This window comes from Simochromis diagramma, unplaced genomic scaffold (genome assembly GCF_900408965.1).
Source record: "Simochromis diagramma unplaced genomic scaffold, fSimDia1.1 OVJJ01000320.1, whole genome shotgun sequence".
Classification (NCBI taxonomy): Eukaryota; Metazoa; Chordata; class Actinopteri; order Cichliformes; family Cichlidae; genus Simochromis; species Simochromis diagramma.
This window is the reverse complement of record NW_024386773.1, coordinates 10,155,980-10,208,669: the sequence shown is the minus strand read 5'-3', so window position 1 is coordinate 10,208,669 and position 52,690 is coordinate 10,155,980. Positions and strand designations below refer to the sequence as shown.

At 38.5% G+C, this 52,690-nt stretch overlaps 2 protein-coding genes across 5 annotated transcripts; one reads left to right on the top strand and one right to left on the bottom strand.

The window, feature by feature from the left end:
- Positions 1 to 22,021: 22,021 nt before the first annotated feature.
- On the top strand, positions 22,022 to 46,902 carry eya2 (EYA transcriptional coactivator and phosphatase 2). Of its 3 annotated transcripts, XM_040007541.1 has the most exons (16): positions 22,024 to 22,391; positions 31,188 to 31,268; positions 31,468 to 31,508; positions 32,400 to 32,512; positions 33,361 to 33,477; positions 37,620 to 37,696; positions 37,850 to 38,033; positions 38,302 to 38,438; positions 38,563 to 38,646; positions 41,231 to 41,320; positions 43,432 to 43,490; positions 44,239 to 44,399; positions 44,874 to 44,988; positions 45,144 to 45,265; positions 45,370 to 45,470; positions 45,816 to 46,902. In XM_040007541.1, exons 4-16 carry the CDS (start codon positions 32,410 to 32,412, stop codon positions 45,894 to 45,896), a joined length of 1,431 nt encoding a protein of 476 aa, XP_039863475.1. In that variant the 5' UTR covers positions 22,024 to 22,391; positions 31,188 to 31,268; positions 31,468 to 31,508; positions 32,400 to 32,409; the 3' UTR covers positions 45,897 to 46,902. The 3 variants fall into 3 exon arrangements, with proteins under 3 accessions (XP_039863488.1, XP_039863475.1, XP_039863483.1); XM_040007554.1 differs by lacking the exon at positions 33,361 to 33,477 and having other exon boundaries at positions 22,022 to 22,391; XM_040007549.1 differs by lacking the exon at positions 31,468 to 31,508.
- A 301-nt stretch (positions 46,903 to 47,203) lies between these two features.
- LOC120718811 (protein-glutamine gamma-glutamyltransferase 5-like) lies at positions 47,204 to 52,383 on the bottom strand. Of its 2 annotated transcripts, none has more exons than XM_040007523.1 (14): positions 52,250 to 52,383; positions 51,850 to 52,032; positions 51,508 to 51,741; positions 51,086 to 51,204; positions 50,599 to 50,727; positions 50,064 to 50,241; positions 49,716 to 49,851; positions 49,512 to 49,615; positions 49,180 to 49,419; positions 48,977 to 49,039; positions 48,673 to 48,885; positions 48,382 to 48,539; positions 47,836 to 47,969; positions 47,204 to 47,477 (listed from the first exon to the last, which is right to left on the bottom strand). In XM_040007523.1, exons 1-14 carry the CDS (start codon positions 52,254 to 52,256, stop codon positions 47,324 to 47,326), a joined length of 2,052 nt encoding a protein of 683 aa, XP_039863457.1. In that variant the 5' UTR covers positions 52,257 to 52,383; the 3' UTR covers positions 47,204 to 47,323. The 2 variants fall into 2 exon arrangements, with proteins under 2 accessions (XP_039863457.1, XP_039863466.1); XM_040007532.1 differs by having other exon boundaries at positions 48,673 to 48,882.
- Positions 52,384 to 52,690: the final 307 nt, after the last annotated feature.

Below are 52,690 nucleotides of genomic sequence, written 5' to 3'. Positions count from 1 at the left end.
ATAATAGTAGTCAGTAAGCCTTTATAGCAGTACGTCGAGGATTTCTTTTACTCTGCACAAGACAAGGATCACAGTTTACTGATATTTTGTTTTGTGGTTGTTTTCATAAAGGCATAAACAGTTCATTCTGTCGGTGGTCTATAAAGTTCACAGGCACCAGCCTCACTTTCCCACACCTTTCAAACATGCATTTTACTTAGCAGCCTAATTAAAGCTGATTCAAGGGTTCACCTGCATGCCTATTGGCAAATGTTCCCCACAGGGCAGTGCTTCTGTCTGAGTGATGGTTTGATGAGGTAATGTCAGAAGCCCACAGGTCTCACCTGCAGATGTCTTTTGGTAGAACTCCAGTACAGGTTGTCTGATTATGTGAATAAGTCACATCATTCAAAAATGATTAAAACTACCTGACAGAAACAGCAAAGGAAGCAGCTGTGATTAAAATGTTAGGTGGCTTCATTTCAAGTTGTACTAACAGACGTTTTGTTACGCAAACATTAATTACACATTGACTCATACTGTTATAATTACCCGTATTTACCATTGATAGGCCCTGTGTGCCTCTACTAGGGTACTGAAAGTTAGGTTGTCATTTTAGATCCAGCAAACTCCATCTTTTTTCACCTCAACCGGGTGGAGTAGTTGGATTCCAAGGTGCAATAGCGGAACCTACGCCACCTCATAACTACCATAGGAAATTGAAATTTTTAGACCTCCCAGTCATCAGACATAACAACACTGATTTCATTCTTCTGTACTTCCTCTCCAACCAGCTTGGGTAAACATCAAAATTAGTGGTCAGACAGTAAAAATAAAAACTAGCTCACTTTTTTGCTGGTTATAGTGAGCAGTGTGAAATGTTCAATTAGGGCCAAGAAAGATTAAAAAAAAATCTTTTTGACAGAAACATGGTTTACGGTTGGTGATCTTACTGACATATGTGTGCTTTCTCTATAACACATTAACACAAATATTCATTCCTGTGTGGCCATACAAACCGTAAACACAACAAAGCCCTGAAGACATGGGAAAAGCATCAGGACACTGATACCTTCTATGACACCTTCCTCCTCACTCTTGGAACAAATCCTCTTGAGTTTCTGTTTGGTAAGCAGGGAGAACATCCTCCCATCGCTGCTGTTCTCCACTTCCCAGCTGGTTTCCCCTGCTTTGGATAATGTTTCACTGATCCTCGCATCACACCGCTGCTGCTAAGGTGTGGTGGACAGAGGTTCAAGACCTCCAAGCCAAATAAACACAATACAGAGGAGGCTTGGTGAGGTGTTAAGGTTGCAATAAGAGGGTGTAAATTACAAATAGTAAGTTATAATAATGATCATACTTTTTAAAATAACATGATTCATTTAATCCTAATAGTTAGTGTCAAATAGAAACACGTAAACACACAAATATGTCATTTAAAAAGTGCACAGGAATGTGCTCATTTTTGTCATATACGGTAAAAGGAAAAACTTAAAAATAGGTACCTCTGATTTAAAACACCATCACACTCTCATATTTAATGAATTAGCTCTTTTCTACATTATTTGAGACATTCAATACAAAAGATGTAAAGTAGCAATTATTTGGCGCATATGGTCGTAATTATTTATATTTTCATAATATAACCCTGTAAAAAGTGCCACACTAGTACACTAGGTTTTGAACCTTCTCACATTCATTCCCAGTCTTTGCAGTGAATTTGAGATACTGACACTTACTGACACGCAGAATTTGAAGGTGTTTTTTTCTCCACACAAATTTTGCAATAGGACCCGTTCAGAAGGAAGGCTTACATTGTTGTCCTTAGGATGGCACTGGCTAATAAATGTTACCCCGAATCACTTTCATTTTTGATTCCTTCACACACCTCTTGGTTGTACTTTGTCTAACCGTGCCAAGGCCCAACTGCCTCTGACTTTTATACAGCTATCCTTGAAGCAGAAGCAGCAGCTACCAAACAGACATCACTTCCAATCATCGTCACGACCCCAAAACCCTCTGAAAACAAGCAGCCTACTCCAGGTCTCCAGTTTCTCTTCAAAATCCCACTAGGCTCACCAGTATTCTCTTGGATTCATTCTGGCCTGCAGTGTCTTTTTTTGCAGGCAATGTATGTCATCTTAACAATCACTAAAAATCAGAGGCAAAAAAAAAATTCTTTAAGCCATTATCTTTCTTTTGATGGGCAATTGACTTCAGGAACGGGAGTTTTTAAGGAGGGAGGGAGCGGGGCTGCGGAGCTCGGTTGTGCTTGCCAGTAAGAGCTCCAGGGCCTCCTGTTCTGTTCTGCTGTGATGCCTGCGTGCTGAGTTTGGCTTGGCTTGAGTCTCTGCACTTGATGGTTTATTCATATTCAGTGGTGCAGGACGCTGTGCCATGAGGTTCCTCTCACACTCAATATGTCTGCAAAAAAGTGACAGCGAAGAATTCTGAATCCCACTTTTGCTGCATAGGTGTTTAAAATGTTTTGTTCTCATCTTAAGATTGAAGCAATCATCGCGCACTGACGCAGCCAATACCACACATCTTTACCGTCTCTCTCCACAAAAGCCGACGTTTTACAACAACATCTTGTCACATGTGTTCTAATCCTGTCTTTTCAAATTTGGCTTTTGTTTTTTCATGTGTTTATTTTATTCTCCTTTTTTAAATTGCTAGTCTTCTGTTGTGACATCTATTTCAGCATCAAAACCATGAATTCCTTCAGTTTTCTGTGCCTCAAACAGACTGGGAAAAGAAGCTTTAGCAAATATATCTCATGCACATCAAAGCATGAAACAGGCAACACTGGAGAAAAGTTTGGCATTCCTGGGGAAATTTATTTTCTGTATATATTACAACCTCCCACACAGCCATACTATTCCCACAAATTCGTACTATACTTGTACATGCAAACTTCACATAAATACACAAATAGGTAAACACCCTAACTTCAATAATGTCTAATCTCGCCCGGGTGATTGTCTCCATGGCTTGTACTCAATCAATTAACAAGCCACTTGCTATTCAAAAACAAACAACATCAACTTCCCCTGAAAAGCCCAGTCAAAACAAGCAGCAAAGCCTGGCTTGTCCACACTGCCCCTCTTAATCAAAGCCAGATGTCTCCTCAAAAACTATTTCTCTCTTTTCTTCGCAGCACCCCTTTCTCCAATCTCTCATTCCCCTTCTCTTCCCTCCGCATTCCCTTTCCTGTCAGAGATTGTGTAGACCTCTTTTCCTCAGCAGTCGTGATTTGGCACTCTTAGGCTATCTGTCTTTTTCTCTCTCTGTCTCAAGTTTTCCTCCTACTTCCCTCCCTTTCCCTTTTTCTGTCCTGAGAATCAGCATCTTGTCAAGCAAGCACAGACCTACAGTGAACCTCCACAGCATTCACAATCATTCAAGGTGAAAAATTAGACCCACATGGAAGATGTCGCCAAAGAATTGCCTCTTGACGAATACCTTCCAGTTGATCTGCTGGGGCATTTAATGTCATGGCGATTTTGAAATACATGCCACAGCCTGCCTGTCTAAGTAAGAGTTCCAGATTTCTTTCTATTTACTTAAGCGTGAGCCATGTCCCTTAAGTTTCAGCTCTTTGAAGAGAGCAATCTCGTGCCTGTCAACACACCATTCTCAGTTAGTCGAGGCGGGAGCCAAGCCCAGAATGAACGCTAATTTACTTTTCCACCTCAGTGCCGAGAGAAAACACCCTTCCCCAAAGATGCTAAACAGAATCGGCAGTTCTGTTCTGCTAACTGCTCTTTAGGGGGAAACCTCCAGAGCATGTCTTCCTACTACCACTGCTTTCAGCTCTCTTGCAAACTCACCCTCTTTAATCTGAGAGGCAAATAGCCCCCAGTGTTGTTCTTAAAGCTCAGGCACAGCTCCGGACAGCTCAATGGGCCCTTGGAGAGATGCAACAAAAGCACAAGTCTCTGTGTTTGAAGTCTGCCATGTGATTGGCACTAATTTAGTGGCTCTTTAGCCTCTTTCTGCTTTTGCATTGCATTGTGTTGTACTGCCTCATATAATTAGCTGTGATTTAGTGTATTCTGGTAAGGAACTGTTGCTCAGAAACTGCTCTGTCAAATGTTGCCAAATGTTCTGGTCTTAGATAAACTCCTCCAAGTCATTCATTATGCAAATCACAGATGGAATCCAACAAAATCTGAAATTACCTCAGTTGGTCCTTTGCTTTAAGGATGACAACCAAACAGATGTTTGCCGAAACAACTTTTTGCAAACAGCTTTTTAAAAATTATTATTAAGTAAAAATATATGTTGCACATATATTTTGATTGACAGAGGCCATTCAATTTACAATCAAATGGCTTCCTCAACTTAAGTCTCTGTATTCTCCAGATTTCTTAATCCTTGCAAAACACAACATCCAAAACCGTTAAAAAAACAACAACAAAACATTTTCTGTAAAGCTTTGTTTTTAAAGTTTAATTTTAATTATTATAATCCTCACGCCTGCATAAACATATTGGTAAACCACTACTTGATTTATTTTTAATATGGAAGAAGAAAAAAAACAACTCCTTCACACCATCCTGTCCTGGGTCTTATCAGCACGGACTTCATGCCTGACTTGCTGGCTTCATTGCTTCAATGGGTTTGAGGGGATGGAGGAAGGGGCAGCAGATTCTTGAAGGGGACACTTGTGGGAAGGAAAAGGGTCTCATTGCGAGAGATCAGCTTGTGTAAACATTCAGGTTAATGAAGCTCAGTGGGCCTAATCCTCAGTCCTCTTTCTCACTCTCCCTCACCCTGGCCTCAAACCCCCATCACCCCTCCCCAGGACCCACACCCCTATTTTCGACTATAATCCCTTGCAGGAGCAGGCACTGTCAATCAAAAGAACCTAAGAAAAGAAAGACAAGGGGTGTCGTGTGCATGTGCTCGTGTGTGTATATACGCATTTACTTTGCATACAGTACATCTGAATGTGTTCACATGTCAGAGAGGATATCCGCTTGTATACACGAACCACAAACGCCATGTTTGTCGATGTACGGTTACGCCGGGTGCTGTAAGGTAGGGGTTGGATGGGGGATTTCCATAGTTCTTCAAACCATATGAATCGAAACAGTGGAAGCTCTGGGCTGAGACCTGGACTCGGGGGTAATCAGCAACACATGAACAATGCGTGTGTAAGAAGAAAAGGAGATGAAGGAGGAGGAAAAGAACGGAAAGTAAGGTTTCTAGTCTAAGTTCTCCAAACATTGTCACACGTTGTGGTCAGACTATCAGGCAAGCACAGGAGGAAATATTTTTTCTACCCTAAAACAACGTCACATTATCACAACACATTGGGCTCGCTGAGAAATAAGTATTACATACCATGCTGCTCCTCGTTCATGGGAAAAATTCTTGGTTAAAGATTTTGATATACAACAAATGCTGGAAAGGATTTCTGTAGTTAAGACACATATTATTTATTAAATCACACAAAGTTTACTGTTTAACAGAAACTTCCCAGAGCAGGTCTTTGAAGCTTTGATCCAGTGCAAAATGGGTGTGCGTGAGGCTGTAGTAAACACAGTGCTTTGGATGTGAAGCATTTGAAAGCAGGTGGTTTGTTCTGAGTTTATTTTTAGCTGGTTCAAATTCAAAGTTGTCGCATTCCTTAGCACGTCTAAATAAGTTACTTACTAACTAATTACTGAAGTAGTCATGGTTTTAATTCCAAAGAATATGTTACTAACTTCATTTTAGGTTGCTCAGTGGGTAATAAGCACCTGTTCACACCAGAAAGCCTGAGGCTTGGTTAGTTTTGGTTACAGATTGTAGTTACACAAGTGCCCTTAAGAGTATATAGTACCTATATCCTCTTATCATCATATGTTGGATGCAACTCCCTTTACTTTATACCACTGATTTGTAGCCAGTATTTGTCTGACATGTTTTCCATTTAGTGGGTAGATCTCTACTGTCATTTCAATTCATGGAAACAAATGAATGAAAAAAAGGATTTATATTGCTGCTATTTTACACACTTGTACTCTCATCCTTTGAGGGTTTTTTCCCCTTTGTGAAACTGTAGAAACATATTTCAGTAAATTTATGACAGCCTGAATTTTCCCCTTTAAATGGCGAGTGACACAGTTTGGAATTAATGCTTAAATAGCTAGAAAGTAACCATGTAGACTGTAGAGCGGGGTCATGTCGGCAGTCCATTATAATTTGCCCCTACCAAGGTCTTCAAGGTCAACTTAATGATTTAGTTTTGGAAAATTGACAAAAAAATATGCATAACTTAGAAACTGTGATACTTAAAAGTGTGGTTTCTATTGTCAACGTATAGAAATTACCATATAAGGATTTAAAATATCACGTTACATTTTACCTTTGACCTATCTTTCAAGATCAATAGATTGATCAGAAGGTCAAAGGGATAATGCCTATATAGAGTTTTTTTACTGCCATTTTTTAAATAGACAACATATAGGTGAATAGGAAATATATATATATATATATATATATATATATATATATATATATATATATATATATATATATATATATATATATATATAAGTCATTATTTTGTCATTACTTTTTTATACACATTACAGTAACATGTCTTGATGCATGCCCTATCATCCAGGTAAGCAAGCAAATCCCAAAAGGTTGATTCTGTCCATCTGGATGTAACATTTTCAGTGGAAGAAACATTTCATGAATCATCCAAGTGACTTCCTCAGTCTCAGCTGATTGCAGGTTTCCCCAACCTTAAAAACATTAATTATATTTAATAACATTAACCAACTCTGGTTACCGTCTCCACAGCAGCTCACATCCCAAAGAAATAGTTTGAGCTAGCACAAGTCCACTGTTGTGACATTGGCTTCAGAGCTTGACCCATCTTATCATGTTACTCTACTTCTGACACTGTTGGGAGCTAACATTAATTCTGATTTTTTTTAAAAGAAAAAAAAACTAAACAGACACAAAAAACATTATAGAGCTCTCATAGATAAGAGGCATGGAGGGCACGTGGGTTAATTTGAAAGACTATGGAGGGCATGACTAATCAAAGGAGTATTCGCTTACTGGTCATACTTGGTCTTTGGTCCTTACAATTTTTCTCACAGTGCTCATTTTTCTACCATCTTTACAGATTTCCCTTCCTCTACCAAAGGTTGGTTGCTGTTTTATGATAGCAAAGTTATTTGTGAGGATGAAGATTTATGCTTTAATATGCTTGTCCCATTTCTTTCTGCTCCCTGGGTTCCCATAAATCAGTACTTATATGGAGCCCAGCATTGCTTCTCATGGGACATGCAAGGGCTAAAAACAAGGGGGCATGAAAGATAAATCAAAGAATTCCTGAATATTATCACCATCCTATTATTTCCTGAACATTTAGTTCATAGTTCAGTGTGAAGTGTCTGTATAATATCAGCTCTTTTGTCCTCTTCTCTTAAAAAAAAATTAATGAAGAAGCAATTGTGAACGATTTATTGTCTACCTCTGATTTACTGGCGAAGCTGTCGGTGAAGTTTTTGCAGTAAGATTTGGTGAAATAAAATGAGCCCCATTAATGCCACCCAGACCATTATGACTGAGCTGTCTGAGCACTTCTGTCAGAGGTCTGTTCACCGAGGCCAGATGGCAGAAAGAGCGAAGGAGGAGAAAGAGACAGATGACAGAAAAGAGTGAGGTAAGAGAAGGACAAGATGAAAAACTGGGTGGTTTGGGCTTTCCCTAGCATTCCACATTAAGCTCTGAACCCAAACCACACATGCAAGCACAAATACAGTATATCCACACATAAACACTGGAGTATTCACTCCAGACTCTGAACCCAACCAGTGGCTCTGATCCAACATTAACATGGTACCGTCCATAGCCACGTGTGGCACCATGGAGCAAGACTGGATTGTTCTGCCAATTTCTCTGTGGCAAAGCTGGTGTATGGAACCAAACGATGAAGCCAACAACATCCCATTGTCACTGCCAAACCCCTTCTTTCTTCTTCTGTGGTGGTAAGACTGGTCTCTTGTAGTGACAAGGGCAACCTGAGATACATGGAGTGCCCCTCATTTGACTGTATTGTCTCATCTCGGGCCTTTTATTAAGAACTCAGCAGGCTTATTATTTTTATTATGAACTGCCTGTGTTTTTGTCCTCAGGATGCCAGGCTTCAGTGCACACAGCTGTTTCTCCTCAACTCCCATGTTTTCTTAACTTAAGAGGTGCTTTTGCAAAATGCCGTTCAGATATTTTTCTTCAGCATCCCCCCAGACTATGCCTATCTATTCACTAGTCTGGCTTCTCTTTTTTTCTCCCTTTCCCCTATCCAGGATTAAACCAAGCTGAACTGCCATGTCTTGAGGCTGAAGTGACAGACTAGCCATATTATGTCGAGTACAACAAGCCAGATAATCATTAAAGCATGAAATAATAAATCCAAATTTGCCTGGTTTGTCTCAAGCAGGGCACTCCAGTGTGTTTGAACATTCAAGGTGACGATAAGAAAACAAAAATGATCTCAGGAATGTAAACCCTATGTAGACTTTGAAATTATAACAATAAAAAAGCACCACAGGAAAGAATTAGCGGTGATGAACAATATTCAAAATAGACATACTTCCTCTATATCCAGCTGATGAAATTCTACTGGGAAGATTTATGGGATATATTTTTATCTATCATTAATCACACCCCCACTTCTTTTAGGAGAGGGTCATAAAGTGAATGTGGAGACATCAGGCTTCTAGCTAACAACATGGAAGTCTGATCAATAGCACAGATCAGGTTTCCCAGCTACATCGCAGAGAGAAAGTAAAGCAGCAGCTGTTTAGAGTTTCAATTTGGATATTAGGTGCCAAGCTTAGAAAGAGCAGAGAGGCATTCCTTAGTGCAGTTCAACATATGGACAGTTCGTCTGTGTAAAAGATGGCTCAAAGGACAGCTTTCTATTTTTGGTGCTTAGACTTAAATTGGACACAGGGACAAGTTCAACTTGGGTTGCAAACAGACTCTTCATTGCAGTTCATGTTTGGGTTTTTTTGTTTTTTTTTTAATTTATGGAACTTCTTTTGAAATATGTTCTCCAAAGTCTTGGCAATCAGAAGGTAAAAGATAATCAATCAAGATAATCTTGTTTATCCTTTTCTTTCCAAAAGTCCTTTTAATATTCTCTAAAACATGATTGGGGTTACACACACTGAAACAGAACTTGTTAATGTACCAAAAGCTGTCATTCTTTCTACATACACCATTTGTTTTGGTTTTGCTTAAAGAATTGAAATAATTGATTATGCATTTCACCTGGTGATCACATGCTGGTGTCACTACTATAATGAAATCGTATTTGTTTGTCGCAGATACAAAGGCTAAAGACTAAACCAAAATAGTTCTATTCGATTGCCAGCTGTCACAAAATCAATAAAAACAATGTATAATACAATGTTTGTCTGTAAAATCTAAAGACTATGATGAAGAAAAAGACAAGCAAAAAAAAATTCTCACAAATTTAACACATACAGAGGACCTCAAGCTGCGCCCAGAAGCAGAAAACACGATTCACGCTTTGAGACATGCAGAAACTCCTGCAGCCGTCAGTTTTTATGGATCCCCAAAGTCCTATTATCACAACCCTCTAGCATGAAACAAGCACATATTCGCCAATGCTTTGTAAGTGGGCCCAGCAAGTCATTGTTAATGTCAGCTGATTCACTGCGCTTACATTGCTCTAAAAACTGTTCAGACTTGACATAATCTCTGTGCAATTTCACCAGAATCTCAGTCTAGAATGATGTAGCGATTAGTATTCACTGTGACCAGCGCTATATCAAAATAGTGAAAACAGAGGAGGAAACTCTGCTCTGGATAAGAGAAACAACAAAGGTTAACTTGAAGCAGCACGACTCAGTGACAGTTTTGATGCAAAGTGACTTTGCTTATGTGTTTGAGATTTATTATAAAGTAAAGTTCAGCAGTCAGCTAACAAAAATGAAACGTATACCGCTTAATTTAGATTTCAAAAAACAACAAGTTACAAACCCTTTCCCAAAACTGTGAGTATTTGTCTTTTTATGGCAAGGATGTGTTGCTGTTAAACCTTACTACTGAGTCATGCTTTTCTTCTCCATCACCACAGTCTAATGGCAGTAAGACTAGACTTGGTAAAGCCAGAAAAGGGGGATGGTAGAATGGATGATCTGTCACCATGTTAAGAAAAACACTCAGCATCCATCAATTATACTCCCAGGACAGTTGACTTTCTTTCTGTCCTGGTGGTTTATCAATAAAGTGATTACCGTAATAGAGAGAAATCTGTCCTTTAAAAGCCTCATTAGTTGGGATATACCGTAATTAAACCAGCAGCGAATTCGTTAAGATGGTCAGATGTGTGAATTATTGATAAGTTAGTTGAGATTTTAGAGGATCTCTGGGGATGATTAATAATTGATACCTTCCATTTAGATTAGTACATGATCATGAAAACAGTCATTTTGTTAACATAAGAGAATTTGAACTGTTCATACATGTATCCATCATGCTGATTCCTTCATGTTCTTGGGCCTCAACTAGTCCAGCAGCAGCAATGAGAAGCAAAGTCCAGCAATCATGTGTGTAAATACTTGCCTGCCTTGGTGACTGCTTGAAAATTTCCCTCAATTGTCTGCAGAGTTATTAAAATCAGGCCCTGTGTCCTTCTGTACCCAGTCTGAGTAATAACAGGGTAATGCAGTAAGTCAAACAGTCTTGTTCTAATTAGGTGTGGTTGTGTGCAGCGTTCCAGTGCCTGTCGACTGCTCACAGACACGACCATAAACACGTTGGCCTCAGCAGTCATTGGATTCACAGCATAGACTATAGGGCATAGATGGATCCAATAAAGCATTTTCTGTCAATGATCAATGAGAAAAAGAATAATAATCACATGGGAATGCTGTTAAAAAGTAAAAATAGCTGAAGGCAATGGAAAGGGGAGAGAAGCAGTAGGTTGCAGCAGTTTGACATCCACTGGGGAATGTTTGCTGATTTGTTTTGTGCGAGAATTTCCTAGAATAAAATTATTCAAACAATTTTACCAAAAAACAAAAACCTAAACAAAGCAAAATGAAAAAAAAAAAAACTATAGAAGAAAATTCCTCAATTTTCCTAACCTCATACTGGATAGACATTCAAGAAAATACAAAGACTTTTTGCAACTGAAGCTAAATTATGGCTGGTGTCCTTGTACGCTGAATTATCTTACCAAGTAGTGCGGTTTTGTTTTTCATGTGGTTGCAAAATGACAAAATGACACAGTGGACTAGAGCTTTGAAGTGACATGATGACAAACTGCCGCTTTACCAGTGTTTGGTTCATAGCTATAAAACATTTGTTACATCCTCATATTTAAGTGTTTACAGAATGTATCGGGTTTTATAAAACAAAGGCATCTCAGTTATGTCTATTGTCATCACAACCATGAGAGCAATTTATAAATTAATAGTCAAAAAGCAAATGTTTATTAGACCAAATGATTTAGGGGTTAAATTGTTTAATGTGAACCTGAAGATCACTCATCGAACAGACCATGAATAACATCTGCACAGACTTTGGACTGGAAAGGAGGTTGTTAATGTCATGTGGTCCACGTGAAGATACAAGATGGCAGATTAAATGCTGAGCAGTTAAGACCAGCTGTAAAGTTAATTGTTAATAAATTGTCAAATTAATGGTTGAATTACATGTTCTATTCATATTTAATGTGTTTACGCAATTTAATTAAAAGAAGTTCACTGAATTACTAAATAATAAAAATAGATTGCAGGAGACAGGCATATACAAACAACACACACACATCCATGCTGCATATACATATACTATCATGATATTTAGAGTATACACAGATAAAAATATACAATTCATTTGAGTATAGCCATGAGCATATCTTTAAAAAGTTGCTTTTAAGTGATTAAAATATTTACAAAGCAAGTCTTCACTGTATCAGTTCAGCTGGTGTTTTGAAACATTGACCATATTAATTTTTGTTAGAATGTGTTTTATCCTGGAATTCCTCTCTTCTTTTACGTTTTCTGTATATGAATCTTTATAAAAGCTCTTTTTTTTTTTTTAAATCTTTCATAAATTAATCACACAGTTCTTTCCTATTATGCATGATGACTTATCCCTCTACAACCTGAAGTAACTGGATAGCAGTTGGTCCTTGTATGTTCTTTACTTATTTATTGGTCGCCGAGCAGGATTTTGTTTGCCTTACAGTGTGTTAACTTAGACTTCCTTGCTCTCTTTCCCTCGGCCTTCAGCTCGTTGTGGGCGGAGTTTTCACACACTTTGCAGTGACAAGACAATGTGCAACAAGGTGAGGTGAAAATCCACTGCCTGGAGCCACCAAGCAGAGACGAAAGGAAATGAAAACATCACTCCTTTTTTCACACCTTTACCTTTCCCCCAGCCTATCCCCACCTCTCTTCTCCTTCACTCCCTCTCCTTCTTTCTCTCTCATTCACCCCAGGCATTGAGTTGATAATCCAAAAAGGTCACCTGTGGCCTCCTTCTCTCGCCCCTCCTTTCTATTTCTCTTCTACAAAGAGACGAGGGAAGAAGAAAAAAAAAAAAACGAGCCTGAGGGAGTTTCAATCCTGAAGTAAAACAAGTGTCTCTTCTTCTCATTGCAATTTTCTCCCACATAATTTCTTTGTTCAGTGAGAACCCTTCATTAATTCATGAGGGTGAAAAGGTCAAACAGGTATAAAATGCAAGTCACTTCAGGGTTGAAGAGCCTGTTTCATTAAGATTTGGTAAGAAAACAATAATGCATGTATGTAGAAATGCATGACACATAACATTGTAAATATGTGTTGGGTTTTTTGTTGATTCGATTGTTTTGCTTGAATGTTTGTTTTTAGGAACGTGGATTAGTGCAAAATATTATTCAAAATGAAAAAAAAAAGATTGATTTTGTCCTGTAAACCAAAAAGAAAACTAGTGCAGCTTTAAACACACCAATAACCTCTTAAAATCTCCGTATCTATCCATTAGCTGTGTGTCTAGCTATCACTTTTCAAATTATTGATTTGCAGTGATCAATTATATGGCTTTGTGTACATTTTTGGTGGAAGGAATGAAAGGTCAAAGGCCGCGGGTAGGTCCCCCTTCCCACATTCATTTGTAATAAATCAATATTTACACAGTCCAAGCAGACGGGTAAACTGGTGGAGCAATTTGTACCATTTCCATGTTATATCAATAATCACTTTAAAGACAGTGTTACTCATGAGTATCCCACCGCTTTGGGACAAATGAAATCAAGAGGTTATAAAAGTAAACCTCAATTCTGTACAATATCTCTCGTTTTTATATAGTTTTCAAACAGATATACTGTTATACTTATTAAGTCAAAGGAAGGTGAAAGCAAATTAGTTTCACAGAATTTTAGAGGTGGGCAAGAAAATGTATCAACCTCCACCTCAAGAATTTGCTATAGTTATATGGGTGTTTTTAAAATATAAGTGTGGTGGTTTATAGGTGCCTAAAACCTTTCTGCTTTCGCTATGCATAACCCACGCATAGTAATGCTGTTCTATATCCACAGTCCTAATAATTTTCAACATGTTTACTTGGTATTCTCATGGTTTGTCATGGTTTTTAATCATGTTCTCTTTTTGTTTGCACCTCACTGTTGTGAATTTTTAATATATTTTATTTTTCTTTAGTTCTTTCTTGGAGGACGTAATATGTCTCAAAATTTATTGTCCATGTGGAGAAATGTCTTTATTCCAGCGTTCACTCCTTAACTCTTTATTTTGCACTTTGCCCCAATATCATTATTCTTTATCCCTCATAACCCACTTTGTTTTTGCTGACAGTGATAAAACATTTTGCTCACTGAAGCCGAAATCACGCAGACATGCGCACACAGGTCATGTAATGAAGACTTCCTTCCCTTAGCCTTCCAGCCATGGGAATTCAGCCCAACACTGACGCAATGACATCATTCAGTCCAATGCAGGTCATGTATAATCACTTATTGAATTAACATAACCAAACAAACAAAAATGTTTGTTTTAGTTCTGTGGACAATTGATCATGAACTTCAAAAAGACCACTTACTTTTAGGAGCAACAAAAATAAATGGAAGACATAATTCATACTTTTTAACGTCAGATGGTTATTTCTATTATAAGTAAATACCGATGCTCTGTTCATGTGTTGTTTGTCATGAGAGCTGTATTATTGGCTGACTGTTAAGCAGGGAAATCCCCTCCGCTGATTGCTTTGTTCTGTTGTGTTACCACAACAGCAGTGAACACAACAGAAAGCAGTGGGTACTGTTTGAAACAGTGGCCAAAGCATTTTTAAAGCAAATACTATGCAATTGTATTTGGCAATATTTTATCTTCGCTTACGATTTAATAATGAGCAAGATGAGCTCAGATTACAAAGTCATCCTGTGTTATGCTCAGATGCCACAGGGTAAACGTATTTAGACGCAATTTTGAGAAGAATAGAAAAGGAAACTGAATATGTGTGAGATCAATCTTTCAGGATATTAACATGCAAGGACTTTGCAGGATGCACTGAAATTCCTGAATATTTACTCACATAACAATGTCAGTGAAGTTTGTTTGTTTTTTACCTTATCCTTCCTCTGGATAACTGGTGCCAGAGTACCACATGCTTCAGTCTAGCTCTGATATGTGTCTTGAAATGCCCAAAGAATTAAACAATTTATACAGTGTTCCAATGGTCCCTGTAGGGACAGTGAGTGAAATGTCCCCACAACCATTCTTGATTCTTTATATTTGGCTATGTTATGTTCCTATCAGAATTAACAATAATTGCTTCAGTGCTGTCCATTCAAAACTTTATTTGGATTTGTTCTTAGATATAAGCTCATCTACAAGTTAAGTTCCTGACCTGCATCTATAAGTTACATTTGTCTCATCTCTGAGGCTAGATAGATGTGGAGGCTATCCCAGCTGCCACAGGGCTAACAGAGAGACATATAGCCATTCTCATTCACACTTGTGGGCAGTTTAGAAGCACCAATTAAGCTAACCCCACTAACTTCATGTTTTTGGATTGCAGTAGGAAGCTGAGGAAGCTAGAGAGACTCCAGGAAGAGATAGGGGGGGACTTGTCTCTAACGCTGAAACGAAAGCCCCATGTCAGCAAACAGAACAGGAGCTTCAAACAAATCGGGATTTTGCTCAGTGAGTCCAACGTGGATGGTAAGCACATTTGTAATGTCTCCACAAAGGTCAAGTCAGAGTCATGGAGGTGAATACTTTCCTTGTATCACTGTTGTTGATACCAAACATGGCTGTATAGTAACCTTTTGACTTCAGTGATGTCTGTATAGTTGAGACATGGTTCTTCCTTTTTCCTGCTTCAGAAAATGATTACCTGAAAGAAATCCATTCAGCTGCGAATCCCTATCACTCAGGAATGTGAGTTCTTTGTCATCACCAACTACTCAAAAAATCTGAAAAAGAAACTGTACATAACTGTTGATAAGACAATGGGTTGTGTTGTTGCGAAACTATTTCTTTCCTCAAGTCACCTGAACAGAAGAGAAATGCAATATTCTTAACACACCTAGTCCCTATCAAAGGAAGGAGAAAAGGAGAAGGAAAAAAATCGGTCCTGGATCTTAAAGACTGGTGTTTTTCAGAGTTGTGGGAACTTGTGACTCTATGTGAGAACATATCCGTTCTCAAATCTGTGCGTGTGCACAGGAAATGGAGAGGTTGAAAAGTTTTTTTTTATGTTTGGGGTGCAGGTAGAGGTCTCAGAAGTGTAGTGTTGAGGAATTCCTCTAGGATATCATCCATCATAGGAGAGTTGGACACTGGCTGAGGTTTTTCTTTATTTGCATCCATGGGGGAATTATAAATCACCAGAAGTGAGAACAAGCGTCAATCGTGTGAGGTGTTATTTGAACACCAGCTGTGTTTTAGGGACATTTGTAGTTTGGGTTTCTTGAGTTTCTTGTTTTAAGGCAGTTGCACTCTTTTTATTTAGGTGTTTTCTGTTAGTAAAGGCTATTAAGACGGAAGTCATGCCTTGTCACGCCCTGTGTTGACTCACAGGCTATGTAATACATAAAGCAAAAACGTAAGCCATTTTCACACAGATTGACACAGCAGCAGTTGTGTTCATACACATGGGAAAACACAGAGCAATCAAGAATTGAATACCTGCCCTGAGGTTGTTGAATTTGACATATCCGCTGAAGACATTCCTTTAAGTTTAATGCTGTGTACTACAGTACTTGGGTTTGGTGAGAAAAGCTTTAGCAAACCAAGCAGTTTTCCCACGGTTCAGTTGTTAAACTAAAAGTTGGCAGAGGATGAGTCTTAGTGTACCTGCTGTGTAAATCAACAGAAAATGTTAATGCTCTGAGGACTGAATAACAGTTAGTGTAGAAAGACTGATTCGTCTTTTCTGCTTCTGCAGCTGAAGATCAACTGCCAACAATGCAGAAATATAATAATTATAATCATCATCATCATAACCATAATAATAATTTCATTATTTTTAAAATGGCTCATTTTAAATCCATTAAAGAATTGATTATCATGCCAAAACTTGCACAATTCAAACTCAAAATAGGTATAAATTTAAAATAAACAATATTTTTGAGATTCCGTTAAAAAGAAAATTGTGATTTCTTCTCTGACTCTGAGTTTTAACCCTTTATTTCTCCCTTTGCCTTCATTCAGGAGATGAAACAAAGGATCTACAGCTACAAAATCTACAAATTTACAACACAATATGATGAATTTTTTATTTAGTTTTTCCTTTTTGTAACACAAAGGTCATAAAAAGGTCACTATGTGGTATTTGTACAAGCTGAGACACAATGACACAAATACCTTGCAGTATACTATAATACAGTCAAACATTGCAATGTGTCAAGTACTGACACATGATTTGTAATCTCCCAGGCAGGAAGGTCGTATTGCAGGGTTGTTTAAATGGAATGCATTGTTCCCATACATGCTATTTACGTTACAGTCAACTCCCTGCAACTTAATTAAAAATATAAAGTGTTCTCTCTTATGACACCTTAACACTTCTATATTTCTTTATCTAAATAAAAATACAGAGGAAACTTTTCTGAGCTATTAAAAAAGCTGAACTCTAAAGCTGTATTGCTCGCTCAGTGTTGTTACAAGTGCATTTCTAATGTTATTTCTCATGCTGTATAAACATTAGTCATTTAGTACAGTGTATCAGACGAGTGGGCAGCCCCTTTAGGCATGGGGTTTCATCCCGCTGTGGAACCAACTATGTCTGAGGCTTATAGCTCGAAACATCTGTTGTAATTTCTGTCAAATTGAACTTTTATTACCTGGTCATTAAAGCCCCAGCAATGGCAAAACCAGATGGGTTCTTGCTGACCTACAACTGCTTCTTTTTTATGGTGTTGGTGAAAATTGAACCAAAGGAAGCCGTGCGCTTTATAAAATTAAGGCAATCATTCCCACATTCCTGAGACATAGGGGGCATTGAAGAGGGCGAAGAGGGGCTCAGAACAACAAGGCTGTGAGTACGCGTGTGTGTGTGTGTGTGTGTATATGTGTGTGTACGTTGGCGGGAGCTTGAATGCATATATGGTAATGATATAAAGTAAATAATTAAATGTAATCCAGATCACTTTACATAAAACTGTAAAGTAGATCACTGACCTCAGGAGAAAACCACACTCCTCCAGTGCTTTTTCTATTTTTTAACCAATACATTTAGATGATTAAATATTAACATTTTATTTTTCTCTCCAGTCAAAACCCAACAACAACATTCCTTTGCCCTGCACATGCGTGTGTTCCCAAGGGCCTGTGGTTAGAGGCCAGGGTCAGTTAAATAATACGCACATCACATAGCTAGCCTGGGTGAAACTTGTCTCATTGGGAGGGAGGACTGCTCCATCACTGGTCCCAGTGGGGAGGAATGGAGGGATACTGGGTCTGTTTATTAGAGACAGAGAGAAGAGAAAAATGCTTCCAAAAAAGTAGCGAGGAGGTTTTCAGTATTTTTACTCCGTTTTTTCGACCTTGTTTTTGTGATTGATTGGTCTACATTTACTATATTTTTGATTAAATGTGTGATATTTTTCTCAAATAGATAAGTGGAAGAAAAAAGATGGATTCCAATCATTTAATGAATATTATAACTTAACTGAAGAAAGTTAGAAACTGAGCGTTTTGGTGAATATGACAGGGTTAAGAATCATGTGTATAATTTTACACTACTTCTGATTAAGGGAAATATGGACAATGTATCAAACAGCACTTCCTTCATTTCCTACTAAAAAACTAAAGCAAAAATCGAGGCAATATCTTTTCAAAGAATTCTCCCTGTAAGCTTTCTAGACATGGCCCATCAGATCTGCGTGCGAAAACACAAATGACTGACTCAGTCGTTACCCTCCCCACCCCTACTGCAAAATCTGTGCTCACCAACTGAGCTCATGTGAGAAAAGAATGGCAATTGTCTGATAAATTCACAGGGAGAAGTGGACGTCATGTGTCCCACCTCCTGCATGCCCTACCCAGGCAGCACCCGTACCGAAACCAAACGCTGTGTTTCCAGCAGAGAAAGCACGTCTGAAGTGGACTATTTCCTGCTGTGTGCTACATGTGAGAAGGTACAACTGCGGACAACCTCCTAACTCTTCTGAGATTGCCCGTAGTTTTGTGCGAAAACACCCAAAGAAAACAACTAGCTGACAAAGACAGTAAGGTGCAGGGTGATTTTATGTAATGTATTCAAGAACACTTGACGACGATTTGAGCAGGAAGTGGTATATCATTGTGAAGTTGAACGTAATCCGATGGGGTAGATGGGTGTGTATGACTTTTCAGTCTAGAGTTGACGCTTTGGTGGCTGTATGTGGGGCATTTAAACACAGATGTAGCGGTTATAGGGCTTTTCTTCCTTTCACATGGCATTAAGCCCTGTAAAGTATAAGGTTACATTCATTTTTCCTAATGTTTATATTCTCCCTCCTTCCCTTTTCTGAGTTTTCTCAGTGTCCCTCAGCATGGGAATAATAACGCTTATGTGACATTTGCATGAATATTTCACACAACAAAATGTTTAACTTCACATGAGACTCTTCTTTGACAGGCTCACATTTCAACGCAGGTTTTTTATTATTATTATTATTGCTCAATGATACAGCTTGCACTTCCAGAAAATTCATAAGAAGCCTTCCACTAACTTTGTGGCAGGAATGCCGATGACACACTGTGACAGTAAGTGTATGTCAGCAGATCGAAAGACAGCTGGCTGAGGAATCACAGGAAGACAGAGACAATGGCAGCTTTTATTTCTTCACCACACACTGGAGTTGAAGAAAGCAGTTGGCCTGCCTGCCTCTTGCTTGAACAATTGGCAGACTAGGTCGTCATGTCTGCATCACAGTACTTTCCAGAGCTATTGTCGTTTTGTACCTCTGCTTTGTAATATCACAATGTAGATCTAGGTATTTTTCCTTGACTCCATGGCACTGAAATGATACCATCATAAAGGATTACAAGGAGAACAGTGTCAGCTTCAAGGTGTTTCTAGGGGCCATTAACACAGCACTTAAAACATAGATGTTCACGAGTATTGAAATTTAAAGCGACAAATTAAAAAGTTGCTAATAGTTAAAGATTTCTGTTTTTCTTTGTACAGATGTGATGTTTAAAATGAATTCTGGTACACATCAACATTTCAGAAATGTTTAATATTTTTTTATTTAATTCTGACAATAATTTTACCTAAATGTGTCAAAGCATATGATTTATCATTTCACACAGAAAGTAGAATGCTTTTGAGATCTACAAAGCCCCTTTTAAATGTGCATATCCAAAGTTTGTGAAACAAACACTGTGCAGCAGACTGACGCTTTAACATATGGAGTGTTTAGCTAACAAAAGTGACTTCCTCCTACTAAATACATTCTTGTGCGACTCTAACACACTTTGGGGATAACACGTGCCGGTCCCAGACAGGGAAACAAGGGAATAGCCTCCCTGACTTTCTGTACTGCTACATCTCAAATCTTGTTAGTACTGAACATTGTCATAAAATATAAATATTTCAAAAAACAAGATTTAAGTAGTTACCGTGACATTTTCTATAGTCTTTTACTAGCAAAAACCAAGCATTTCCCTATAGACTCATTACTGTCATCACTCATCAGACAAGGCGGAGATACCAGTTTCTCCATGACAGAAGCCTCAGTAGACCAGTATGCGCTGTGAGTGCTTCAAGTCTTGCAGTATGTTTTGCAAAGTTCATAAATCATCTTCACAGCCAATATGTTTTCCTTTATTATTGCTTTCACTATCACTCCTATTCTATAACTGCCAAGTGCAACAGGTTCAGACTCATGCTTTATTTAACGACCCACAAAAAAACAGCCTGACTGAGGAAATAAAGTACAGATAATATTAAAACAGAAAAACAACACAGTGAGGATGAAAATCCCCTTTTAATTTTGGAAAATAATACATTGGTCTTCAGTTTTGTTTTTTTTTTGTTCTCCATTATTTTACATTGTGTCAGAAAAAATATTTTAAACCAGGCCAGTTTTTTTTAATGAAACGTGTATATATGTGGCAAGTTGAATGACCTTTGAGGTTTACATATAAAACTGCACGTTTCTATGAATGTGTTTGGTTAAGCAAAAAGTCAGGATAGAAAACGTGTCTCTGTTACTTTTGAACCACTTCTTCTAAATGTCTTCTGCTTTCTTGCCATTCTCTCCCCTCTATTTTAACAAAAAGTATTATCCTAAAGGTTGTTCCATTCTTTTATTTGGAAAGGTCAGTGATGTCAGCATTAGCCCAGATGTAAAGTAGCACAAATCTCCCCCCAGGAGTCCTTACGTATCCATGTCTGCGGGTGTGGAGATGGTGTCAGTGAGCGCATCCTGTTGTCCATGCTCAGGAGAACCTGTTTCCTCCTGAGTCATGGCTCCCAGCTCCGACCCAGAAGTCCTCATGTTACAGAATATACACAGAGACAATGGCTCACAAGGTGGACACACATAACGTGGGCACAAACACAAATATTCTCATCATATTAAACAAAAGACAAGCTGAGGATGAAACAACTGCACTGTGCTTCCTCAGAGTCACGGGAACTCACTGGAAGTGAGGGCTGCAATCAGACCGACAAGATATGTTAGATTCATTTCATTCAGCAGGTGTTGTTAGAACTGCACATCCACATGACCTGTTTGGATAACCTTGAATGATCTTTGACTTTTCAGATACATGACTAGACCCAATACAGCGTGAGCAGTCTAAATGGCTGCATGAAAATGTTAGGGTTATGACTTTTCTTTTTCTTCGATTGTTTATTTTTAAGTGAATGATTGTTTGAGGTTTAAAAAACGGATAGATTACACACATAATAAATGTGTGACAAATGAAGGAGTTATTTGAAAGACATTTTTATTTTCTTGTATCATGTATGATATGATTCAGTAATGGAAAGTACAGCTGGCAAAGGTCTGTACTTTTCTTAGGCATTTAGAGGTTGGGGAGAATTTATTCTAATACTGGTATTCTCCAAGTAATGCACATTAAAATTTTGGATTTCAAGTTTCTTTAATGATGTTTTATGTACTTTATCCAGTGTGCACATATAATGAATAATAAAAAGAACTCCGCTTATAAAAGCTGAGTAATATCAAATTAAACCAAAGTAAAAAATCATCTCATCTCAGCTCTATGTTATCTCTCATCTTTAAAGTAAGCTACAGTCACACACACACACACACTAAAGATAACTACTGCTTGATAAGTCTGTCAATGCCCAGGAGTTATTTACCACAAGCTAAGGAAACTCTTCATATCTGGAGTGCAGACGTTGAGTCCTCAGCATCAGCGTGTCTCCCTCAGTAGTTTCAGCGTCGTTGTGTAAACACAGGCGGTGAAGAGCCTTTGACTAAACAAAGATTTAAAGATAGGCGAGAAGTGAGGCACTTCTGCTGAGGGCATAAACGAGGAGTGGCTGAGACATGGGGGGCGCGCACGCACACACACAAACACACGCGTTCAGGCTGTGTGCAGCGCGCACGCACTTCTTCGGTAGTAGTAGGAGGAGGAGGAACCAGGAATCTTCGCTCATTTACTTAACACCGCTTCCCCACCGCCGGGAAAGCAAACACGCTCCTGAAGCTGCAGAGTGCGAGAAGAGAGATCGATGCGAGTCAGTGTCTACAGAAAGCTGTCACCTAGAGACCCTCGATTTAAAGCGTCCGCTTTTTCTTCCTCCTCATCTCAGGAGCTCCGAGTCAACAGGAGCGTGTTGTCACTGATTTCCTGGGACACTTGGGGGGAAAGACCTGCGGGCTCTCTCCTGGGCATGGAGAGGCTCTGATCGGTAATCGGATTTTTCCTGCATATGCCTTATTCTGAATTATGGTAAGTTTGATATACCTTGTTTTCTGTCTTTTATTTATTTATTTATTTATTTATTTATACAATAAGGCATCATATCATTACATATATCACTTCATGGATTTACTGATTTAAACCAAACAATCCGCAGAGTTTGATGCTCATCTGTTTCGCTGCGAATTTTTATGTATTTCCTGATACTTCCAAGTCTGACTGAGAGCTTTTGAGATAAATATTACAGAAAGCATAATTTGTCCCGTTAAGAGAGTTTTTCTTTTTCCCCCCCCCTTTTTTCAAACCGTACCAGTGAAAAGTGTATACTAAAGTAAATTTACGGCATAATATTTCAGCTACACTGTTATATATTTTTTTTTCCTCGTTTGGCTATTTTAAAATTATAATTATTATTATTATTATGATTACACAATTAGGGTAATATAATGACGGTATTATTGGTATTGTTAAAATGTTTGTTTTTATATATTGATTTATAATTTGATTTTTAAAAATAAGACATAGCCCAAATGTAATGCATAATTATAGGGATCTTCAAAGCCGTGATACAAACAGTACTTGGCACCATTCCTGTTTGTGTAGGGACAAATGTTTTCTAAAGCGGAAAAATTCCGCGCCATATACAAGCAAAACTGGTTAGTTTTGTTTGTTTGTTTGTTTGTTTGTTTGTTTCAGGGTATTTTAAAAATCCTATGGGCTGAGAATAGTACATTCTAACTGATTAAGCATTTAACTATAATTCTTAAAAATAATTCCCAGCAGTAGAAAATCCCCAAATCACCATCAGCAAAACGGTTATTTTGTGTCTTGTCAAGCCATTAAAAAAACTGGGGCAGAAGTGTGTGAGGTGCCTTCTCTTTAGATTGAGCTCCTTTTGTTTTTCTTGGTGAGCTTTGAGTCCGTGGACTAATTTTTGCTCGGGCCTATAAGTACAGAAGATTACACCCAAATCACTGACACCCGTGTAGCAGCCACGCAATGACCCTCAATGAGTAAATTAGGGGAGCCTCCCCGTTAGCGTTTTTCAAAGACTGGTATTCATATTTGTCAAGGACTCCTTCATTGCTCCAGACTAGAAAACTCGCTCTTCTGTTTTGCCAGTCATTCAAATTACTTTTTAAACATTTCTATCGGTTACAGGGTTGGAAGAGTAATGAGTAATGGGGTCCTCTGGTTTTAGCATTTACATAGTAAATGTATTGACATGAAAAAATTCTGACATTGCATTGTCTTGGATTTCTAGTAGACTTTTGCCATGATATATAGATAAAACATATATATATATTAATTAGGAAATATTTTTAAAAATGTACATTTAAACTTTAATAAGTTAAACAATTACATTTTTGTTTGCAGAGATCTTTTTTTAATATAAGTGGGACATGAAAATATTTTCCTTATATACCAGCACTCTGAATTTTATAAAGCCCTAGTTGGCATATCTCTCGCCTGCCACTTACTGTCAGTTGTCTCTGTTCCAAAGCGGGAGTCTTACTTTAGATAGTTGGTGTGTGAAATTCAGATCCCCAACCGTCCATACGTTAGAATCTCCTGCTACCTCTATTTCAATCTCCATAAATATCCAGGGGTCTGATGGAGGCGACAGGGATGCTGGCTCGAACCACATTCACAACGTTTGTGCTCGAGCATGTTTGATTTAACACTGTGGTGTGTCTTCTAATAACATTAGGCCCCATTTCTGGATTTCTTCTCTATAGCTGACCCAAGCCCCTCACAGTCTTTCTCCCTCTGCCTCTTTCTCTTCTCCCTGTTTCCTCAGACTTCATGGTTCTTATTACTAGCTCTAATAAATTGTGAATAAGCAGGAACCCAAAAAGTTCCGAGTTGTAGAGAATTCCCCATCCTGAACTGAAGGCATCCCCTCTTAAGAAAACACAAATTAATTCCAAACCCCTCTGTAGCCAAACGTTTCTGGAATGATAAATATTTTCATAGGAAGCTCTGCTCTTCCTGACTTTATCGGCACCGATTTTATGATATTTCTTCACAGCTGTGCAGCTCTTGATGTCTTATGGCTTCTGTTTGTCCCTTTCTCCTCAGCCTCTCTCTACTCTCTCTCACTCTCACTGGGAGTCAAGCAGCTTTAATGACATGAATTTAAGGCTACAGCAGTGTTAGAACCAGACTTCGCTGTGTCATTGCAAAGCTTTCTAATTTGCTGCACTAAAATGAGTGCGTTTGTATTTGGCGCAGAACCAAATATTTTTTTTTTTAGCCGTTTAGTCAGCTTATTATCAAACTCTTAGACGCACAACTTGACATCTTCTCGTTGTGCTTCATTAAGTGTGGCGTACAGACCAAATTTGTCCACATAGTGGCATGTTGTCTTTGTCTAAATTGTCTAATATTGCACTTGGTGTTTGTCAAGGTCACAAGTATTTCCTAGGCAGTAGTTTATCCTGTCTTTTTAACAGTCACAGGGACACAATAGTCAAGTGATACAGCCAGTTTAATCCTGACTTACAAACAAGCACACAAGGTCAAAGTCATAACGGCTGCATTTATGTGACCAGTGTACGTCAGTGTGATTGCTTGTTTTTGCTCTGTCTTTTTATTTTAAATATACTGGTGTTTTTTTTTTTAATGTAGTTTATATTCTTTGCTCATAACCCAAGAAGCCTGCAACCAATCAGGTAAAATGTTAAGGAAATAAGGAAAAGTTTAAATGTCCCAAAAAAACTCAACAGCAAGTTTTTTGTTGTTGTTTTTTGGGGGGAGGGGGATTAATGTTTAGATTTTATATTAGATGTTTTTATTAGGCTTCTTTATTTATAGTCTCTCAACATAAAAGCTGACAGTCGAACATCATTTAGATAATAATTTTAAATTATTAAAAACTGCACATTACTGTCAATGTGTTTGGTTTAGCAAAAAGTCAGGGCAGAAAATGTGTTTCTGTTACTTCTTGAACCACTCCAAAGTTATGAGGCCTCCTTCTTAATGCCTCCTGCTTTCCTGCCATTCTCTCCCCCATATTTAATTCCCTTAAGGCCCAGAAAGCTCCCGGCGAGTCCTTGTGGTGATGTGTGTGTGTGTGTAGGTCTGGGTATGTGTAATAAACTCTGGGCTGTCAGCAGACAACAGCTGTCTTTCTGGCTATCTCCTTATCTCATCTTGAATAGTGAAGCCACACACATTGCAACAAAACCTACTGTGACCATTTTTTTCTTGGGGCGGGGGGTTAATGTGTGAGCACTTTCCAAAAGAGAATTTAATATTTCTTGGTTGTCAGTAGAATATTTTTTTTTAGGTGTCAGAATTTTTTTTTTTCCAGCATTACTTTTTCCTCATATAATATAAGGTTTTGGGGGTTTGCTTGTTGTTGTTTTTTTTTTACAATTTTTCCATCTGTTAGTCTAAGTCACCCATCCATCCACCTATTTTCTTCCACTTATTCAATTCAGGCTCGCAAGGGACTGGAGCCTATCCCAGCCGCCACAGTATGAGGTTGCCAGTCTGTCACTGAGTTTGAATTCATATTTGATAATGTCTTATTTTTTCTGGCATTCTTATCTCCATTTTTGTTTCTTGCTTTCTTCGTCTCTCTCAGACACACACTTGCACAGTAAATTTACCAGTAAAGAAGTAATTGGACCTCAGTCTGTCTGTAGCACCTCTGAGATTCAGCTACTGCTGAGTTCTGTCTGGCCAGCTGTTGGCGGCTAAGGCAGCCACTTGCCATCATGTGCTAGGGAGACGATCGAGGGTAAACCTAATGACTAATAAAGCAGCAAGTCTGAGAGTGTGTGTACTTTAGTGTGTGTCTATGAGTTCATTAGAGAAGGCAGGAGCACTCATGCAGTCAGGCGTGTGTCACTTTTAAATTCATGAGCGCATGCACAGCCGCCCTCCCATCACCAGACCAGATGTTTTTTTACCTGGGAGCCAGACCACCATCTGACTGGGGTCAGCCCAGTTCTCCAACCCACACCCACTCCTCTAAGCTGCTGGGAGGTCTGCCAGCTGTCCCCCTCTCTGACCCCTGTCCCGGGGCACTTGTTTTGGCGTAGGTGGTCCTTCTTGGGTTTGGCAATATTACAGGGGGAAATTTTAAGGCATATTATAAGTGTTGTCCCTTGAACACAGGGAGGGAATCGAGTTTGCAAAGAAACAAATGCAAGCTGAAATGAGCAGAAATGTAGAACGGAGGAAAGAGCGCGTGTTTGAGAAATCGGGATAAAGGTGGCAGTAGTGTCGAATAAAAAAGCTTTGATTACCAAGAGACGGAGTGGGCTGCTGACATTCAAGCAGTGCTGTTGTTGGAGTTAGTCAAGTGAAAAAGACAGAACACCAAGTCTTGAAGGTAAAGTTACAGAGTGTACACAGAGTTGACAACAGGTTCACTGCTGCCAGAGGTTAATTGAAGCCGCTTGCAGAATCACTTCTGTTTCCTTCAAAGGAGTTCCCTGTCTATATCAGTTTTAAATGAACATACTTGAATAGCGTCACCATTCAATTGTATTCGTTTGTGTCTGTTTTGTTATCTCAAGAAAAAAAGGAGACAGAAAAAAGCTGAGCTAATCAATAGAGTCTTTATTTTAATCATTTGTGTTTGTAAGATGAGATAAAACTTTGTCTTAAAGTGGTTACGGAAGTTAAGGTTTTTTTGTTGATATTGTAAATATTGTAGATAAGTTGGGGTAAGAAGGGAGTGATTGCATGAAAACTACGAAATACCTGACAGGACCATTTCTACTGCAACACGTGGAACTATCTTGCGCACTTTGTTTTTTGTAGTGTTAGCAAATATCAAACTTTGTATGGAGTCAACAAAAACATTTCTGTATGGTTTTTCCAAGTGTTACAATTAAACCGTTGCTGATGGAGTGTTTTTTGTGAGTAGCCATTGCTTTAATCAGGTAGTTATAGCAATAACAGTCAGCGGTAGCAAATCACATATAGAAAATGAGCATAAAAATGGGGTGCTAAAATAATTTACTAATATTTTAATATCCATGTTTTCTTCCAATGAAACAATAACACTATGTTACAGTTTATCTCTTTTGAAAATTGGAAACTTGGACAAAAAGACATATGTAAATGTAAATGATGAGACAAAGCAAGCAATTCAAAGATGTGCATATTTTAGAACATTTAGTGCACATTGTTTACTTAGGAAAATAATCAACGGACATAATTGATAAAGAAAATAAGTGCCAGACCAGGCTCAGTCCCTGGATGGAAAGTTGCAGATTTGCATGAAGTTTGCGCTCTGTTTACTGAAAGATTTTCCAGCATTACTGGACAGAGTTTGCAGGCTCTGAAAGGGCTTTTTATCATCATAATACCAAAAGAAAAAAAACATCATGAAAATGTCAGGAAAAACAACAGTGTTTTCCCACATGTGTACTAAATCATCTTGTGTTCATTTAGATTTGGAACTGTTGGCTTTGTTTTTACTTGTGGATGGATGTAGGTTTTTTTTTTTTATTATTAAATATACAAAAAAAGTTCTGAACATAAATATCCATATATTTTCCTGTTTTCTGTAGTCTGTTGAACTCTGAGTTGTGTGCCGAAAATGTTTAAACGGGGCAGTGGTTGGCAGATGGCATCAAGTTCCTCCCCAAAACATTGACATAAATCCAAATAGTGGGACCTTGTTCAATGTCTTTTATCAGCAGCTGAGAGAGAGGTTTGTGTGCAACAGCGAAACAGCCCCCCAAATTCCCCCAGGCACTTATGCGGACTGTACAAATTGAGGGCTCCAGGTGGGGTTCCATATGGCATGACCAGAGACCACCAAATCACCTTTTCAAACTTATGATTGAAAACCAATGATAAAGGTCAGACCATCCGTGGGTCACCTCAGGCTGTAACCAGACTCTTACTATAAAGTCATATCAAGACTCAGACAGCCAGACATATGCAAACATATTTACACTGTCAACACTAGGCAGACACTGGTTACCTGACAAATGTAAATAAGATAGGGAACACACCCTGCATTGGAAATTGCCACCAGCTACAGCATCTGGTGAGGTCACCTAGTTAAAATACCAAACTTTACTAGTAGTTTTTTTTTGTTTGTTTGTTTTTTGTTGATTTTTGTCCAGATGTGATAACATGTCATAGAAACCAGTTTCTTGAACATGACAACACCTTAATAACCGAACCTAGTTTATTATGTACAGGTATAAGTCGGCTTAGTGTGAGTCAAATCTGTGGCTTTACTTAATAAAAGGTAAATCTGCATAAACAGATGTTTTCCTTTTATTTTCCCAAATGACATTCCAACCTAAAGCACAATACACTCCACAAAGGCTAGAATTTGATACCCGTGAAATAAGCCGAGGTCTAGCAGAACTCTGAGACCCAGGTGAAGCTGGTGAGACAGACCTTGTGGCCTCGCGGCCCCCTGTAGCATTGCTGGGTTTGTTTTAGCTTCGGTTTCAGTTCTTGGCCTTCCACATCTCTGTTGAGCGCCGCTCATCTTCCCTCCGGTGTCCTGTAGTTCCCATGGCCTTGGGCGCCCTCATCCCAGGCCTCAACCTGAACCAGGAAGTGCCTTGGCTTTCATACAGTTTTTGTGTTTGCGTGTACGTGCATGTGTGTGTCTGTGTGGGTGTATGTATACAGGACTGTTACAACTAAAGTCAAGAGGACTCTGAACAGACGTTGCTTTTTGTTTTACTCCCTGGAAAGTACTAGGAAATGCAAAGCACAACAGAACTTCCCTTATTTTTCTTCTGCACTGCAGTATCAGTGTCATCATACTGAGCTTCACAGTCTGCCTGTGATAAGGGTCAGATTAGGCTGCAAGGACTTAAACAAAGGTTACTGATTTACATCTAAACTGCAAAGCCTGATTTTTAGATTTCAAATTGAGATGAAAATAATTCAGATACAATTTAATGCTTTTAAGCTGTGGTTGTTACATATTTACTTGAAAAAAAAAGTTTGTAATAGAAGGAAAAGAAATAACCTGCATTCGCATGTATGTATGTTTAAGGTAAGGTCAATACTATAGACCTACAAATGGATCTAGTAAGTCCTTGTGGCTGAGAGTGCGCTATTTGTAAGTAATGCATTTTGCCTGTGATTTTGTGAAGCCACTAACGGTAAATCTTTAACTTCTGCCACTTCAGTCTTCTTTCTCGGTCATATCTCTGCTGCTCTGAAACCTAGTTTCTCTTATAATTCATCACTGTCATCTGTCTCTGTCAATGTGTTGTCAGTGAGGTTGGAGGTCAGGCAGTTAGCTACAGCTTTGCCAGATTGCAATGGCCTAAGGCAAAAAGGGGGAGGGGGAGACAAAAAGAGCATATAATATTAATAAAATGTTCAGGTTATTGCAAATGTAGTCATATATTTACAAAGGAACAAGACTGTGCGGAACAAAGACAGGCAACCATAGCATTTAGTCACGCTTTTCTTCACTGCTCTGACACCTACTTGGCTACTGGGACAATACGCACACATACATCAACATTTTAGCAGAGTTCATTCTTCAGAAATTGTTTTCAGCAACATTTGGGAATATGGCTGCAGGATTTTTTTCCTGTTTAGCCATAAGAGACTTAGAGAGGTCTGCATTGATGTCAGGCGATAAGACTTGGCAGGCAGTTTGTGTTTTACTTCTTTACAAAGAAGTAGGATGCACTGTAACTGTACTTTCACAGCAAACTTATAAAGACATTTCTTAGTGGATCCTCTCAAAACTATTACCACAGAATCAGTATCATTGCACGCTCCAAAATCAAGATTTCCCTTCATTTTGATCTGATATGTGTAACACAGATAGCATTTTGACATTTTCCCAGCATTGTAGTAGGAGTTCTGTTGGGCAGACTGACCTCATTAAGCTTCCTCCTTTGATTTATTTATATGTGCAGATTTTGTCTAACCATCAGCCCACTTTACAGAATCCTTTTTTCTTATTTTTATTGCTTTTGTCAATTAGGTAGGACCTATCAATTGTACATCTTCTAATCAACTCTCATATCACAGTACACTGATATATCCAATTATCTGTAAATTGACAGGAAAATCAAAAAGGCCATATCGATCTGGTTGTGGTTAATTGAGTGATTTCAGAATGATTTCACTATCCAATAAAGCAATATGTTATCATATTTCTCATATTAATTTGCAGCATTCAATTCAGTTTTATTTATACAGCGACAAATCACAACAACAATCGCCTCAAGGTGCTTTATATTATAAGGTAGACCCTAAAAAAACCTTCAATTTACCCAAGAGAAGCAAATAAATTAAAGAGCTACTGTAGCTCAAGGGGAAAAATATCTTGCAAAATTTTTCCTCTCTTCAAGTCATTATTTTGTCATGCCATCGTGTTTACTCATCAGCTCTATTGTCCCACCATGTCAGCCAACAGACATGAGAAATTCTGTTTAACAGCTTTCTGTTGAAAACCCTATCCACCTCCACTGGTTTGTGAACTATTCCCTATGTAGCAACACACAATTTGCATGGCACAGGTGTCAAGCAGGAGAGTAAGTCTGAAAGGTTAAAGCAAGCTACTTTGCAAAAAAAACAACAACCTTAGAAACAGTTGTACCTGGTTTCTGTAACTCCTCATTTGACTTTCAGATCCCTTATTTGACTGTCTGAAGTCACTGTGACAATGCCTTCACATCAATGCTACATTTAGCTTAATCTCTCTCCCTGAGTCTTTGTTTTCTTTAAACCTGTTCACCTTTTGAACTGTTTGCATGAATAAAATATTTTTTTTCTGCTTGTTTTGCTTCAACAGGGCTTGAAGCATGTCAGTAACCTGCATGACTATGTCCTGATGGTATGTATTCACTATTGTTTCCACAGGATAGTTGACGACTGAAAGAAACCTGACAAACACCAGTGTGAGAGGATAAAGAGGTTTAAGCTCTCTCTCTACAGGAGCAGGTAAGAGAACCAAACTACAAAGGCATGCAGTCTGCCTGAGAAATTACTGAGAGGTTTGTTACATAATGAATAAACGTCTTATCATAACTGTATTTATATGTTTATAACCATTCCTTTGCGTGATATTGTCTTTTTCTTGGCTGATCTCATGTTTTGTTTTGTTTTTTCTAACAGTGTCCACTCTTGCTTCATTTCACAGGGCTTCTTATTATCTAATCCAAGGACATTACACATCCTCAGGTACTATTTTAATGACATTCACCACTAAAATTAAAAGTGAACTAAGATAAGGACTTTTTGATAAAGCTTGTAGTTAGTACTGGATCAGGTGACTCTGAACTTTCCCATAGTTATGTTGCATAGGAGTATTTCTCCTTCTCTCCTCTTTTCACTCTACTTGTTTATTCACCACTTTGTATATAATCATTAGTTATTATTAAACTCTCTTTGAGCCTGGTTCTGGCTGAAGTTTTGTCCTGATAGAATGGAGTTTTTCCTTCACACTGTTACCAAGTGCTTGCTCATGAAGGATCATCTGATTGTTGTGGTTTTCTCTTTCTATTTTTGTGATGTCTTTACCTTATTATATAAAGCGTGCGTATGATCAAATGAACTGTAGACATGGGTTTCAGACTCTTCAAAATACCAGTTCACACAGCTCCGGCTGTGAGCACAGAAGACCAAGCCATCTTATGTTTGCAAGAGGCAACCAATCAAAAGAAAGCTTGTTTAAAGGGACCTACACTAAAAGGAAATAGGAGCAAAAAATAGCTTGTTTTAGCCCCGTGGATAAACTGAGGATCTGAACTGTTTAAGACAAATAAGGATTATTTTTATCTATGGGTTAAGCTAAGCTATGCTGGTAAAGTACAAAAATTTAAATTTGCGATTCCGGAAATTGCTATAGCTCACCTTTCCTTTCATTTAACTTTTTTATTTTGATTTGTTTAAGTTTTTAAGCTTTTAATAACAGACGAAGCAAAGAGACCAAAACAAAAAAAAACAATGCATATCTTTCAATTTTATCAAAGATTCCTGGCATCCACCCATTCTTCCCCTTTCTAACATGACAAAAACAGAGAAGTCAAACTCGCTAACAAAAGTTTCCTCTTTTATTTCTTCCCTTTCCAGGATCATTGTCATGGCAGCATATGGACAGACTCAGTACAGCCCTGCCCTCCAACCTGCAGGACCATACGCATCGTACACGCACCACACACAGGGCTACAGCATGCCATCTTACAGTAAGTACAAACAAACATGGTTTTATGAATATACAAGGCAATGACATTCTAAAACAGTGACTTGAGGTGGACACTAGGGGAACAAACATTTTGTAATATACACAACAAACCAGGGCATTGTGCTACGAAGATAAATTGCCATTTTACTTACACCAATAAGCCACAGCATTAAAACAATATTTTGTGGGTCTTTCTCATTCAAGTCAAAACAGCTGCGATTAGTCAGGGCATATACACTAGCTCTCTGGCTGCGTCTTGTGATGTTTGGGGCTGAGTGGAACAGTTTGTTCTAGGCATCCCGCAGATTGGTTGATTTGACTAGGATTTGGAAGGATCAGGGGCCAAATGATTACTTTTGGGTCTTTGATTCGTCCGTAGAGCTGTTTCTGTGGAGTTTTTGCAGGTCGTGAGGTGCATTGTTCTAGCCTGCTGCCTTTGAAGGGGTGAACATGTGTCGAAGTGGGTGGCATGTAGCAAACTAACATCCAGGAAGGCCAGAACCACAGGCTTACCAGCAGAACACTGCGTTATAGCAAGCTGATCACGTCACTTGTCACTTGTTTTAGCATTATGGTTAATCTAGGCTCTGTTCAGGAAAATGGATTTCAAGAGATGGACCAATCTAGACACTCAAATGTCAAACCTTGATAGTCAACCTCAGTGTGTTCTGTAGGTTTAATTATCTCAACTGATTACCATGAATTAGACAAAACCGTTTTCTGATTTCAACATCGAAACTCTAGTAATAGCGTGTTTGGTATAATTGATAATGAAAATAACTTCCAGCATTGTTGGTTAGTCTTGCCCTGAATGCAACATTAATTTTCTGTTTTTTAATGTTATTTTAGATATTAAAACTGAGGATGGCCTAAGTCACTCACCAGGACAGACAGGACTACTGGGCTACTCCAACTTCAGCAGTACTCCATCAAGTCAAAGTCTCTACAGCTACTCTCATACACATGGTTAGTCTGAAACACTGTATGTACTGAAACTAAGGACACGCTACCGCACACAACAACGCACAGACCTTTTATATGGCATCTCTGATATTGCGTTACTGGATGGAGCATCCATACTCGCCGTCATCCCTAGCTCCTCTCCTCTCTCTGCCACACCTGTTCTCCATTAGCTGCGGTCTGGACTCCTGGCGTCAAAAGTCTCCCCACCCCTCCTCTTTTTCGTGGGGTCAGGCCCCCTTTCTCCACTCAGACCAACAACACAGCATGCAAACGCTTGTGTCAGTTTCTCCAGAGAGGGAGTCAAAAAAAACATGTAGATGAGAGGATAGAGGAAAAATATGAATTGTAGAGATAACAAAAACTAGGCAGAGGGTCTTGTTGGCAGTCAAATGATTTGACTAAGATGTAGAACTCGTGAGTCTGTTCAGCGCTATGCCCATGCATGTCTGTGTGTGTTTGTGATTGAGTGTGTGTGTCTGTGCTGTACACATTCCTGAGTCGTCCGGCGCCCAAAGCATGACTTGCTCAGTGCGTCTTTATGGCTTTGAAACCAGCGTGAAATTGACCTTGTGTGTGAGAGGGGAGAGGTTAAGGGGCATTTTACGGAGGGTTGAATGGGTTTAATATTGCAGACAGAGCATGAGCTTTTTCCACTGAATGAAAGAGACAAAGAGAAGATGAAACGATTTAGGGCAATAAACCGATGAGTGGACGTGCTTTTAAAATGCTGTTATTTTGCACTCTACACCAATGAGTTCTTAACAATATAACAATACACCAATTAATTCAGATAGTATTAATGACATTAGTCGTTCCTCCGCTTACATTCTACGTCTGACAAATTCCATGTGGCTTTGTGAGTTTGATTATTGACTAACGTGATCGTCCCATGTATTTAAAAATCAACTCCTATTGAAAAGCAGAACGTCTATTTAAAATTGTAACATTTTAAAATGTTAACAAAATGTAAACATTTTAAATATATAGGATTTTTTTTAGCTCAAGAATTTTTATAACATTAGCAACTAAAAACATTTAAGGCTAGAGAACATAGTTGATTTCACAACAGTAATCCCAGGTCCCAAGAATATTTTTCAGAATAACAACCCAGTACTTCCTGAATCTTACTGCCTTTCTTCTTCTTCGTCAGCATGTAAGAATAGACAAGAACATTCGGTGCATATGATAATTATAGTTATGGTACTAAAAAAAATTATTCTTCATTTTAGAAGTAAGATATTGTATGTAAAGCATCGGTTGAAGCTGATAAAGTATTAATTTTAATCTTTCTGCCAGTGATTGGATAATTTTTAAGTGCCACAGTTTACCAAGAATTTTTTTTTTTTTTTGGTTTTTGTTCTGTTTTTTTTTTCTTTTCTTTTTTTGGTGAAATCAAGTTGAGACAAGTTCAGAACTGACATTTCTCGCATGTATCAGCAGGAGACAGTTAATATCAGTCATGTTGTTAATACTGAACTAGATGGAGTGTCTATAAGGTTGGATACCAAATGACTACTCACTAGCAAGGATAATTACCTTGTGTTATTCTCACTTCAACAAAATCAGACACCACACAGACTTTGTACAAGGTTAAAAGCCATCTAATGTTGGGAACTTGCATTGTCACAAGCATTTCTAAGTTCATGGCTGCAGTTAAAATGAGCACTAAACTGTCATGTTGTGAATAAGCAGAGTTCATTGTTTGTGAATAACTATAGTTTACTCTATTGCCAAAATAGTCATGGTGATAGATCCTTTTCCTTTCAGTTAGTTAACGGACTAACTCAGCCGTCCCCAACCCCCGGGCCTCGGACCGGTACCGGTCCGTGAGTCGTTTGGTACCGGGACGCGAGAGTTGAGGCTCAGGTGTGAAATGTACGGTTTTCAGGGTTTTTATCGGTTTTCAGCATTATTTTGTTATCGTTTTTATCGTCAACTCTGTTTTCCTGGGTCTTTTCACGTGCGTTATGAATAAATCTTCTTTTTTTTCGGTACCGGTACTAGTTTTATTTTGTTGTATTTATCCGTGACACCTTAAAGGCCGGTCCGTGAAAATATTGTCGGGCATAAACGGGTCCGTGGCGCAAAAAAGGTTGGGGACAGCTGGACTAACTGACTGATGACTGAGTAGTTGTTTCCATAGCTTTTTAATTTACCCTAATCTTCCTCTTCGAAGAAGAATCGCTAGTCTTTTACACAGTTAAATTTGTGCTCTGCTTAAAATCCAATGTTATCCAATATGAATGTCATGCTTTATCTTTCTCCACTCACCCACTGACTCCAGATCAATTGCTTGTCAGCTCTTTACAGACAAGTTAAATCTTTTTTTCCATTTAACTTTCTTTTAGGAGAATATTCAGATGTGAGGCATTACACAGGAATGTAAATATTCATGTAAACATACTTTTGATGAAACCTCTCAGAAACTGCAAAGCCTTTAGTGACTTTGCTTTGTTAGATCACCCTTGAACCAACAAACAGTTTTTAACATAGTGTGCTTAAAGCTTGAAGGACACTGTTCCCAAACAAAATACAGTTGTTTGAATATTTGTATGCATAAATCATTAACTGAAAACTTCAAACGGTAATAAACTGCCACAACAACCAAATGTTTGTAGGATTTCAGAATGTTTCCATGTCATCCATTATACTGCACACAATACGCAAGCTACACACACACACACACACACACACACACACACACACACACACACACACACACACACACACACACACACCACAAAGAGCCTTCTGAAAAACTTACTGTACACTGTGTGTACAACTCAAACCAAATGGGGGCTATGGGAGCTTTTTGTGTTTACTCCAGAGACGTCCTATTTTTTTCCTTTAGTCACTCTAAAGGCTGTTGTGTTATTTGAGACCATTTCATTGTGATTCTTCCACTGAGTCATTATTCTACTGTTTGTCATGCACTGTGTCATGGTGAAGAAGGAGCAATGATCTTATGAAACAATCATCTTATGATCTTATGAAACAATGGAGGGTAAACATAAGGTAATTACATATAGGAAGCTAGGAAGCTAGCAGTGTCCGTTAATTAACTTCCAAACTATCCCATGGAATTACTTATTGCTTAAAACCACCCATTCAATAAACAGTACAGGTGGAAATAAAACAAAAAGTAGGCATGTCATTTGATCTGTTTTTCATATGAATGCAGATGGCAATAGACACAATCATCTATAACAAGCTGCATAACAAGAAACGGCTTTTAGTTTCTCTAAAATGGGAACATTAAAAGGTCGAACTGCTTTTAAAAATGTTCTTTTACTTACAGGACAGTTGTAGTAACTGTAAACTCAGCTGGTTTAGCAAAGACTGCAAAATTTGTCAACTGTCATCTTCTTCGGTTCATAACATGCATAACTGTCTGTTTTGTAAATTCTGAAAATGTAACTGTTTTACATGAAGTTGTTAGGAAATAGTATCCCCATTTTAAGGAACCACACACAACATACTTTTTTTTTTTCACAGTTAGTAGAAGTTCATTTGATCCTCTTTGGCTAATAGCCAGCATTATTGCATTTTTTTATTTATTTATTTTTTTTTTGGGGGGGGGGGGGGTAATTTAATTTGCTTTTTTTTTTTTAAAGCTACATCAAGATAATGGTTAAACTAAAGGGATGGAATGAAAATTAGAAATATATCCAGTTCTGTGGGTGAAGGTGATAGAATTACAGGAGAAGTAGTTAATCAGACAAACAAACAGTGTGCACATACCTGACAGGAAGATGCGAGGTGAGACGGCATTAATGTGGGGCAAAATCGCTCGGAGGGAGACATTCTTGCCTTGGCTTGATTAGATGCGAAGATTCCCAGAGCAGCAGGAGCAGCAGACTTTCCCACCTGTATTGTCATGTCCATAATAAATCACACTCTAACCTTCTACAGCACTTAGCTGTCAAAGAGGAGTCAAAGTTTACTGCTCAGTACTTCCTCTACTCAGATCACAGATCAGATTGGATCTTGCGAAATTATATATGAAGCGGATTCAACAATACTAGATGGAGCAAAGTCAAATATCCCTCCAGTTTGAAATTGTATCTTTTTTTTTTTTTTTTTTTTAATCCTTTATGAGTGATTTATACCTTAAAGCTAACCCTTGTCTGTGCATCATTCCTTAGGTAGTGGTATCTCATCTGGAATTTTTCAAGGCACCCATGCAATATCAAGTTCAACCCCTTTCAACCCTGCACAACAAGTGAGTATCTAAGTTCTTACTAGCAACGCGTGAACAAAATGTTTCTTTGTATATAGTTATTTGCAGAAATAAAAAGGAAACTCTAAAAGTCCTGTAATCGGTTATCAACTGATGTTTGACGTCACTGACTAATATTCTTGTCTGTGTTGGCAGGAGTTTTCAGCGTATTCAAGCTACAGTCAGAGTCAATACTCGCCGTATTATAACTCACATCACTACAACAGCCCCTACCTAACCAGTAGCAACATTAGCCCTGCTGCGATCACTGCTCCATTAGCCTATCAGCACCCAGAACACCCAATTATGTTGCCCAATCACAGCCCAGAGTCACATACAGGTAAAAACTGTATTTTGTTTTATTTCTAAGCTTTTTTTTTTAAAGAATATATGAGTCATTTAATCACTTTAATTATACTATGTGTCATTTTTAAATCATTGTGACATTAAGAAAAAGAATACAAAAACTGGAATATTTAAAATTTTACTTGCCTGATGATTCTGAAAACCATGTGGTTGCCCCTTTGAACATACAAATTGTTGTTTGTGACCAGTTTAAAAAAAAAAAAAAAAAAAAAAAGTAAGAAAAAAATATTTCTGTCTTTTAGGAGAGTACCACCCACCACCCAGCCCCCCCACACCAGGTAAAGAGGAGGGGGTCCCAACACGAAGGGGTTCAGATGGCAAGTTAAGAGGAAGAAAAAGAGCCAGTGACCCCGCTCCACCTTTGGACTCTGATATTGAGGTAAACCCATGGTCACACATTGTTGGAAATTAGCAGCATTTCTCTACAATATTTATCTTTCTCTCTCACACACACTCACAAACTGTCATGTGGTTAACATTACATATCTGTTATTTCACTGCAGCGAGTGTTTATCTGGGATCTGGATGAAACCATCATTATTTTCCATTCGCTCCTCACGGGAACTTTCTCCACACGATTTGGCAAGGTATGGCGATATGACCATTCTTGTTGTCATTTACTGTAAGGAGTATGTACTGAAGCTATATTCACACCCAATGCCAGCGATAAGGCTGGTGGACACATGATCCTAACAACAAACGCGTAACCCTGTTTTCTCTCAGCAATCAAGTGCTTATTTAACTTAGTGGTCAACAGTTTGGCTGCCTGAGACAAGTGACCTTTGGGTCTCATCCCTGAGCATTTTCACACGCTGGCTGTTTTTCCTTTCTGCCCTCCTGTTTCTTTTCATAATGCAGCAGGGCTGTTTAGCTACCCCGACAACCTGCCGCGTGATTGACAGCCAGCGGGACCTTTACATAACAGACAGGCAGCTGACGAGGGGCGGACAGTGGTGCATTTCTTGTTTTTGGCCGGGGATCTGTGTTTTGAATTCTCACGGTCCCCCTGCGGGTTGACACAAGGCTGATGGGAGTTTGAGAGCAGCGTTTCTGATGGGCCAGGGATCTGTTGTTTCTTTTTCTTTCTCTTCTGCCACGGTGAGGGGGTGAAGAGAGAAAGAGCAGAAGGGCCAAGAAAAGAGAAGGAGCAAGTTAGACTGTGTGGATGTGTTGAAATGTGACTCATGTGCCAGAAATTCCTGATTCCTCCCACCACCCAAACACCCCACTGTTGGATCTAGGGAAACTCGGGACAGATTCTGACATCAAAACTAAGACATGCAGTAAAAGAATTGAATGAATGACAGTGGAAAAACAAATGAATAGACTAATATTGAGATGGTTCAGAAGCTAGAAATATTTTGTTGTTGTTGTTCCTACTATGGGAGAAATAATACAATCATTTCTGGAGTTAATTAACTCTGTTTGCATCCTGCTTCTCACCATAAGCCTCTTCCAACTGGATCAATGTAATTTGCTCTTATTATTAACAAATGCTTGGGCATTTATAAAGTAAAGGTAAGTCTGGGCCCACTCTGAGGAAGACTAATGGGTCTGTTGAAAGAAACCTGTTTTCACTAGCTTGGTGAGCCAGAGGTGAATAGATGTCCACATGAGGAGCTGACCCTTACTCCCAAAACCTTGCTTCCATTATCTCATTTATCATGCAGCACCTCACTCTATTCTCCAGAGTGTGAATTCTCTTCCCAAACCCTGTCTTTTATATCACAAACAAAAGTCCCCTGCAAAGGTGCAAATTTGGGAACCAATTTTTCTTGCATGTTCTTTCCTTTTCTACCTGTTTTCATCTTCATTCCTCTGCTTTGGGGTTAAAAGAAAGAGGCTTTTATTTGATTTTCTATGTAGTAGTAACCACAGTCTTCAGAGAAGGGTGATTACAGACAATTATTTCAATTATTGGACAAACAAACCTTTCTCAAGCCTTTAACTCCACGCACTTCACCCTTTCTATTCACCTCTTCCTTAGTTCTCGCCCACTGCATTTTCTCCCAGTCACCTGTGTCCTCCCCGTCGCTCCTATTGAACTTATTTTGGCCTTTGTCCTTAATCACCTTTTTAAAGCCCTTTTGTGGAGGGAGGTATTTTGTAATTGCTGTGATTTACCCTACTTGTGTCATCAAGTCCATTTTACCAACCTGAGTGAGAACACAGCCCTGCTTGTCATTTCAAATGAACTAATTAAATGTTCACCTTTGGCTGACTTTCCTGGCTTTGCGTGTCTTGCTGCCAAAGAGGAGTTATCAAAACAATGCACCACTCATATGTACACACCTTTTCTTTCTTTTTCTTTTTTCTTTTTTTTTTTAAAAAATGTTGAACAACGTGAATGATTTGTCAGCCAGACTGCTGGCACATTATGATTTATATTTTCTGAATGTGGTAATTCAGGAAAATGCTTATTAAAAAACTAAATTGAACTTGATGTAATGCAAAACCTGGTTTTTACTTTGCTTTCTATATGATCGAAAATAACAGAAGGTAAAAGGTTTGAGGGAAAAGGTGAAAGACTGAATACATTTCAGCTATTATATCCATTGCATTTAAGGTGCCAGTAGTTAAACGAGTCTACATGTATACGACTGAAAATAAGGGTTTTTAATAGTTGCTGACTTCGATTAGTTTGCATTTCTGACCAAAAGCAGCAGCAGAGAACAGTTGGGGAAACTTGTTGACTGAATTTATGAACGCCAAAACAAATAGCTCAGAATGAAGATGGCAGAGATAACGATAAGCAATAAAGTTTGATTGACAGATAAATATTCACGCCTACCTTCTTCTGGAACCTGTTTATGTCAATCCTTTTACTTAGAGCAGAACAAAGCTTCTATTATGTGTGCATTGACATAATGAAAAGAGCAGTAATGTTAAATAGCTTTAAATGAACAATTTATTCTCTAAATACCAAAGCTTCTAGTCTCAACTTAAGCCCAGAATTTTATTTCTATGAACATGCTAACAAAGAGCATAGCCTTTGTTCACATTCACATTCTATTCATGGTGCCAAATCTGTTTATAGTTTTAGTTAAGGATGCCAAAAAGAAAATAATCTGTTACTGTCCACACTAACTTTTAACAGTTTTCTTCTCTCCATCTTGTGCGAGAATGGCATATACAACATGTGTCAATTTTTCCTGTCTCTGTGTGCATCAGGACTCTTCAAAGGCAGTGTCTCTGGGTTTGTGGATGGAGGAAATGATCTTCAACTTGGCTGACTCAAGGCTTTTCTTCAATGACCTGGAGGTGAGGTTTGAAATTTGTATGATGAACCGTAACTGTTGAAAAAAGAAACACAAAGAAAATTCCAAGACTCAGTGTTGATTAATTAGCAGTGTGCTTTGCTGCACAAAGAAAATTGTGCCAGTGTACTATTTTCATATTTGGCTTACAGTGCACTGGATCTCAATATATTCTAATAATTGTGTGACTTTTTCCAGTAAGCTGGAAAACTGTAGCACTGAAAATTATCCAGCAATGTAAGCTGGCATACAGTTAACCAGAAAACCTTGCCTGAAAGAGCTTAGCGAGCGGTTTGACATTTTGCTGCGTTTTCTTCTTACATAAAGCACGGTGGCACTCATTGAAGAAATCCCTTCACACAATATCTATCTCGTATTTATTCTCTCTGCTGCATTTACAGCATTACCCAAACAATTTACTTTCATGGGGAATTGACAGTACATCAAAAAAAAAACTGCCAAAGTTAATACACAACGTCTTAAAATGAGGACTCCTTAAAAAAAGAAATAAAAGCCCCTGTTGGTCATTAAAATGCATTTTAGTACCTGCTAGTGACTGAACAATGCATGTGTTTTTCATCCTAAATTCCTTAACCTTGTTCTGACAAAGAAAAAAAACCTGAAGAGCTGCATAGAAAAAGAGAACAAGTACACTTTGTGCTATAATTATAGGTCTGTGTCTGAGTATCCAAGGGGGAAATTAGTCAAATGGGAGGAGGAACAGTCAAGAAGAGGGAAAGGAGCCAACAAAGCCATTTGCAAACCCAGTTTTTATCCCTCCTTTTGTTGTCAGGGCTCAGTAAAGCTCTAAAGCAGTGCCCCATATCAGGCTGACAAAGCCTGTTAAGTCTTAAGGTGCAATTATCTTGTCCTTATCATGGCTGTGGCAACACCAGTGGCTACAACTGCTGCTGTCATGACTCGCGTATTGTAAATGGTCAGTGTTACTGTCTGACTAATCAAGTCCATCATTGCCAGTTGAAATTTTAATGGTTTAAAAAAAATAAGATTTCAGTGTGTTCTAGTTTTCTTTATCTCAATTTAACGATACAACTATTGCAGTCTAATCAAAATCAGACTAACTCAGACTTTTGCTTTTTGAGACTTTTAGCATATGTGCAAATTTTTTTTTTTTTTATTCTGCACTTACATTGACATTTTAGGACTTCCAGAGCTGACAGATGAAGGATCCAGTTTGCTTTTGTCCCTGTTAAATAATCAGATGTTTGAAATTAAATTATACAAAGGTAACCCGCATTGTACGGTCAGCAGTTACATTTCAGCATGGGTGGATGTCACCTGAGTGGGAGTGGGTTACAGCCCCTGGGAATATAGTTATGCAGCAATGTAAGGGAGATGAGGTAGCGTCTCCGTCTGGATGACTGAAAGGTGATAGGAGAGCCGGTCTGTACTGGGCCGTTGCGTTACAGTTTGGAGTCATACTAGGACTCCGTGTGCGTGCTTAAAAACAGAGTATATCACTGAGTGTGCAGAAACCAGAGTGCAAGTTTTTGCTTGATACCTTTGCATGGTGTGTTTTCACTTAGTCTGTGATGACTGACTTGTCCTACCTTTTTTTTTTTTTTTTTTTTTTATTTAATTTAACATATCAAATCATAATAGCTGTTTTCAAATTTCTTGTTTAACTGCATATTGCTGAAGGTGTTTTGGCTGCAGACACTTGGTTAAGCTACAGTGTGGTTTTGTTCCCTGCAGTCTGGTTGGCTGCATTAACGTCCAACAGAGACAAATATGCAAACCATTGTGCTTGTCGGACAATGAATGATTCTTAAGAGAATTTCTTTTTTTTTAACCAGTGGTTAAATTGTTAGGTGTATTTAAAAAAAAAAAAAAAAAAAAAAAGTGCAGATTTACTTTACTTCACTATGTGGTTGCGCTAGAATTGCACCACTATGTTGACGACTTTTTTTCCGTGGCGCCTTACTGGCCCATTTCCTGACACCTTATTTCCTCCTTCCTTGTATTTTATTTTAACCCTTTTTTTTTTTTTCATATCCATTGTGCTATCATTTCTATAGAGCAGAGACCTGCCTGTAAATGGCTTTACTCTGAAAAGGATCTCGTCATATATCTGCTCTCCTTTTCATTTCCCAGGAATGTGACCAAGTCCATATTGATGACGTGGCATCAGATGACAATGGACAGGACCTGAGGTAAAGTTTCTGCTGTGTTACTGTACTCAAAGCTTAGCTGGGAAACTGACAGTTCTGCTATGGCTTGTGAACTAGACTTGCCCTCTGGGTTTTAGTGGGCAGGAAGAGAAAAGCATGAAGATGAGACGGGGGCTGTGTGCATCTGTGTGTGCTCATGCATGCAAGCATGTGCATGTCTTTTATTTTCCCTACTTCCACAGTCATATAATATGTCAGAGGATTATCCAGTGCTTTCATTTCTCATCAAACTATCTCTTTCATTCCCTCTGTCTCCCTCAGTGCTGGCGTTTTATTGCATAAACTTGTTGAAACACTTTAAGATGCTTTTAGGAATGATTTGAGCGAACCAGTCTGTATTAAAGTACATTTTTGACATATTTATTTTATTGAACTTGGACCTTTTCAGTTGAGTATGTTTTTATATTTATCCTAGTCACACTACATGTATATAATATTTTTAGTGATAAATGTTCATTCAATTTTACAGGATTTCTTGGCCCGGACAGTTTCATTTGCACTGGCACATTTCCCTACATTTGATGAAAAGCTCGAGCAATGCTTTCTTTTTCAATGGTTGAATTGCTTGAATAAATTCCTGCAACCCTAAAATATGTTAGTGAATATAGCTACTGATTCTTGGAGTACCAATGTCAACAATGATGAACTGTTACAATAAGATCTTCAGAAGAATTCAGCTCACGCCTTTATGATTTATATCCTGGCTGTTTTCTTTATTGTGACTCTGCAGCACTTATAACTTTGGGTCGGATGGCTTCCAGAGCCCAGCAGGAGCAGGATCTCTGTGCCTGGGGTCAGGGGTCCACGGAGGGGTGGACTGGATGAGGAAACTAGCTTTCCGATACCGCAGAGTCAAGGAGATCTACAACACATACAAAAATAATGTCGGGGGTAAGTTCTAGTCTCATTTTATACAACATTGCTGTCTATGTGTGACGTGAAAGTTTAGAAATTCTTCCTTCCTTCTTTTATGCGGGGTTTTCGTGCACTTAAAAACTTAACACTTACAGGAAGTTAGATGATGAGATTATTCTACACAAATGCAAATATTTATCAACTGTAGGACTTAACCCTTTCACCAGTGCCCTTAAAGGCAAAAGAGAAACTAACTGTAAGCGTTACACCTAGTCAGGCTTCAGTGGGTAAAGAGTTAAAGAACTAAATCTAACATCTAAGATTCAAAACATGATTGGTTTGAAGTCATAAAGTAGGACCTTTTCATTTGAGTTCATTCAAAAAGAGTAGTCACTTTTCATTAGGTTCCTATTTTCTTTCTAGGCATAAACATGCAGTTTGGATATGAAGAAGAGTAAAATACTTGTTTCCAAGATTATCTGTCAAGCTTTTGTTCTTCTTGATGGTCAGGTTTACTGGGCAGCCCCAAGAGAGAAGAGTGGTTACAGTTAAGGAGAGAGATGGAAGTCCTCACTGACCTGTGGCTGACTCAAGCACTCAAAGCTCTGGCTCTCATCAACTCAAGGTCAGTTTATGCTTCCATAGTTTTATTACCACTTAGAAGTGAATTAAATGTTAGCTTTGTTTAATTTGACATTTTCAGTTTTTTTCTCAGTTTGTGACAAAATATATTTGTTTGTCATATTTGTTGACTTTAGCGCCTGTCTTGCCCTCTTTCAGGCCTAATTGTGTGAATGTGTTGGTGACCACTACTCAGCTCATTCCAGCCCTGTCCAAGGTGTTACTCTATGGTTTAGGTTCAGCCTTCCCCATAGAGAACATATACAGTGCCACCAAGACGGGTGAGAAAACCTCAAGGGAAAGTAGGCAAGGAGATAATATCACAGTTAAGCAAGTGAAAAGGCTGTAATAATAATTTAAACTGTGATTTTTCTCCTTTTCAAAGGCAAAGAAAGTTGTTTTGAGCGTGTTTCACAGAGGTTTGGTCGGAGAGCAGTCTATGTGGTGATAGGAGACGGAGCTGAAGAGGAGACTGTAGCCAAGAAGGTAAAACTGTCTGTTTTTTTTTTTTTATTACTTTAACGGCTGAAAAATGGGCCACAGCAAATCAGTTAACCTTACACTATGCTTGATTTCTGCAGCTTCTGTGGTATGGGTTTGTTTTTTCATGAAATTGCTGTTTTGAGATTTTCCTAGATTTTTTTTTCTAATGCTTTTCTATAATGTTATCCAGATGTATCTGTGTACTATAGCACCCCTCCAAATGGGACAATACTTCACATATGCTCTTCTTCTGCAGAAACACTGAAAACTTCTGAAAAGATACTATCTTAAGTTTCAATGTTATACTCTATGCACACGTTTGATATGACATTATTTTTGTTTTATCAGAAGAACATGCCATTCTGGAGAGTGTCCTGTAGGGCTGATCTCGAGGCTTTGAGCCACGCACTGGAGCTGGACTACCTCTAGAGGGCGCCATCCATCACATTCTGCTCTTATGCTTGTGTTATGAGAAACTCTGGAGCTTCTGAGAGCACCTTGCAGGTGAAGATTCCCCTAGAGACTGATTAAAAGTCAGTACTGCTATATTGAGCGAGCACTCTGGCAGACAATTTTATACCCAAGCCAATGGATTTTGTGGGGATTCTGAAGCAAGGCTGCAGTGTCTGTGATACATAAATATGAACAAAAGGGCTGGAAACAAAATAAAAGGCCAAAGTGAAATAAGGGACCAAAGCCTCATAGCTAACTCCAGGGAATTATGGTTAATACCGATAATATTAATCATATAAAACAACAAACTTACTTACTTTTTTTTTTTTTTTTTTTTAATTCATCTCGAGTTTATAAATTGTTCCGTTTTCAGGATATTTACATCCTGTTTAGCGATCACAGTGAGTAAAGTTCAGATTGTTGATGACTTTTTCTGCTGTGTCTTTATATTTCTTTTGAGACTTAACACATTTTTTTCGTGGCCATTAATGTTGTAAAGACAAAATTAGAAGCAAGAATTCTGATATTGTGATTTTTAGTAATAAATGTTAAATACCATTCTCTTAAAGGTAGGGGCTATTAAATAGTCTGCATTTCAGCTTTACAGTCTGAGCTATTTACTGGTTCAGTTTTACAATACAGTACGGTAATAGTTTGGGAGCTCTGCATAAAACAATAATCACAGTTAAAGACCAAAAATCTGCTCAAAATGTTTTGATGAGTTGGCTTGAAGATGCTGTATTATAGGCTGGTGCTTGAATGAATCTTTACCTTTAATTATGGGTTGTATATTGTTTTCTTTACTGTCATTAAGTTCCTAATAACCTGTTTGTAATATAGTTGGACTGGTATGATTGTGCATGTGCCGATTACACTGCCTGTCAGCTTAGCAATGATCTGTATATAATGCTTTGTTGCCAACTTGTTGTGACAGACAGTTGAAGTAGATGAATAAAGATAAATTAATTACACTGAGGGCAAAGGTGAGTTCAGTTTCATCTCATTTTGCACTGTTGCTCAATCTGTAGACGCATTCTAATCAATCTACATGACATAACCCTAAAAAAGGAATTTTAAAGTTTTCCATGCACAAAATCACTCGAGGGACTTTTCTTTCTTTATGGGGAAAGATCACCATCTTCAGGCCAAGAAAAGTAGTAACATAAAGACACTGATAGACTCATACACTGTGTGGCTTTTAGAAGAAATGAGACAGAATTGAACATTTTATGATTTTATTTCTCAAATAAAGGTAAAAGTACAACAATAAATTAAAAAATATATATCTTTGGGTATCAATGTTAATTTTTATGGCACATATACACATAAATAAAAACAATAAATAGCTAAATAAATAATATTTACATTCATCATTTACAGCATAGGAAACATGGCTACAGGTGCTAAACACTGTTGACAGGGACCATCTTAAAGCCTCTGATGGTGACATTCATATTTGTGAGCCACAGGCTGGCTTGCAGCATCTTTTCTCCCACCATGTTGGGCATGAACGGGATTGGCTGATCCACTCTTCCTCCTGGAGGCAGTGGGGTCATCCTGCAGGAAAATGTGGAAAGCTTATTTTAAAAAAATGTTTGCAAAATGTAGAAATTTATTCCAGTAACTTAGAGTGGCTGACTACAATAAACGTCCTGTCACTTTGCATCACGCCTCTAAGCAAACATTCAGTGATTATCCTGCTATGCAGCCATGAACATATACATGCATAAAACAATGCAAACATACCACAGTGACAAGTCAACATTCTCTCAAGAAAGACACAGTGTTCCTTTCTGCACTGCACAGTGACACTCCTCTATTTTAGAATTCCTGTCATTAGCAGGCATTTATGGCGTTCTAAAGTCCCTGTGGTGTCTATTAATTATTGCCCATGAGACAAAAAAATCATTCTTACCTGAACTGAACTTTGCCTTGGAGCAGCCCAGCCCCAGCTACAGTCAGTGCTCCACTGACTGGGTGAGAATATCGGTTGATGAAGGTCACTAGGGCAATCTGTTCGCTGTGTTGCTTGATGGACTTTTCTGCAACCTGAAGGACAAACACATTAGTAAACCCAGAACATTTCCTCAAGTTCTCCATTATATAACTTTAAGCTAATAAATATGACATAACATCTGCTGTCTGCAACTCATACTTGTAACTATATGATTACATTTTTATTCAAAAAGGAGAAATATTATAGAAATTTTCAAAACCACCGATGCATTTTTTTCACAGCTGGTGCATCATCAAATCAGATATGAAAATCCTGAATGCCCTTTAAATACTTTCTTATAATATTACATAGCAACCTGTACTTGGTATCAAAGCATTGGAATTTGTGCTCAAAGACATAAAGTTTAATTAATTAATTTGTTTAAAGAAGTTTAAGTTGATGGATGCAATAAGTCTGTATGTGAGAAACTTTAAGGAGGAAATATTGAGAATTTTTGTAAAGTACCTGTATGATGAGCTGTGGGCTGGTGATGTTGAACTCCTCTGAGCTCAGGACTCTCTCCTGACTGGCAGTATCCTCCACAACAACTGCAAGGTTGATCAGGTTATCCCCCACCACGTTTTCATACTGTGCTAGGGGGATCTTCTGCCTCACTACCTTGACTGGATAGAGGAAGTGACACAGAAATTAGGTTGTGTTAAATAAATAGTCAAATCCAAATAGATTAAGTTCTGAAAACAACAACAGTCCTTCAAAGGTGAATATTTTAGTTGTAGATGAGAAAAGTAAATGTACCTTCCATAGGTGCAAGTTGTAAGACACCGTGGTTTTCCCAGAAGGTGTCCGAGGGGCTGTGGTTGTATTCTTTTGCCTGGGCATTGAGGTGAACCTTCAACATCTTGGCTACATTCTGCTTGTTCATGATTTTCACGCTGAAGCTGACAGGCTCCCCAACAATGGGGGATTTGTCCAGGGTCAGGAAGACTAGCACTCCCTGGGATGAGCCTGCTGAATAAACATGAAAAAGTCCTCATGAAGAGAGATGTTTTTAAAGAAATCGGTATACACTCTGATGAATACATTCAAAACTACAAATTACCTCTTCTTAGTGTTGAGTCACCTGAACTTGAAGAGCTTCTTGATGAAAGTGTTGAAGTTGGGCCTGTGTTATAAAGACAGAAAGACAAATGTGAGTATGTGAGAGTGCTATTATTTCACTTTATCGCTTTATTTCAATATATCACTTCATTAAATTGCATAATGTGCAAATCAATGAGCAGAATTCTAGTTTTATGGTCATACTTTTGATGTATTTGTAATCTCCTGTGATCTTTTGCAATCTGGGGAACCCAACAGCCTTAGTGCAGATGAGGGAGCCAACTCTCTCAGTGTCTTTGCTGAACCCGAGCACCTGACCCTGGCCCAAGATGATTGTATGGATATCAGCATTCACACTGGCGTAGACAAATGGGACATCATAGAACAGGTCCACACGCTTGTTCTTTATTGCTTTGACTGGTGCGGGGCCACAGCAGTACACTCCTGTGATGATGGCAGAAACAAGACCGTTTTGAAGAAGTTCACAAAGAATTAAAGAGTGGAAGAAAAAGTTTAAAAACTTTTTTAGCACACACCTCCACTTCTCTGCTGAGGAGTTGGGTCAAGAACTTGCCAGCCATCCATTCCAGATTCAAGATCCCGACGAGTCATCCAGCACTCCACCCAGACATGGAAGTTCCTGTTAAAGTCCAACAAAAGATAAAGTTAAGCATTAAAATGTCATTAAAGTCTTTAAAGTAGTTAAATAATACAGTTTATAAGCAAAATATAAAACTGACCAGATGCTGTCTTTGGTGCGCTTTAACTTCTGCCCTGTTGCGCTGTAGTATTCCTCAATCACCAGGTTGCCATCAGTGTCATGAGCAGAGTTGAAGTTTGTGATCACACGGCAAGGAATGCCAAGAACTCTCATAACTGAAAGACGTAATGAAAGCACAATTGATTTAAAAAAGACTGTTAAAATATTTGAACACTGTCATGGAAAAAATGACTCTGTGTTTAAAAAAAAGGAATGAAAACACTTTATTATGATAGCATCATTTAGAACAACTGATTATTAAAGACCAGAATTACATGATCTAAGTTACTTGCTTTTATAAGGTTTTAAAAGATGAAGATATAAGCACCTGTGCACATGACAGCCGCAAAAACCCAGCACTGTCCATACTTGACTGGGCTGTTACCAGACTGGTTCCACTTTCTCAAAATGTCCCCACTCCCAGTCCACATGGAGGGACTGACACCTTGTTTGAAGTCGCCTGTCCAGTTCCCCTTCAGCACCCCACGGTCATCGTCACTGTTGATCTAAACACAAAGCACAACATAAGTATAGTTTTTACTGTTTGCACAGCACGTGCCAAAGATGTCAAAACAGGTTTGGGCATCCCATAATTTTCCATGTTGCCCTGGCAGTTTTACAGTAATAATTACAGTGTTGCTGCACGTGACATTTAGTGTTCAGAACATTGAAGGTGGTGTCTCTTCATCATGTCAATGTGCAGAACATAGTGTCCCAGGTTAAGCCCAAGCTTGTTTAACAAGTAGAAATGATGCTCAAGTAATAGATTGTAAACAAAAACCAAAAGCTAATGTGATTCATACAATTTGTAAAGCTAGTTAATGTTGAATTTGTGTTGCTAGACAGAATCTGTTGACACTCACCATGGCAGACACAACCCGGCTGAGGTACACGGGGTTGTTTCGGTTCAGGTAGTCCATCTTTCTGTTCTTTTTGTGCTGAGGGCTGACTTGGAGCAACTTCAAGCATGCCTCCAGAACACCAGACTCATACTTTACAGGCAGAAAAAGGAAAAGAGAAAATTTGAGTACGTCCTGTTAAGCAGGTGGTTTGAAGTCAGATTTAAGGTCAAGATTTTACTATGTGCACACATACTTTAAGATGTTTTATCTCATTGATCCTCCAAAATTTGCACATTTATTCATTTTCAACTATTGTTTTGAAGAATTATTAAAGTGAACTGAAAGTGAACACTGGGAATCTTTCAAAACAGTGTTACAGAGAATACGATCTTTATGCACTTTGATAAAACATAATACACTCATACATAATACCTAATTTAAGAGGCACATCTTCTGGTAATACATTTTTTTTTTGAGTTGCTTAGTGTTCAGTTTGCGACTTTCTTACCTGATCAAAACACCACGGTCTTTCAACAATGTTTGTCCCTGATCCCATAAACAGCAACCCAAAGTCACTCTGGATATATTCTTCTCTCTGATCCTCAAATGGGATGTATACTGTATCCTCTGCAAAGAAATACATCCTGCATTTAGAACCTCACAGGGGACTAACAGTTTTCAATTCATGTTCAATGCAACATTTTCAAAGAGATTTACAGATCATGCAGTCCCACGGACCTAATATAGTACTGTTGCAGATACGAAAATAAGTAATTAATAATTTAGTATGTAGTATACAATAATTAATTTCAATATGGTTTGTGTGTTAGGCCCACAAAACCAGATAATGTATTCTGATACATATATGGTTGCTGCATCAAGCTACAAAATAAATCTGATTCTCCAGCACTGATACTTTGCTTCACTTACCAGAACACCAGGGTGTCAGAGCAGATGAAATTGCCATATGCAGAGCTTTTCCTGGCCATCCTGAGTAAAGCACACACAGCTGAAATCTGTAGGAGCCGACTGAGGCAGAGGCAGGAGAGCAGATGTAGATAGAAGGTTTCAGAGGGTTCCACTCCTCAGGGTCAATATAGGCATTCCAGCTGGACTTGGAAGAGCTCTTGGAGAAGGTTACAGGCATTACTGCGTACAGGTTACCTGATGGGAAAATTGAGGAATGAAGTGAGAAACACAAGCAAAAGCCTTAAATTGTGGGTTAGACCACTTGTATACAAAAGCATCCATGCAATATACTCAGGAAAGTACCTAGCATGACTTTCACCCTCAGAGTATTGATCTTAGGGTTGAAGGGTCGCCCTTCCAGCTGAACGCTGACTTTAAATGGGGCTCCTCTCCGCACCACCAGAGATTTGGTGTTCCTGAAGCCATTCGTCCTATGACTCTCAAGGTTTTCTGATTGTTCCAGGTCAACATATTTTATCCTCAAGTCTGCAAGTTGAGAAAAAAAACATTAAAGACTGTCAACATCATACATTGTCTGTAACAGTAAAAGGCAATCACGCACAGCAGTAATCATGGTAATAATCAAATCATAATCAAAGTCTTCATCAAGAGTGAATTTGCTCTGTATAACAAATGAATAGTAATGAATAGTAAGGAACAGAAAAGAGTGAAAGAGTTTGCATTTCTGAAGATGAAATCTCACCTTCCATCTCTTAGTCTCTCTTTCTCACAGCAACGTTGTATGACTCCACTATCGCCCACTAAAGCTATATAAGCATTTTGCCCAACCCTTCTTAAGCATTTCAGAAGGCGGGGAGAACACAGTGTGACTTTCTTCAATTGTTACCAAGGCCCTAGAGTCATGCAAAACAAAACAACTGCGACAGTTTAATGGATGAGACTGTCACGGCGGGGTGCGCCGGTGTGTTTTTTGAAACAGGACCCAAAAGCAGATGTGGACGAGGTGTTGCAGGTTTAAACAAAAAGCGATCCTTTATTTGGATGATTGCAGGGGTTAAACAAGGAACCCTAAGCAAACTAAAAAACACTAAGAAACAAATACTATGAAGAACTAAGACTATAACTATGACTATGGTGGGATAACAGACGACCCGACGATGACATTCAGAAAACAGGGGACTTA

Coding starts and splice junctions, on each gene's coding strand:
- eya2 (XM_040007549.1), top strand. CDS start 32,410: ATGGCAGCATATGGACAGACTCAGTACAGCCCTGCCCTCCAACCTGCA. Junction 32,513..33,360: donor CTACAGCATGCCATCTTACA/GTAAGTACAAAC, acceptor ATGTTATTTTAG/ATATTAAAACTGAGGATGGC. Junction 37,697..37,849: donor CTTTCAACCCTGCACAACAA/GTGAGTATCTAA, acceptor CTGTGTTGGCAG/GAGTTTTCAGCGTATTCAAG.
- LOC120718811 (XM_040007523.1), bottom strand. Junction 49,420..49,511: donor TCCTCAGCAGAGAAGTGGAG/GTGTGTGCTAAA, acceptor CCATCATCACAG/GAGTGTACTGCTGTGGCCCC. Junction 48,540..48,672: donor ACAACTTGCACCTATGGAAG/GTACATTTACTT, acceptor TCCTCTATCCAG/TCAAGGTAGTGAGGCAGAAG.